The sequence below is a fragment of the Dromaius novaehollandiae genome, chromosome 3 (assembly GCF_036370855.1).
Source record: "Dromaius novaehollandiae isolate bDroNov1 chromosome 3, bDroNov1.hap1, whole genome shotgun sequence".
In the NCBI taxonomy this organism is placed as follows: Eukaryota; Metazoa; Chordata; class Aves; order Casuariiformes; family Dromaiidae; genus Dromaius; species Dromaius novaehollandiae.
The window spans coordinates 83,137,253-83,209,341 of record NC_088100.1 but is presented as its reverse complement, the minus strand read 5'-3'; the positions used below and the strand labels follow the sequence as shown (position 1 = coordinate 83,209,341).

The 72,089-nt window shown below is 39.1% G+C and overlaps 1 protein-coding gene across 2 annotated transcripts; it reads right to left on the bottom strand.

Moving 5' to 3' along the window:
- Window positions 1-24,770: 24,770 nt before the first annotated feature.
- Window positions 24,771-59,017, bottom strand: THBS2 (thrombospondin 2). Of its 2 annotated transcripts, none has more exons than XM_064509302.1 (22): window positions 58,958-59,017; window positions 57,368-57,442; window positions 55,855-56,411; window positions 54,268-54,352; window positions 51,404-51,600; window positions 50,439-50,579; window positions 50,075-50,171; window positions 48,733-48,903; window positions 47,721-47,897; window positions 45,838-46,011; window positions 45,288-45,415; window positions 45,029-45,181; window positions 43,744-43,962; window positions 40,738-40,845; window positions 38,826-38,985; window positions 37,571-37,689; window positions 35,637-35,871; window positions 32,313-32,540; window positions 31,556-31,827; window positions 30,499-30,596; window positions 28,048-28,187; window positions 24,771-27,348 (listed from the first exon to the last, which is right to left on the bottom strand). In XM_064509302.1, the coding sequence occupies exons 2-22, from the start codon at window positions 57,435-57,437 to the stop codon at window positions 27,341-27,343; spliced, it is 3,537 nt and encodes a 1,178-aa protein (XP_064365372.1). In that variant the 5' UTR covers window positions 57,438-57,442; window positions 58,958-59,017; the 3' UTR covers window positions 24,771-27,340. The 2 variants fall into 2 exon arrangements, with proteins under 2 accessions (XP_064365372.1, XP_064365371.1); XM_064509301.1 differs by lacking the exon at window positions 58,958-59,017 and adding an exon at window positions 58,641-58,951.
- Window positions 59,018-72,089: the final 13,072 nt, after the last annotated feature.

Below are 72,089 nucleotides of genomic sequence, written 5' to 3'. Positions count from 1 at the left end.
TTTAACCCTGTGTTGTTACTGACAAATTTGAAAGCTTTTCAAGCAAATACACTAAAAGTGTCACAAAGAGAACATGAAGCATTTGAATCCACATAGTCTCTCATACAGGTTCGGACCACTTACTTACTAGGAGAGTTTTCTGAAATATCTTTTCAACTGCTGGAAAACTGGATTCCTCTAGTCAGAACCCCCATTAGCAGCTAACCATGAACTGGTAGATTGGCATCATATTATTCTGCTCCACCTGGAAATCTTATCTGAGGCTGCTGTTAGTTCAGGTGTCTCTTCACCACCTTTTGCCTTTACAGCAGCAGATGCATTCTAGGTTTCCCTGAAACATTTATTTTAAAAACTATGCAAAGCAGAAGTCTGAATTGGATAAAGCCAAGGTCAAGGGTAGTGGTCTCCAACTCAGACATATATGAAAGCAAATGTATGAGAAGGGTATTTATGTTTAACAGATGCAAAAATTACACACACAAAAGGAAAATAAATCATTAGTTACCGGACTGGAGTAGTCCTCTAACCTCCAACAGGCAATGCTGTTACATCAAGGACTTTTGACTATTTAATTCAAACACAGGACTATAGTAACAGAAGGGAGGACGAAACATCAGTGGCTGGCTGGACAGGGATTCCTCTTCATTTAACAGGACCTGCTCCAGCCACGCTGCACCAGAGCTGTTCCCTGCTGCTGTGCCACGTCCTATGCAATCTATCAAATTCCATGAGAGCAATGAGCAGAAGCAAACATAAATATTTGTTCCTTGCCTCCTAAAAAAGTTACAGGGTTTAGCTAAGGTTAACATGCTTAGCCATATGCTTGTCATATTTTTTTTGCTGTGGTTTTGCTTTGTGGAAAATAATGCTTTTGCCCATCTCAAAGTTTAGATATTGATTTAAGGAAGGGGAGGAGAGAAAGTGGCCTAAGGTAGATTGTTAGGGACAAATTTCATGTTTCCTCAAAGAAAGAGAAAATTCAGTGAAAGACAACAAATTCTTGCCTTATAGTACAGAGGCCAAGCTACTCACAGGATGGGCCTGCTGGACCTCAGGAATACCTATGAGCGTTAGTATTTAACATTTAGCACCTACTTAAGCACTTTCCTAATATGTGCTATTCAGTGCAATACTTTCTGAAGGGCATGGGGGCTTACCAAGCCATTCAGCATGGGTATATCCAAAGACACAGTACCAGAACATTTTAGTCAATAGTAGTCTAATGGCTGCTACATCTACTTAAAAACATTTACTACCCTTACTGTTTCTTAAGTACTATAGTCAAGCTTAGTGCAGTGATTAGCTTAGATCTTTCTTGTTTTTAACCCTGCTGTTTATCATGGGGGAAGTGGATCCTCTCTCCTAGTTAGGAAACAGAAGCAATATTTCAGTTTTGCAATCCTGCACTTTTGGTTACTCATATATTGAGTATCTGAATATTTGTCTGCACCATGATTAAAAGTAGAGCTAACCTTAATCCCAAATGCCAGATCTGAACTCTTTTATCTTGGACAATTCAGGTCTCTCTCTAAAATAGCCCCATCTGCTTTGAATGCATATCCACAGAGGGCTTCCATTCTTTGTGCCCACATGCCACAGGCTGGATTCCCCCAGCCAATACCTTTGTCCAGGCTGCGCATGCAGGCTCAGCACTTCCACACTGACAGAACACTGAACACAATGACCCAGCCTCTGATCCATTCCCTCTTGCTGTCTGAGCTATATCCTGACCTCTTCTTATGTATAATTAAATTTCTCAGCTACAGCATTAGCCAGCTGCAGGAATTTTACCCATTCTGCCCCCGCCAAATGTTTTATTATTTCCTTTTTTATTTTGTTTCTATCTAACAAAGAGAACCAAACACGCTAGCCTTTCTTTAGAGATTCTTGTATTCTGGGCAACTCTACCCTCTGCAAATCTTTCTAAGAGGGAATTCTCAAGACCAAGCAACCTCAATTACATATGTTTTTGCTTCACAGTTCTGTGAGACCAGTTTCCCAGCTTCTGGTGTTCCTGGACCATGGCCAGGGTGCACAGTCTGCTAAAAGTGCTCTCTTCAGCTGTGGGTCATACAGCTAGTTCAGATGGGCTCACGCTTCCCTGGCACAGTCCAGGGAAAGCCAAACATTTTTAAAACTCTCCCTAGCCTAGACATTGATCATGCAAACAGTTGGTAATCAAATGCATAGCTTTACAAGGAAACATCAGGCTTACAATTCAATTGGCAGAGCTGTGCAGCAGCCTCTTTTTATTTAAATTTCATGCTTTGGTTGCCTTAGATGAACTATCTGCTTGTGAGTCCCAAAAAGTGACACGAACAAAGCACTCTGAGGTACTTAGCTGTACTATAGCTCTTTGAGAGGTGTTGTCGATATACATGTAGGTAGACAAGCAGAGAGACCATGACCCAGCTTCTTTCCTCTCTCTTACAGACTCCTATAAGTTTAGGGCCTGCAGTGAAACAAGATCTGCATGACAACAGATTCATGCCCACATCCTTCCCACGGCATCTTTCATGTGGAATGCAAACCACAGATACAATTAGCCAAATTGCTCTGACTTTAGACCTGTGAGGTACACAGTTACCTGAACTAGAATATATTTATGGGCAACATCTGGGAAGGAATTACAGTTACTACACAATTTTTTGGTATACACACCATTTTCCAAAAGCATTTTCAAAATCTCCAGAATATTTCATTATAGCATGCATATATATATATTTTTTTTTCAAGCTTGTGTTCTTCATCAATTATTTGCAAGAGAAACCTACACAATGAGTAGCATTCAAGATTACCAGTCAAGCTTTAGCTATCATCAGTAGCTTGGTATATATTGTGATCCAGGACAATCAGAAAGCTCAGAGAAAAAGGTACAGTGCATGAGTTGATAGAATTTTTGGTGTGTCAAGAGGACAGAAATTCTATGACAAATAGCAATTTGTTTAACTTGTAACAACATGCATTTAAAAAAAAAAAACATGATGCTTGACTCCTTGCATAAGAATTAGAAACAGCAAAAGGAACAACACAGCAGAAATTAGAGCGGTTTTTGTATTTTGTGATGAGTTTCGCAAGGCTCTTAGCTAGTTAAAAGAGACAACCTTTTACTTGTGATCTGTGCAGATTTCATCTGGAACTCATGAAAGACAATAAACACATCCACAGTTTAAAGACACTCTCAGACAGAATATTCAAACGATTCTAAAATGCTGCTGCCATAAACTTCTTAACCTTTCTAAAAGGATACTTCTGCTCTTTTATTTTTAATGTCTATGCAGAACCATTGTCAGGAGTTAAATAATAGTATCTTTTGACACATGAATATAAAGTAGGCTGAAACTTGCAATGCAGTTAACCTGCTTTTAATGAAATGACAATTTGTGTGTTATGAGATTATAGTATGCTTGCAGTATTTTTATTATTATCTCTGTGATTTTAGCAGCAGTCCAGAGCAAAAGACAGCACAATGCTCCTCGTCACAGTTTAGTGCCTGTAAAAATCTGGTCACCCTTTAATAGTCTAGTAAAGCTAATGAAATTTATCTAAATATTTCCAAAATTTCTAATAAGTCTTTATTAAAATCTTCCCAGATTTGTTGCTCTTCCAACCTTTCAGTTCTAACTTTCAAGTCTAAGCTATTTTTAAAGGACTCTCAGTAGAATGTGATTTTCTTTCCATTATTTAGAATGCCTCATTTACATGGCTTCCCTGATACAGAATTGATAACTCTATGTCTTAATGAAGTGCAGAAATACTTCTTACAGAGGACATAATAGCCTGTTGATAGATTTATGGTAACTGAAGAAAACCATGCATTGTCCACTGCAAAGCCACCCACACAACTCCAGATGCTTAATCCTTTCTTTAGAACAGTAAAGGAGAGCTAGGCAACTTGGTGTTTTTTCGAGCAGTTCATCTACTTCTTAATCTCCCGAGGGTGCAATCCACCCTGGTACAAGGAGATATTCACCAGGCCTGTACACTACTTAGTCCCACTTAAGTCCCACCTATGTTTGGGAACATAAGTGACTCTCAGTTGTTGCACAGGCCTTGTGCAACCCCATGCCTTAGATATAGAGGCACTTTTCCCCCTTTTTCATAACCATGATACTGCCTATCAGACCAAATATGAAAATTATGTATGCTATAGACATGACTGCCCAAAGCTGCTTAAGGTCCCTTGGCCTTACCTATCCTTTTGGGTAATGATCAGCACCCTTGCACAGTGACACAACCACTTACACTAACTGAGCTGGTAGATTGCCCAGCTCACCTCAGTACCAGGTAGAGAAACCAGCTGAGATCCCCAGTCCTGTACAGCTGCTTTTGCGTGATGCTGCTGAGAAGAAGATTATCCCAGGCTCAGCAAGGTATCATCTCTGAAACACTGATCGTACATTTTGGAATCTAGACTTCTCACCCTATTTGACACAGTCTGGGAAGTCCGTGAGCCTCAGTCCCCTGCATCAGCAAGCCCTATGGTGCTGGCAGAGAGAAGAGCAGTGTAGCAGTGATACAGAGCAGCTGTTCTGCAGTAGAGCAGTGCTTTTGTGCTTATTTTACATTCTATTCAAAAAACAAACAAAACTATAGCATCACAGTCGCCAGAAGTAAGCAGTGATTAGTGATGATAGATGATGATCTCAGTCCTAATTGAGGCAAAAATCCCCAGAGTAGATACTGAGATTTTTCCCCCTGTGAAACTCATGCCTGCAGCCTATGCCTGACCCAAGCGTACCACGTTTTTTCAGAATTCAGCTGGGCTCTTTCTTTTTCCTGTCCTTCCTCACTCCCACCTATCTAATAATTTGGGCTCACCTTGAACAAATGCATTAGAGTAGTCACTGCTGGTAAAGCTACTTTGGCTAATTCAGACATTGAAAGCTGCAAGCCTATTTTGAAAGTAATGAAGTTGCAGTTTCTCTCATAGCTGATATGATTTGACCATGTAACTTCGCAGCTACCCACTTAACAGTTTAAGTTTTGTGTGCTCCAGTACATAAACCAATTCACTTCTTCTGATCAGATTAAAAAAGAGGAAACAACAACGGTAAATGTGTTTTTCCAGACCTGACCTAAGCATAAACAAAAATCTTTCTGATAAATAAAAAAGATATTAAAGAGTGTACTGAAAATCTATCAAAGGATAAGGTTCAGTGGAAGATCACTGAGCACATATACCATTGGAGAAAGAACAGAATCCCAAAAAAATTGCATTCATTGAATATTTACCAGTTAAGCCCTGCTCCAAAAGTCAGGACCAACTGATTTTGACATAATAGAATAAAGCAGAAATCCATGTTATGTTTAGTTACTACTGCTATTTTTACAAAATCTCCCAAAGCACATAAAAGAAATCACATAACTCCTTTACTACATTGCATTTATAATGAAATAGATCAAAGTATAGATTTATAGAGAAGTACAGAAAATGACTAATACAATTTTATTTGGTTTTCACATGCTTTTCAGAGCCTGCATTGTTTTGTTGCTGTGTCGTACAATGGGGTGAGCTTATATTCCAAATCATTCTTAAGTTTAACATAAAAGTGAAAGACAATGTCTTTGCAGTAGCCAAAACAGCGAAGGAGAAAAATGTGCAAACTGTGGTCTCAGTACAGCTCAAGCTCTATAGAGGAACTATTCAGGTGAGAATAATAATAATAAAAAAGTAAATTTTGTGTCAGCTAAAATTTTTAAAATTGACTGCAGTGGTGACAATAACTAACTCTTTCAAGTTTAAGCTTTTTTTGTTGTGAGGAATGGATTTGGAAGCTGACACAAAACTGCACAGCTTTTTGGCAATTAGTACATAAGGAGTAACAGTGGATAATACTCTCATTTGGACACTGCTTACTTCCTGACCCCCCAGAAAGTGCCCACCAGGTCACCAGGAGGCAGCTCACAGCAAGAAACCAGAGCAAGATTTGAGTTCAACCTCAGTAAGTTTTCAGAGAAGCACCACATCCACTGGAATATTTAAAAGCTGAGAAAAAATATAAGATCCGCCACTTCAGGTAGGAGCCCATGGGTCTGCTGGCTTCCAGAAGGACTGGCAGCACATGCTGGGTTTTGTTTGTTCCTGCGGACTGAAATCTCATGAACAGTTGCAATGCATGGACACGCTCCTGGAACACATCTGCTGCTACAGTTTTATCCAGAAAGAACCAAGTTCACTCACTCCAAGACCACTCCATAGGAAGAATGACAAAATGGATAGTGGGAATAACTGTGAGATTCCCACCAAAAGCAGACTCCTAATCTCACCTAAAGCACTATCACAGTTCCCTCTGACTCCATTTCCTACTGTTTTGACTTCCACTTTTCAAATTTTAACAGATGCAGTTCCAGCAACATCACAGAAAATAAAATGTCCTTCTCAATTGTCCCTCCCTCCTCTACTCACTGAAGTTGTGCAAGGAAGGTTAACAGAGGACCTATGCATTATTCTACTCTTTCCTTCATCAGAAAGTTTATGCTATAACTAGACTGAGGATTGGTTCCAGCAGTAAAAACAGTCTCTCAAGGGATGTTCAGGTACTGATAAGGTCATAAAACTATGCTTTCTACACAGTTAACTTGGTCCTTCTGTTCTTTAGCATCACCACCTATCTGATTAGAGACAGCTTCTTCCGTTCAGCTTCACTACCCTTCTCCTGTCATCTATCTCTGCCTTTGCTTTATCTAATGTCTTTTCTTCCTTTCTCATCCACTGTTGTCCCATTGATACAGTCGAAAGTAAAGAAAACAAAATCCAGTCAATACAATTAAAAGTCACAAGTGGAGAAAAACTAGAACCTAAAAAGAATTTTGGAAAGAACAGATTTTTAAATCACCATATGTCTTGCGCATTTTTCCCTTTTCCTGAGACTGCCTGCTTCCATTGCAGGGCCCTCTCAGAGAGGACTGTTTCTTGTTCTGTACTTACAGAATGGGACCCTAACGTTCACTGGAAGTGAACTGGAGTCCAAAGACGACTGCAATGCAGTCAATAAACAAAACAAAAATACACAGAATGGAAGAATGAGTGTATCAGACAGAAGAATCTAGTTCTTCTATCTTTATTGCATAAATATAATTGTACCTGACCAAATTTTTCATTTGAGTATTCATTGCCAAGAAAACTTTGGTAGATCATTTTGACCCAGACAAAACAATTATGGAACTGTCTGAACTATAAATATTTCTGTTTCTTTCTTCATCTTTGGCTTGCATTTCTTTTTCTTCTACTTAAACAATATTATTTCATTCTGAAAAGTTCAAAAGGAGTGAATTCAAAAATCAGTAAATAAAACAAATGTAAGATAGATACAATAACAGAGCCCCACCATGGTTTATCTAACCCTCACTAATCATGAGAAAAGAGTTCTGGAGTCCTACAAAGGTTATATTGCTTGGGTAGATTTCCAGAGATTACAAAGACTGAGACTATAGCCTTGAAATGAATATTAATTCATTTTGCCAGCATTTTGCAATCCTCTAGCAGTATGGTGTTTTTGTATGCATATGAAGCAGCTTGGGAGGTTACTGAGTCAAAGTGCATAATACAGATTCTCCACATAGCTTTAATCCCTTTGATACAACAAGATGATACAACAAGCTCTTTGCATGTACTGAGGAAAGTTAGCAGAGCTTTCTAAGGGAGGGGAACACACTGCTCCAGGTCCCTCCCAGCAACCTGGCCATGCCATTCTTCTCCACTCAGTGCTGAAAAGCAGAGTTACAATAGCTGCAGAGGTTGACCATTCCTCCCCTCTACAAAAAGTTTATTAAAGAACTTCTGCACTGGTTTCTCTAGCTGTCAGATCCTCAAAGGCATCTCAAAGTGAAAACACCCAGCCTAAACAGCTATGCAAATCTGAGTGTTTCTGGAAGCAAGTCTGGTTTCATGATCAATCTCTCCAAGAGCTAACATCTACTCTAGTGTGGAAAAGAATACCTCAGAGAAAACACTTTGGAATAAACAGGTAATCTTTTATTTTAAAAGAAAGTGAGACCTAGGCTAAAGGCTTGGTAACCAAGCCAAGAAACTCAGCTGACAGAACCATTTTGATATCTGCACAGTAGAGAATACACCAGTACTTTTTATGTACCACATCTGTTGCTTGTGTGTTTTTATGTGCCTTTTCAGAAACCTAATTAACCCAAGGAGAATGTTGAGCAAGCTATACAAATTGCCATACCTAAATAGCTCATATATAGTCTGAAAAAAAAAAAAACCCTGGATGAAAGTCATCAGGAGCAAGCAACAGATAAATAATCAATCTGGCAAATACAGGATGGCAATCAACGGGTAAAGAATGTTGGTAAAAAATAGTTGGTAACAAGCTGAATGTGTGTCAGCACTGTTATACTGCTGAAAAACAACAACAGCAAAAAAACATAACTGAATATTCAAATAACAATCCAGCCCGCAAGACAAATGAAGTAATTCTCTTGCTCCGCTCTGCGTTGTGTAGACACTGCTTAGCTGGAGTGCTACGCCATGGTTAGAACTCTGTATTTCAAGAAAGATGTGAATTTACTGAAGACAGTCTAAAACTGATCAACTTTCTAGAAAAGAGGAGTTAAAAGGAAAGATTAAACAGAGATTGTTTAATCTAGAGCAGAAAACAGAGGAAGGCATAACAGTCCTCTGTAAAAGGCTTGTACAAAGAATTAAAAAAAAATTGTTTTTTAAGATTCACACTACACAGAAGAAGTAGAAACAAAAATCTCCTATTTGTATAGCAAAATACTGTATTCAGTAGGTTGAATGGGGAGATTAGGGAGTCAATTTCACTGAACATTTTTAAGAACAGGTTAGAGAAATATCTATCCAGAACTGTAATGAATACAGTTAGTCCTGCTCTGGATATCACGTTTTTTTTTCCCTACACATACGCAGACTAGAAATGTCCATTGAACTCTCCTGCATTTACTCTATTAAGATTAACGTGCCTATCCAACAATGAACAAATCCATGTAATGGTTCTTTCATTTGTTTTACTTCAGTTAATCATAAATTCTTCTGTTCCTTTGTATCTTTTAGAATGCCCTAACTTCAATCCACATTAGTTGCCTTCATCTAAATAATTGTTTATGATGCATTATAGAATAATATGTGTGCATATATATGGATGTCATGTGAAGTTCATGGGTGTGTGAAATACCTGAAAATTCATCTCTGGACATGTACAATTTTGTGTCTATGACCTTGGAAAGCACAGGTAGTGGTTTCCATTTTCAATTTAAACCTAACATTATGAAAAAAATAGTGCCTTTTTTCCGTAATTGTGGTTTTGGGGCATTTAATAAAATAATTTAAAGCATTTCCTAATTACTACTCTTCCCTTATTTCTAAACATTATCAAAAACTACACATAGCAGTTATTTCATGACATTTATCCACAAAAGACTTCACCTTGCTCTGATCCTTCAGTTCCTCCAACCTCAACTCCACTCCCACCTGCAGAGCTCTTTAGTTGAAGGCTTATGGTCTCGGGCCATGCTACGTATCTGCCAGGGCTCATAATAGGCACTTTTCTTGCCATATCATAAGGAAATAATACAAATGATGAGGCTGAAAACCTTGTTAAACCATGAGTACCATAACTGACTCTCAGAAATTAGGCATGGCAAAAGTCTCCCGTGTGTTACAGGATCATTTATCTAAAATGTGTAAACAATGTAGATATATACTTCTTCAAAATTAAGTGTATTTTGCACTGGGAAGAGGCTTTTTTACAAAATTTACAAAAACCAAAGGTCATTTCTAGTGGGTTGTCACAGTCTGTCCCAGTTAATTCCCTAGTGAAGATATAACAGAAATTCAACCAGTAACAACCACTATCCCACTGGAAGGCAAAGTTTGGTATTAAACCAGCACAGGGAAAAAGGCAACTGTAGCAAACAGATACAGCTTCTGGCTTTAATTCCTGTGCAGGATTACGCATCTGATTCTGATTCCTGATAAAATAAGCAGGAATACATTTTTAACAGATCTCTAAGGTTTAAAGAATTTGCGGAAACCTTTCGCGAAGTCTTTGCAGCTCTGAACAACCTGGTTTGGCACATGAAACTGCTCTTGTGTTACACTAGAAGAGCACCAACGCTTATAACCCATCACAACCATAAAATACCAGGAAGCTTATGAAAGATTCCGTTATGCCAAGATTTTCAGACCTGAAAAATTCAGAATAACAGTTGGGCAAATTTGAATGAAGTCGTCCAACATTTTATCACAGCCCTGTGCGCGCTCCCCTGCCCCCGGCCCAGGGGTTGCGGCGTGCAAGGCCGCTCGCTCGCTTGCTGGCAGGAGAAAGTTCTGGACCGCCCCCACCAGGGCCGCCCCCTCCCTGAGGGGAGCCCAGCGCTCCGCTCCACCTGGCCCCTGCGTGGCCACAGGCCCCCGCAGCCCCCACTCGGACCCGGGGGCACCCGCCTGGCCCCACAGCGGCGCCCGACTCCCCCCAGGGCTGGGGCTGACCTGGCTCTGCCGGGGCCCCGCGCCCTCAAGGCGGGGGGATGGGCCCTGGTGGCCAGGCTCAGCCCTGCCAGCAGCCCTCAGCACCAGGAGTACCTGGCCAGCAGCACCTGGCCAGGTTTGAAGCCCAGTGTTGACATTTTCAGGAGCCCTTTCCGTTAAGACTGGCGTTACCAGTTCAGTTTCAGTAGCGCTTGTTTATTGTGGGTCGCAGGGTTAAAAATACTTGAACTTCATTGTGTTCAGCTGCGAACAGTCAAGATGAACTGGAAACTGAAGCCAGAGTGCTGCGATAACTTCTTAGCCGTGTGCATAGTCCACTAATGAATTTTCAGTGAGGTTCCTCTCGCTCATTCCAGACTTTCAACCAGACTGCTTCCTCTCAAGGAGTTTTCCAGATCTGCAGAGAATTAATACAGCAAGGGAGTATCAGGCTTCGAGATTTACAGATTCCTGCAATGTCGTGCATCTTACATATTAATAAAAGCATTATAAATGATGGGCCAGCTTTCTAGCTGACAGGATTTGGATTTTTTTTTTTTAATCTGAGTGACGTGTTCTACCAATGAGCACAGTAACCAGCCTCCTTCCAGCCCCCCATGTCCTGCACATTGCAACTGTAAGAGCACAGGGTACGACACAGAGGTGACAAAAGCTGGCAAGCATGACAGAGGCAACAGCACTCTGCAGGCGTCTGGGATGCCAGCGTGCCTGAGGAAAAGGCTGGAGTGCAAGGAAAAACCTAGAGGTGCTTGGAGCAGTAAAACTGGGGCATTTCTGGCAGGTTTGCTGTAGAGGGTATATAAGGATACTGGTATGAGTAGGTAGGTATTGCCTGGAAGAGTTTACTACAGCAAGGAGTTAGGAGATGACAAATGCCAGTGAACATGGACCAGATGGAGACCAGCTCTCTAAATTGTCTTTGCTAAATTTTACTGCTTCTTTTTTTCTGTTTAAATCCAGGTGCTTCCCCGTTTCACCACATGCAGAAAAAAAAAAAAAAACCCACACACCATGGAAGTTTAAGAAGGAGAGGTCACTTGGCACCTGCAGGTGATCTCTAGGTTTGCTGGAGATTAAAGGGAGAACCAGGCAGTCCCTCTTAATAAGCCGTTCCTTTCTACTGATGTCTCTTTGAAATGCTTTACATGCAAATTTTGTTTGCTCAGCTTTATAGTAACCTTTAAAATTACCACACCATTAGAAAAACAAAATTCAAAGATTGAAACCACTAGGATTTGGAATACAAGTTGATGATAAATTTTGTAGTACAGACCTTAGCTTTCAAATAGTCCCACTTTTCTGAATCTAATCTAGCTCAATAGATTTTGAGGAGAGTAGCACTAAAAACCCATCCCTTTCATCAAGTTGTACAACATCTTAGTTACTGGTAAAAGCTACCATAATGTACTGCACTCACTGGCATTGTTTATGGGATTTATGACATGGAAAGTGATCCGATTATCTTAGCCCTGGCCTTAGTAAAGATTTTTGTATATTGAAACCACCCCGCAAACCAGTCACATCCACATACATCCAGAAAGAATAATTGTCCCAAAGCATTCTTATGGGCAAATTTGCCTGTTATTTATTTTTCAAACTACCAGGCCAGGATTTCTGAAGCTCTTTCTTTGCCTGCTTTTGAAGTGAGGTTTAAAAATATGGCACATCCTTCCTGCTGGGCTCCCCTACTTTTCAAGACCTCATCACCTTACGCTTGTACATACTGCAGCTGTTTCATTGTGGCAGTAGGTGGTCTAATGAAATATTATCACACCATTTCTTCAAGGACTTCTTTGGCTTCTTGTGTCATTTCTCCCTCTCAAAATCTCAGTGTTTACTTTGGACTTTTTTGCTGGAACTGCTCCTCGGTGTCTGATTGATTTGAGGAAAAGAAGGACAGGCCGCCAGTGCCCCTTGGCCCCGTTCAGTAACAAAAATGCTTCTCTGAGGGTTGGCAACCTGCACTCACTGTAGGCGCTGCTCCAGGTTTCCTCCGAGGAGCAGCTCTTTGATGACACGTAGCCTGCTTGGAGGAGTCCTGTTGACATCACCAGAATTGGCTTTCCCTGCATGCAGGCAGGAGGAGATGCAATTCAAGGAGACATTAAAGGCATGGGAGGACTGGCGGAAGGAATGGTCTTCCACAAGTCGCAGATCAAATGCCTTGTTTCTCATCCAGAATTGGAAACAGATCTCTGTGATGCCAAGCTGGGGAATTCAGGCTGTCAGCCTCAGCACAGCTGGATATCCAGCTTGAGCTGTTATTGCTTGTTTAGTGACAACAGTTGTTCTCGATGAGGACCTTCACAAAACAGCATGGGTTTGGAAAGGCAGGATGATGCTCCTGCTGCTGTGAAGTGCTGAGTATCCTCATCTCTCCTCTATGACTGCAGTGGGGGCTGAGAGCCCTCAGCACTTTGCAGGCAGTGATCATCGCCTCATGATTAGGCCCATGGACAATTAAGGCTTTCAGATGTTACCACACAGAAGTGATGAAGAGTTACAAACATGAGGTTCTGATTCTCACTACTGTTATGAAGTGTGACTGCTGAAACATTTATTTCCACTTCGAATATTTGTCCATGTGTGTACTCCACTACTGCTATGTGTGCACAGCATGGGGTCAAAACCAGAAGTCTTTGGCCAGCAGTATCTTCTTGGGACGTTCCTGCTTCCTGCATGTCCACCTGCTGTGATGCCAAGAGTGTAAAGGTCAATTCAGATCCAATAGCACAGGTTTTTCTCAGCATTCATGTTCTTCCACTATAACCATTTGTACTGCAGTCAATGTACACAATAGTGTTAGCTTACTATAGTGTTAATTAGGTAGCTTCTTCCTGACATTTGTTCAAGAATTTTTAGTTTGTAGTTAGGGAATGAATGAGCTTCCTTTTTTATGACAAGCTATTCCACACTGGGATTCCTAGATTAAAACACTGTGCATCTTTTAAGATATTACTACTACAGATGAGGACATGAAACATTTTTCTCAACTAGAGGGATTTCATATTGCCCCTAACTGTTCCCTGTGAAAGTACTTCTTTAGAAGGAAAGACCTCAGAAACTGGAAGGGGTGTCTAAAGATGTTGTTATCAGGTTTTTTTTCTTACACCATTCCTAATCCCAGTACAACTGACCTCATTTGATAACCCACAGTTTGGAGCAGAAGTTCCTCTGGAGGTCTGCATCCACAAGCTTCAGTGTCACTATTCCTGCTTTGGTAAACTCTGGTCACCTTTCTCCTGTTTATCCTGAAGGCAATATACATCATTGCTTTTTAAAGGTATATTTCTAGGACAGCAGCAACTGCATGTGCCATGAAGATGTAACAGATCTCTTTAAGGAACTTTTATTAAAAAGTTCTAAATCATCTATTCAATCCTGTTTCAAAGGGACACTACAAATAGAAGCATGGGCTTCAGGAAATGAGAGAGACCTGGTCAGTGCTTATAACTGTGTCCTTACCTGGCTAACCTAAATCCATGCTTATCCAGAATGGAATTCACAGCACTAACCCTCTTAGCACTGAAGAAGATCACAGTAGTAAAGGCTATCCAGGTTTTGAAAGAATGAGTCACCCTGCTCTCAGACTGGCTAACCATACAGACAAGTGCAAAACCAGCCAACTACCCGAACAGAAAGTGGGGGACAAAAAGCTGGTAGCATTATACAGAAAAAAGTCCTGAACAATATAGCTGATCACAAAGTAAGCTTTTTGAAAAAAGTCTGAAGACATTTGAAAATGCATAAAAAGTTGCCACAGAGTTTGGCAGTAAAGTGTTGTCTATGTTCACAGTGGCTAGGACAAGAAGCAGCAGGCTCAAAGTGTAGCTAGAGATCCTTCTAGCTGTAACTATAGTTAAGCAGAATATCTAGGGCAGATGTAACTTCCCTATCCTCAAGAATGGAGCAAGAAAATCATCTGTCAGGAATGGGTTTGGTAGAGGTTACCTTCCCTTGATGTGGAGAGATAGAGTAAGTGACTGGTTCGGGTCCCTTCAGGCATATTTTAATCATTTTATGACACTAATTTGATTCAGTATAAAAAAGATCTGAGGTTCATGCCATAGAGAGGTCTTCACAAAAACTGTTGTTTAAATAGAATCAGTATCTATTGTTTCATGTTTGTTTTTTATTCTACTGTCTTCAATTTCAATTTAAACCAATCTTTCATTGTTTTTCTCTGAACCGCACCATGCAGATTTCTGTCCTCACTTGTATGCGTCTGCTCTGTCTAGTTCTCATCACCCTCTATCTTGCTCAGTCCCTTTTTCTCTATGTGGTATCACCCATGCCACTTATCATGCTGCAACAAGCATGCTCTTTTTCCTGCCTTAGTTTTGTAGCTTCTGGGTGGTCTTCAGCATCTAAGATCACATCTTCAAAACCCTCTAACATGCTTTTGTGTTCTCTGGTTTTAAATCTATTCTGCAAAATAAACTTCTTTCATCATCCCATCAGTGGCTAGCTTTCACAAATCAGATCTCTGAATCACCTTTTTTTATAGTAGGGAAAATCCCAGTCAATATATTGGGACTTACAAGATATGAGTTGTACATTTGAGCAGTCTGAATAGTGGAGTGTTCAAATTGAGGTTATTATTCCAGTCCCAAATCTAATTACAGTAAAAGACAAACCAGGGGAATACTAACACAACTGTATAAAATGTGAAACTAGGAAAAATGGTCAGCTTCTTGGCACTTATGTCCTTTTATAGGATGAAATGGATGAAGGGAAGAGTCAATGTGTGCTTTAGCAATTCCTGTACCAGTCAGATGGGAAGAAATTCAGTTAGGCCATTTACACATAGTAGGTGCTAATCTGGAATAATAAAGCCCCTTATCCAATGAAAATGTCTGAGGTTAAATGCATTTGAATGCTGGAATATATATATATATATAAACACACAGAGTTAAACAGGATAGTTTTGGATTAAAATACTTTGCCAACTAGTGAAACAAAGTCTGGATGATCAATATATCTTAAGGTAGCTGGGGAAATATGTAAAAATCAGTTAATAGTTATGCAATTCTGTACATTTTTGGTTGTTTGGTTTGCAGGAGGGCAGGTTTTCTTCAGGATGTCAAGAAAGAAAATAAAATATCATGATTGTTTAAAGGGCTATAAAGAGCAGTAATGGGATGAAAGATTTATAAAGGTCTGCAGGAAGTACTAGATTGTTTAACTATTTCAAGCTAGTTTATATTGAAGTTTAAAGAATAGGAGATCCCTGAGCAGTATAATTTTTATTTTTTTAATAAATCCATTCTTACCTTTTTCCTACATGCAAATTTGTTACTTCAGTCCATATTACCTATAGACGACAGTGGACATCTCCAATAATACAGAAGAAAACAATTAATCTAAAACAGCTTGCATCCTAATGGGAAAATTATACTCATTGCCGCTGCCTTTTCAAATCCTGCTTAAGACTTCATGTGAGATACTAATGCAAAGGAACACAAATTGAAATTTGGGAAGCTTTTGTTTTATTCTCAGCTTCTAACTGACCTTCTGTGGAAATTTGGGGAAAACCTTTTACCTGTCTATTGCACCATTCTTCCCCTCCTTCCACTGTCCTTCCCTCCACTCGTGACTTCCATACACATTTGCACATGTATATCTTACATCTATCTTGATCATTTAACAGATTTTCCATGGCCACAACTGCATCTTAAACTCTGTTTGTGCGGTGTCTAGAAAATAATCCTTGAAGTTTGGCTAGGGCTTTAAGTACTAATACAGAACAAAGAAAAGACAACAGTGACTTTTTTTTACCAGTGAATGGGCCATACATATTACTAGTTGCAGACAATGATACCTTTGCTAAGAAAGAGAAATGTTTCTAGCCGGCACTGTCCAGTGGCTCAGCCCCAGCGGTTCTAGCAGGCTATGTAAGAGCTAGTTTGATTTTCTGCCATCTTTCATAGAGTCAGGGAATGGCTGAGGTGGGAAGGGACCCCTGGAGATCATCTAATCCAACCCCCTGCCCAAAGCACGGCCAGCTAGAGCAGTTGGTCAGAATCAGTCATCTTTGATTTTGTCATGAGGATTTCTATATACCAGCAATGGCCTCCATATTACAGCAATGTTCTGGAATTTTTAGAAGATGACTGAACATTGTTAGTATGTGCAGCACTATCAATATCTACTGAATGCAAACACTAGGATCCAGAATCACAGCCATTTGGGTCCTTCTGGCTGGGCAGACTCTTTTTTGCCAAGGCTCAAAAATGAGATGTTAATGAGTCACTTTGTTCAAATGCCTTGTTGTAGGGGTATGAGCAAAGTAAAGGTCATCTTAGATTAAAATGTTCCACTGAACACAGATATTGAGTCCATCTGAATAGCATAGTTGGAAACCAAATCATGGTCTATTTGCCTGAATAAACTTAAGCACCCCTTGAAAACCTTTATGGAATGATTGCTTCCAAAAGCCACTAAGAGTGCATAAGAGAAAGGTTCTCACTTCAAGACTGCACCAGAAAAATCTAGACTCTCATTTAGTCAGTGTTAGTATTTCAGCATTATAGTCAATTGCGAGTGGAGCACAATAGGAAAGGTGCTTTGCTTTTGCATCCTACAGAATAGTTTCTTAAGTGCATGCATCTCTTTATTTTGATTTGAGGCTTTCTTTTCAGATTTATTTGTCCTATTTTAGGACATTAAAATAATTAGCTACATTAAAAAAAAGAACTGTTTTCTAGAAAAGCCTGTTTTTCTTCACTGACTGAAAAGGAAGTATAAAGAGTTAGGCAAAGTGTAGATGTCTATGTCTCAGATGGATAAATCCCATCTCTGTTATTTGTTCTTTTATTTACCAGAATATCATGTCTCACACATCTGGAAATAGAACATTTCTTACAGTCATAGCTGCAAATGGAACACTGTGATACACAAACCAAATGGCTAGTCCTTTATGACTAGTATTTCTTTGGGAAATATGATTTAACAGTTGCCCTCAGCTCCCATTAACAATCTCAAATCATTTCTGTTTCCATCTTTAAGAGACCTGGGTATTTCTTAGGAATGAATATGGATCAGTGGCCTTCATTCTGTTCTGACAGGATGAAGAAAACAGAAAAAAGAAAAATCCCCAGAACAAAAAGAATGAAAGTGAAAAATGCCACTTCTAAATGTTCTCTCTAAGGAACATACTTCTGTATTTTATGTGTATGTCTAATCTTGAGCCTGTCTTTGCACAAGTGCAGCAGGAATTTGGCTCTCTGGTTTTATCATCTATTTAAGAATAAACATGCAGCAACAAAGGAAAACTAATAGCTGGGTTCTGGTGCACAGCACAGCAGCTCCCTGAGGGAGCCTGCCAGGCGTCTTAGGTGGTTCAGATACTGGCTTATGATCTCTGCAGGCTAAATCCTACATTTCTACAAGCAGTGACTATAACTTTGAACAGAGTAGTTTTTTCCTCCTGCTTGCCCCTTTATTGTGGTTTGTTAATCCCTGTAAAATTTTGTGTGATTTTATTGCTGTTTCTTTCCCCCAACTCATTCCTCTAAGCCACATCTGGTATGCTACATATCTCTGTCTGAGAGATTTCTGCTTGGCTTTCTAACAGCTTCAGCAAAATGGTGTTAGCATAGGTAGTTTAAAGAAGTGGAGGCTCTTTGGCAGCACAAGTCTTTGCAGTATATCTGCATTTGCCACTGGGTCAATACATTTAGTACCAATGTTTTTCTCTATGACTATTTTAAATCAGCGGTTATGCTTTTGGTAACAGGAATTGTGCAATATAGATTTTATTTCATTTTGATTTATATGTGAGTGCCTATGTGTATGAGCATTTACCCACTTGTATATCTCTATATACAGGGTTGGGTATAACCTGTTGTCCTTAAAAATGGGTATGGGCACAAATGTTTTGTAACTAACCAGGGCAGGAGGAAGGAAGGATGAGGCAAAGAAAAAGTTTCAGGATCTGTAAACAGCCATTTAGTCATATATTGTACAGATCTGCTTTAGGATCCCAACAATTTTGACACCTCTTATCTCTCTTTTAATTGGGTGAGATATTAAAATATTACCAGTAGATACTGACAGACAGACAAACTGCAATGGAAGAAGCTGTGTTTACTTACAAAACTTTTCTGAAGGAGTATAACGTGTCTCTCTCTCTGACAGTTAAAAATTCTGTTTATGATATAGAAAATATGATTCACTCAAGACAAAAGTTGGGAGTAGTTTTTCACAATGTACTACCAGAGGCTTTATCAATATCGAAATGAAGTGTCATGGATGGAGGAGAAAGAAAGCAAGTAAACTGTGGACGGAAGAGGTGACAAATACACCTGGCATTCATAGTTTCCTATTATACAAGTGTTTTTTTTTTTTTTTTTTTTTTTAAAGCTATGACTTAATACACTTCAGAAAACAAATATTTAATCTGAAAAAAATTTAGACACCCTTAAGAGCCCTCTTCAGGAGCTGCCATTTGGTGCTGTGGGACTCAGCAAGTAACTGTACAGATTCCTTCTATTGGCCTTTTACTTTCATCCTTCTCCAGTTTCTTCCTCAGCACCTGCCCTTCTATGATGGTGGGAGACTCCACCTCCTGCCACCTTGGCGTTGCTGTGCACTTCAGACAAGTGTGGCAGGAGGGAAGGAAGGATTTTCTACCCTCCATGTAGGTTATTCTGGGGGAGGTGGTCTGTCCCTGCAAAACTAAGGAACAACTTTTCAAGTGATAGAGGCATCACAGTGCAGAGCATAAACACATGTCAAAGATGCAGACGATGAGGTACAAAAATATGGATAAAACAGGAAATTAAAATGCTCTGAGAGTATTTCCTTTCGTATAAATAATTCTTTCCACAGCTTCAATTTCATTCTTTATTTCTAATGCAAAACACTTGCAGCATAAGAAGTGAAGTAACTTAAACTTAGTGTCAAGTTTTATGCTAAAAGATGAAGTATGTCCCTCAAAATTATGAACATATGTATGAAACACTGGTAGTCCTAAAAAGGCAAGGTGACAACATTGGCTCATCCCACATGGATGCAACTATGCAGAGTAATGATTGAGCAACAGAAGAGGAAAAGGTATCTCAAATACTTGCCATTTCTTCCTTTACTTATTAATCAATTCAGTGAAATGTTTACACTGTTTCTTATAAAAATTAATCTTTCATTCTTGAAAAAAACAGTTCTGCAGTTATTCAGATGTCAAAGCCTAATGATTTTCCAAACAACTTTTCAATGTTAAAACTTCCCTAGTATATTGCAGGAATGGGGACAAAAATGTACATTGATAAAATCATTTCCATTGCCATCTGGAAGTGTCAACATTTTAAAATTAATAGTAAAACTTCACTCAAAACTGGACAGAAAAGGAAACTTCCTGTTTATAAGAAGGCCATATGTGTAAATGAAGCATTACTTCCTCTTAAACTGTTGAAAGAAATGCAGTAGTTTTCCAAATAATCTCTTATTTCTGAAAATAGAGTACTGTGAAAACTAAAATGGCTCAAATCTGTTTGGGGAATTGGATAGAATCAAAATAGCTGATATGAAGTAATAACTGATATGAAATAGTCTGTGATTTATGAACAATGTTGTTGCATGACAATGCTTCAGTCTTTTCATGTTCTGTTGGAAAAAAACAATATAGGGTAGAAAGTAAGTGCATGATACATGGAGCTAAACAATGTGCATTTTTTGAAAGATAGCAGCCATCATATTATAAATATGTTCTGGAAGGGAATGAAGAGGTAAAAATAACAAGACTTCACGCGGTTACACCACAACACTTTGTACTGGAGAGTTTTAAGAACTCTTTGAAAATATTATTTCATCCTCTGGGACCTACAGGTGCGTTATTAATCCCCATTTCACAGAACGTAAAAACACTGGCACAAATATTCCAGAGGCAGGCAAGTATAGCTGTTTAAGGCTGTCTCTATACATCAAGAAAAAAAAAAGTCTTAAACACAGCATTCAGGTGTTAAATCTGGACTAGACTGTAGACAGATGCATTGGCATGAGGACAGGAGTCTGCAGATCAGGTCCACAGCTGCTGCCTGTGCTTAAAATACTTTCCCCCATCCCCTCTTTGGGGACTGTGCATGAAGATAGCTGCATGCAGAATTTCTTTCCCTGGCTAATTCCTTGGCTGTCCCAGTGGGTCAAGTGAAATCATGCCACAGATGCCAGCTCCTGCTTTCTGCAACTTAATTGTACCTTTTTTCTCATCAAAAGTCCCACTGGAGGAAGTTTTATTTTTTTTCCTTTCTGTAGAGGAGAAAAATGGTTCTGTTTAGAACTGTCCTTCCTAAGATACATGATTTCAGTAAAAATATAATCAGCGATTAGGTCTTCCATGCAGTTAAGAATGATTGCAACTGTTAATAACAACAACAACAACAACAAAATCTCATTTTTATTCACAAAAAGTTACTAAATATGGAAATGAACCAAAAAAGTAAGAATGAGATTGTACATGGAAGTTTTTTAGATCACTGGAAGGTATTAAATGGAGAAGTACTGTTGTCTAAAACAATGATTGCCAATCTTTTTGTAGCTGAATCTCACTTGAGAAAGTTACTGATTTTCCATGTCACTGGGTTCAGCTTTGGATATCGTCTCCACTTCTTCAGCATCAGAGCTGAGCTACTGGGTATAGATAAACACACTGGATTAAATTCATGACCAGCTCATAATCCTCTACTTCTGATTGCAAAATCACAGAACCGAGACACTGCTGCTGACTCCTCAGAAATCAGAACAGATTAATTTGCTTAGGAGCCATGCTTCAGCTCTAATATACTCAAGTCCCACCAGCAAGGTATGCCTCACCAATTCATAAGTACTGTTCCTGAATATCTGTTAAAGCAACCTGAGATTGTTTGTGTCATAACCTGAATCTCTGTGTATTTATGATAGACAGGTCCTTCTCTAAATTTTCTGTTGGATGTTGTTACTACTAACAAGAAGACTACAACAGAGACAGGAGGAAGAGAAGTGGATGGAATGATTAGAAGATAGGACCTGAGAGAACCCTGCCTTGCATGAAATTGAACAAGTCTGGGTTTCATTTTCTTCACATATATAGAAAGGTGTTGGTCAAAACTTATCCCTCTCAGCAGCTTACCATGCCTGCAGCTTACCGCCCTCTCTCTTCTTTTCCTTTGTGTCAGCAAGATTTAAAGAGAGGAGATTGTCTCACAAAGGGAGTGTCAAGACTATAGCTCCTAGAGGTTACTAAATGACTACGTAATCTAAGTAGCTATAAACAATTTCCAAGTTACCTTATTACAGCTGTTGGTAAGATTTAAAGTGTGATTTGCAATGCATGTCTCCAGTGTTCAGGGACTGGCACATTCAACAGTGATGAAAAGACTCCAGGAATGCTCAGCAGATGTCAGAAAAGGAATTCACTTACTTCTAAAAAAACAACATCAAACTTGTTCACGTCTAGCTAGAGCACCAAACAGTGCTATACAAATATCAAGATGGCTGGAAAATGGTCAATGACCACTGATTGAATAAAAGGTTGTAAAAGGTCAGATCAAATATCTATCCAATTTGCTGCCTTGATTCCAATGATGGCTAGTAGCAGATGTCTAGGGAAAACATTAAGAACAAGAAAAGCACAGAATGACACATACCCTTTGCATCCTTTTAATGTCTGACAGACTGCAGTTGTGAGACTTCCTGGGCTAGAGTTTAGGTCCATATTTTTGTGCTTGCTCACTTTTAATGGACTTCTCTGTCATTAATATGGCTCATCACTGATCTGTTTACAATCCTCTATGTCCATACCCAGAGCAAGCTGTGCATTCTTTTTTTATGTACTTATTTACTTAAAATTAAGAAAAGCAACCTAGCCTGTGTGTGTGGGGGGGTGTCTCTCTACATGAGAGAGGACTGCAGAGGGCCATAACCATAGGTGGCATCCTGTACCTGAACAGAATTACAACATGGCAGCTGACCCTTTCAGACAGCAGAGCAAAATGTGCCTACCTTTAATGTGTTGCATGAACCCATAAAAGACACTGGCATACACACAGCAAGAGCAAAGCACACACTCTTTTCTTTTCTTTTCTTTTCTTTTTTTTTTGACATACAGCTGTGTAATGAAATATATAGCACCCACTTCTTTCCGAAGTCTATGAGAAGCAAAGCCCATCAATGAAATTAAACAATAACAGACGATATTGGTAAAAGGAAATATATACCACACATCATATGTAATCAACCTCTAGAACTCAATAGATTTTCTTAAGGCCAAGAATGGGAATAAAAAAATGAGATGAGACATTTATATGAATAACAAGAATATTTGAACTTCTATTAGTTAGTGTAAAATAAGCTACATCAAGGCAAAAACCAATCACTAACTGCCTGCAGCTAGAAGCAACATTTCCCCTCTAGGCATGTTGACATATCATTTCTAATTATAAGGATTTTACACCTTCCTCTGACACATTTGGTACTGGTGGCTTTCAAGAAGCAGGATAATGGATCAGATGGATCTTTGGTTTAATTTGGTCCTTTTCTTCAAAGTCCCCCTTACTGATCAACAATGGTGGTCTTCTCTACATTCTGAACAAGACTGCCAAGTTATTATGTAGCTATTTATTTTTCAAATGGCTTTACAGAGCAGATGTTCTCCTGCGAACATTAGCGCTCTCTCTCTATGGAGGCTTCCTCTGCAAGGGAAACCCTCAATCGCACCCAGATACACTCGCACCTCAGATACCACTGACGTCCACAGCAAAACTCCCACTGAATTGACCAAGATGAGGATTTGACCCACTGACTGTGATACCCTGTTCAGCTTCTGCCCCACCGTGCAGCTAGCAAGTAGTCGACAGAGATGTTAGCATTCATCACGCTAATTTTCAGGCTGCCTGATGTGAGAAATCACAAGTATAATCCTTGAGCAGTTTTTTTCCTTCCTTTGTAGTAGCAACCATTGTAAATGTGTTACTATAAAGATGAACAAATGTGTAAAGGTTGGGAGTTCAGCTTAACATTTCAGAATTCAGAGGCTTATCTAAAGTTTATCTGAAATAGCCATATTTTAAAAGTGGACAAGAAGTCTTGTCAGAACTTCATTCAGAGGACTTTCAGGATTTCAGGATTTCCTGGTTTTTTTAGTTGGCCCAGAAACAATAAGATATATCAAACATATCAAAACATTCTTAAAGAGGAGGAAATACCATCACTGACTTTTAGTAGATAGGAGTGTGATGCTCAGGAAACTGAAATAAAATCTGTCTAGTATCACACAAAAGCCAGTTTCAGAATCAGATCCCAGATCTACTCACTACTTCCTGTAGTGAGAAAAACAGCTCCTCTCTAGGAATTTCAGGCCTTCTTTTTCCATGCCTATATCCCTCTGGAAACAAGAATTGAGGAGGCTGCAAAATCTTTAAATATATGTCTTGTTTTCAAAAGTAACAAAATATTCTTGAGCATCTTCAAGAGCCTGTAGTTAGAACTATGAACAGAGGTCAGAGAATGTTACTGTCTTTTTATGAACTGGTTTATTCACAGCAATACCTTTGGACCTTCCTTCTCTGTTTTCACAGAGGCCCTGTACTAGTGCTGCACCATTGTTTTTATGGTTTCACTGATTTCCAGCAGTTTTATTTCTCTAGGTGAAACACAACCTTTTGCAGGGTTTTGTTCTGTTGTCATGAAAGAATTCTTTTCTTTACTCTATCTGAATCATCATTAAGTGTTCATGCTCAAAACTATTACTCCTGGTGACACCTTCTTCTCACAGATCCATGCCACAGATTTAAATGGGACTTTTGGGAATAGGGGTAGCAAGATCCTGATCATTCTTGATTACCTGAATAACGTCAAACAGTTCTGTCCTTGCAGCAGAATAGTATAGAGCTACCGCTCAACAAAGCAGTTCAAAGGATCCATCAGAAGACTGTGGTGAAGAGTGTATGACTTTCTTGTGTAGTGTTCTGAATACTTGGGCTATGTCATCAGAACGACCTTTCATTTCCAGCTCTCACTAGATCCAAAGGCCAAAGAAAGTGAATTGCTGGGATATTTGTAAGAGAATATAGTTTGAGTTCATACCTCAAAAGTGGCATTTTGGTATGATGGACATTCTTATTCTTACTAATCCAATTCAAGCTCCCCTCCGTGGGAGCAGTTCTTATTCATGGCAAAAAAATTTCATGCAAAGAATTTTTTTCCTTGTATCTTATTCTGTTGAAATTGTCACTAAGCTCTCCTTCCTGAAATTTTTCATCTGAAAGGCAATCCTTGTTCACACAAACATATCCAGTGACTTAAATGGGACTCAGAGCAGAAACAGTTACAGAATAGGATTATATATTTGTTTAAACACATTGGCCAAGATCCAATACAGAGAATGTGTGTACAAGTCCAACAAAAAAGAAGGACCAAAATTTCTCAATTACAACATAAATAAAACTTTGGACAGTTTGTCAGATTAAGACTTCATGTGGAATGATGTCTTTTGTCAGCAGGACTAGGAAAGCTGCCCTTTACATCCTTAAAAAATATTAAGTGATTTGTAACCAAGCAATAGATTTGTTGGTTTGTGTGAAATGAAATAGTTTATAGCAAGGCAAGAGGCTTATTTAACTGAGGACTTTGGAGAAGGGGCTTTTTTTTTAAAAATGAAACATTTATAACTATAAAAAAGGTAAAGAGATTTTTTTTATAAAACCTTTTTACAGTTTATTTCCTATCATTAGTTTCTTAAAATGTTTTATATATATATATATATATATATATATATATAAAAATGAGGAGCTGACTAAATGAATCAGGACGTTAAATGATAGAATCCGTCCATGTAAACAAATAAATAATTATTTACAATCTTTGGCAAAACAAAGTGAAATTTCATTGATCTCACTCTTTCTCACACACACACACACACACACACACACACACACACTTGCAAGGAAAAAAAACGAAAAAAAGAAAACACATCATAAATAATTTACATAGAATAGGAAAATTATGATACAGTCTAAATATTAACACCTTCATCCCCACACTGATGCCTCTCTGAGAAAACAAAAAACCCTACACAGCCATTACAATCATTACATTTAATGAAGTCACCCTCCCTTCTTCTTTGGACTTGGGGATACAATTTGAAACACCAAAAGGAAGAAACTGAAACAAACTAAAAAACCTCATAAAGAGGATTTGGAAAAAAAAAAATCAAAAAAATCAAAAAGAGATTTGATAATATGATTATAAAATGTGCAATAAAGCCAGAAACTGGATTTCTTTCTAATGTATATAGCAACAAAAATCTATTTCAAGGGAGAAAAAGTTGATTTGACATTTAGCTCACTGTGCCCTACAAGAAGGCGAAGTTAGTGTATTCTGCCATTAATAAACCCATCTATGAATAAAATTACACCAGCAAGTGTTCTTTTTGTGAACAAAGCTCATACAACTTAAAGAAAACAAAAAATGTTAAACATGTTTATACTATTGTATATCTGAATAACTGTTGTATCTGTTTAGAATAAACACTGGTATCCCTTCAGCATTATTTTGAAAACTTCTATATACAGCAGACATAGGTAACAATACAAAATATTAAAATTAGGGTAACCGAATATATATTAAGGTTCCATTTATAAATTCCTTCTTATTATTCATTTAACTTTAAAGCATACATGAATATAACCCATGAAACTATGTGTTTATGTGTATGCCATGCTTTGACAATATCTACATACTGCAATATGCTTTTTGAAATAGCTTTAAAATATCTTTATTTGTAAGTGTATTACTAATGCATTATATGACATGCTTTAAAATAAATTATCAGGTAGCTCAATGTGATAATCATAATAAATATTAACAAAATATTTATAATTGGAACCTTAAATTCATATGTTACCAAATTAAGTAATAGTAGCGTTGCCACCTTTTCAAAAACCCAGATCAGGATTCAGGATGTCAAAGTGCTTTTTGCAGCAGAGGTGGTAAGTGGTTCAGGTTCATTTTGCTCCACATGGTCATGGAATATATTTTATTATGAGGGAATGCAAAACAAGATGGAAATGGAACAACTGGAAATCATTTTATGAAAGTCATCCTGACATGGTGATAGCCATGGATGTTTAACTTGATTACTCTTCCCTGTCACATGGGAGTTTCTAATTCAAGCCAAACAGAACTAAACTAAGTCTGTGATAATAGACAATGTTTTAGGTTGCAAATTTGACATTTGTACCAACTCTAATCTTAATGTTATTAAAACCATCCTCATCAGCTGAAGGACATCTTTTTTGATCAAGAAATCTTCCTAATTGACCTTCACTTTATTCTACAAAGGCTTTTTCTTTGTTAGTATAGATACCGTTGGTGCAGCCCTCTGTTATTTTGTTGAAATTAGAGGCTTTGTGTTACTGAAGTTCAGCTCTGATCAGAGCAAGGAAGTGTCAACCATACACCTAAAGAGTTATTCAAACACTTTTTCCTCACTTAAAGACAATGAATAATAATCATTATCCCCTTTTCTTCTCCATATATATAAATACATTTAGAAATTACATTTTTATATGTAAACGTTATTCCTTAAAAGACAAATAAACAAACATGTCTTGCTAAGTTTTCACTCTACGAAAGTGTTCTAATGTATCAATCTGCTTTTTGCTTCAGTGGTGGCCTGGATGCTCACATTTCGGTTTCGTTAGTCCTGGCTGTGAGAAGGCACTTGGGTGGAGGGATGGCTGAGCCACTCCTGGCAGCAGGGAGGTACCTGGTCAGTGGAGCACGAGGACAGAGAAGGAGGTACACAAAAATAGAAACTGGGAGTACCAGGATGTACTGAGGTGTCTAGGTTGCACAGCATCTGCAGTACTTTGCTGGTAATGCAGCAACCATTGCTCAAGCATCTGAAAGACATGGGGGAAAAAAGACAATTGTTGTGGTTGCTTTATTTAATCTGGAATTCATTCAGACTGGAACACAACTCCATCATGATGCAGCAGAATGGATGTAGCACAATGCTTCCTGTTCTGCATTTTTCTACAAATATGATCACACTTATATAAAAAAAGATTTTATATAGATACACACACGCACACATATGTGTATCTCTCTCTCTGTATATATATATATATTTTTATGTGTGTGTGTGTGTGTGTAATCATATATAAGAAAACTTGGGAAGGTATTTGCTGTATTTCAAAACATTTTGGGGGAAGCATGATATACAGACATGCTCATTAAAAATATTTGCTCTCCCCTTTATGCCTTTCAAAAGAGGGGTGATCCAGAAGTCTCTATGTGCCTGCAGGACATACTGAAATAGCCTACAAAGGAAAGTAGATAAATATATAGAGATCTGAGTAAGATATACAGTTAGAATGCTATCTCATTTTTTGCAGGTGAGTACTATTAAACATCTGTGTTTTGTTATTCAAATTGAGATTACTATAGGGGCAAAAGGCATCCATGGTATTTTAACAAATCAAGGTTTACTATACGCTATATTACCAATTGTTTTCTGTAACTAAAAGATACTTTTCATTTGCATGTTTCGTGCCTGCTACATAGGTATCAAATATATCAGCATTTTCCAGACAACTAACCTCTGCATTCATATTTGAGGTCAGAGAAATAGACCATCTCTTGAGAGAAGACAAAAAGACCTAATCGTCCACCAGCAAAGGTTGTATCATAGATTGGTCCAGAATCCACCATGACTTGCTTCCCTTCATACACTAAAACTCTGTAAAGAAAAACAAACATATTATAAATTACAACAGGAGGATAATGGAGTTTGTCCAGTGCTAAGGACTGGTAAGAGTTTCCAAGAACTGATTCCAAATTTGTTTTTAATAAGGCACCAGATAACAACTACATTGTAAGGATCGCTCCTCAATTCTATTTCACGCCCACCTGGCTGGCAGCCATAACACATTAATCAGAAGCAGTAGAGCTGTTCCATAAGTAATTTTATGCACACCATCTGCAAAAAATTTCCCAATTCTTTATTTAGTAGAGTCATGTCTCCTGGAATGAACTATGTCATGTACTATCATTCATTGATAAGCCCACATCCCTGTGAACTCAGAGGTTAACACAAGATTTAGCCACATCACTTAACAATATCGTCTTTAGAGCTGCGTGAATCACTGATTTATCTATCTTTTGGTGCAAGGGCCAACATAAGAAATTAGAAGAACTATTCCTTTAGGGTAAAACAAAATATTTAATTGGAGACGTTGAATTTCAATTTCAAACATTTTAAGTGCCTAATGAAAGCTGGAAGGATCTGGACACAAACAACTAGACTCACAAATAAGAGAGAATTAACTCCTCCTTTTCCAATTTATGAGTGATTCAGGCACCCACCCAGGAGCTGAAAGACCTCTCAGTTTTCCCTCTCTACCAAATTAGTTCCAGTTCCTTGAAATTGGATTACACACTTCTCATGGGAGAGTAAGTCAAGCTTCTTAGGCTCTCAATCTCCTAAAATAGCCTTTGGGCCAAATGCGAAGTGACTCTATAGTGATTGAAGCACTCTCTGGAGGTGAGGACTACAGTCCTGTTCAAATTGGTATTTCATTAGCTATATGAAGTAAAATGGTTTCAAAAGAGGAACACACTCAAGCAGCTCCCTATAACTCAAAGGTTAGGGACAGATTTCAGCTTAGGCAAAAAGGCAATTCAAACCTGTGTCTCCCCCATATCTAGGTCATGCTCTAATTTGAGGTGTGCTTTGTTTCTTAAAAGAAGCCCAAAGCCCAGTATGAATCTGCCCCCTGAAAACAGTATTTAAGGGCTGGCAAAAAGAACGGCTGCTAAAACTCTGACAGTTTTTCATGTTCATGTCACTGGATTTAAACTGAATCCTCAAAATTGACAGCCCAAAACACATGGGAAGGGTGGTCAATAAACTATTCATCCCACCAAAAAAATTACGCAGCTCCAGTCATATTAATATTACATTCCTATTTCTGGATAAATAATATCTTCAATTATTTCACAAATATAGCTGTAAGTTTTTATTTATTTCCTATCAACATGTCCTATAGAATGAAGGAATTTAATACCCTAGACTAGGGCCCTAGAATTTTTCAGGATAGATTGACCTAATGGGATGCCAATTGCAATAACTTTTGTCTGATATTGACTAGATTCTTCAAAGGAAGATACAGGTAACAGTAACATTAATGAACAACGAACAATTTCAGTTTCATTTTAACCTGTATCAGTCAATACTTCATTCATACTTTGATGCATAAAGACTGACAGCATACGCAAAAATATTTTTTTCCTTTCCTTCCAAAAGCCAGATAATTTAGTTTATCCAATTTTGTCTATCCTTTGCTTTGCACAGCCAAATGAAACCAACCTGCTCATACTAAAGTACAAAATAACCAGACCTTAAGAGGTAAGGTCTCTGCTCCATTAAAAACATACTTTTCAGTTATAGTAGTTAGTGCAAGATAAAAACAACATGGACGGTTGATGCTCATTCTCTAGAGCATCAGATGAACAGCTGGGTCTAAGGAAAGTAATATGCCATAGCTCCTTTTTTTTGTACATTACAGATGTGCTTGTGGATACTTCTGAAGTATCTCATATAAGCCACCATTGGAGACAGGATGCTGAAGTAGACAGGCTGTTGGCCTGCTTCCCTGTGGCAATTCTGATGTTTTTAATTAATTTCATTCATTTAAATTCCAGAGGCTGGGAGGAATCTCATGCTCTAATCTTGCTTTGAGTTTTGCTTAGGAATTCTTGATCCTCTTACAGAAGAGCTATTGAGAAAGAATTTTTTTTTTTTTTAATTTTAGAATATTTAGTTGATGTAACTATTGAACCACCGAAACTAAATCAAATACATCTGAAAAAGAAAATAAAATATTTTTCTATTTTATTGTTCTAAAGATAACAAAATGTCCCCAAAAACAAAACAAGCAGTCATGAAAGGATCATCATCATCGGAACTAACAAACTAATAAAATAACTGTTAGAGCAACAGAGACAGAAGTTATGCTACCAACAAAGAGAGGCACAGAAACATTTCTTACTTTATTAATCCTGTTTTAGGCCGATGAATCAAATGCCACCTGTAAGCAGTATAATCTTTCCAGCCAATGTTCTTGGGATCATGCCACAAAGTACGCACCTACAGTAGGAATATGAATACCTTATTAGAAACAGACCATGCTACAGTAACTGCATATGCACTATAGTAACTGATATGTGGCCACAGGCTATTTGCTGCAGAGTGTGAAACTAAAAATAATTTGATGGTATCATCAGCACAGCTCTTACAATCTGTTCACTTCTAGTGAAAGCCATGAAAATTCCCGTCTTTAGTTAGCTATCAGTTATGAATTTGTAGTTTCATACTTGAAGTCACTGAAGACCATTACAGCATGTAGTCTGACTTCCTTTATGAAGTCCTGCCTGTTTGCACATACACACCCACACTGCCAGATTTGATGCTGCTTCTCTCATCTGTGTGAGTGGCTCGGCTGAAGGAAAGGGACGCCAACTTGCACAGATGTTATTGCCTGAAGCTTATTCTTTTAAAACTGGCACACTAACATTCTGTTAAGGCCTTGCTCCTGCAGTGAAATCTAAAGTGTGGAATTTCTATGCATATGTGAAGCCCCGCTAATGTGATTTCCAAAAGGCAAGTGCTTCTTCCAAGGCTGGGACCTACTTGGAACAGCTGCAAACTTTCCCTCTTTGTTTTCATTTCTTTCTTCTTTGGCTTTCATTGGTCACTGAACTCTAAACAAAGTATAATTCAAACAAGCTGGAATATTAAAGAAGCAAGTGTCTAAGTTCCAATACAGAGGTCACAAAGGATTTGCAGAGAGCAGAGATCTCTTCTTTTTTCTTTGGACCACACTACATCATCCCTATTATACATGTATTTTTTTCTATAGATAATTTTTTATACATTACATTTTCTTTGAAACAATAGAAATATTGACAATAATAATATGGCAGCTTAAGAAAAGCTGATAATTTGGTGTAAGTGAGGTATCGAAGAAAATTCATTTCCAGACGCCCCCCTTCTTTCTGAAGCATTAGGCACACATCATCATTAGACTGAAGTTTTAAATTTCTCACCTGTCCAGGGGTATTTCCTGTGTGCCAGAGAGCATTTCTTAAGTGTTCACCAGCACCAGTTGTTGAATTCACTACTTTGAGTGACACACCAGAATAGCCATATGCCCTGGTGGGTTTGTCCTCCCAGTAGGTCTGAGTCACCTGCTTCCACATCAGGACATAAAACCGACTGCTGGACTGATAGCCAAACACAAAGCCAGCATAGTCATCATCGCGGTCTGTGTTAACATAGAACGTGCCACTGAAGTCAACAGAGCTGAACTCATCATAGCCTGGGAGAGGACGAAAGACACAAACCATTCAGTCAGGGCGTCAGATCTGGCTGCTCGCGCCCAAAAGCCCCAGCTCTGATATTGAGTTTCTCCCGGAGTTGTATTCCACCTTTTTCAGTTTCCCTATCTGTAAGGGAGAGGTAATTATGATTGCCTACCTAACTCATGGAGGCTTCTAGAGAGAAATAAGTTGCCTATAAGGGGCATTGAAGGCAACAGGCACTATATTTATGTCAAGCTCTTGGACTGGATATTTTATGAGTTATAGCCAATGACAAGTTACAAGGGCAAACAAAGGTAAACAGTACTGAGGTATTCTTAATTTGGGCATATACACTGTCCCCACATTTCAGGCACAAGCTTGCAGCACCAAAAAGGTATGTTTATCCTTCCCCCTCTTTTTATTTTATTTTTTCTTTCTTTTTCTTTAATCCCTAGATCACTGGTTACTTCTTCAGAGATGCTGGCTGACATTTGATACTCACCCACAGCTATTCCAGGATCAGAGTTGGCAGTCTGCACCAGTTCCTTGCCTTGGTGGCGAATAACCCAGTTGGGATCAATCTGAGCTGTTCCCTTGGGGTCCAAGGGGACCATCTGGAACTTCCTGAAGTCAGTTTCACTGATGGCATTATTTTCAGGGCATACATCATAAATATCTGGGACATTGTCATTGTCGAAATCATCTTTGCAAATGTCACCTCTGCCGTCACCTATTAGCAATATGCATAAGCAAACACAGTAGTTAGCAATTTATCCATCCTTCCTAACAGCTCTCCAATTAAAGGAAGAAATTTGTGATGTATATGAGTATGTTATTTTCCTGTTTCTCAAAGAGGGCTCCAAATGATTCCACATAAAGCCTCATTCTCTGCAAATACATTTGAAAAGGTGCTTGTAAGACTGGAGGCCATTCTCTAACTCAGTCACTGACTTAGATCAGGGCCAAAATCAATTTTAATATTATCCTGCTGATAGGTTTATGACAGTGATCAATCTGGCCCATAGTCTATATACTGCTTTAGAATCAGGACTGGGGGAGTTGGAAGTTGCCAATGTCAGTGTAATTTACTAATGCGTGTACCACATTTTAAGCTTGATTTGTCCCAGATGTGGATACAAGGCCATGTTTAAATAGGTGCAGTGTCAGTGAAGTCAAGCAATACAATTTAAAATCTTAACCCTCCTGCCCATTACTAAATCCCTACATACTACTGAAGATATGCAACGTTAACACTTTTATCTCTGTGTCTCAAGATTCTTTCCAAAACATTCTATCTAGGGTGCTTCAGATCGCAGAAATATCACCTGTGCCAAAAGAAAGTAGGGACAGTATTACACTAAAATATGTATACATACCTAGTCATTCTTTTATTTGTTGTAGAGCAATCTGTCTTAGAAACAATATAGTGCTTCAGGAAGATGCAAGAAAAAAAGATAACTACCCCGCTGGACTAGACTTGGAGGTATGGAAATATTAAGTATTGTTATCTGAATGGCAAGAAGCCTTTTAGAGAACCTAAAAATACATATAGCTCGCAGTTGAGCTGCAGCTCAGTATTTTTACTATGCTCAATATTAAAAAAGAGACACTAAAAATTATCTCCCTTCTTAATTTACCCACTATATTGGTGGAAACCAGTAGATGCCTTTTGCCTGGAAGAGCAGATAGTGAAAGGAGATAACCCCCCTCCCCTCCTAAAGTCCCATGGCCAATGCCACTGTTATTCAGTGACACATAATGGTACAAACTCTTAAAATAATGACAAGACTTGGCTAGACAAGTACAGAAACAAATTAGCAAATGGCTCTGATTTTCACAACAGAAACCACTGGATCTTACCCTTACTAATGTAAAACTAGAATCACCAGCTAATTAGTTTCTATCCTTATGTAGATTAAAAAAAGCAGATGCTCAGCTAAGTGTTTGCAGCTACTCTAAGAACATGAGAATTAACGCAATGGGAAAGAGCAATGATCCAACTAGTCCATTATCAAGCTTCATGGACACAAAGCAAAGCTAAATTAATGTGTGTAAGCAGCACAGTATTACTCAAGTATGAAGCTTTCAGAGAGAAAGGAGAGAAGAATTTTAGGCAACCACCAAAAAAAAAAAAAAAAAAAAAAAAAGAAAAAAAGCAGTGAAAAAAAGCATCTAATGTCTCAAAGATTTTCTACAGTTGAGATAGGTGGTAAAATGGTTCCATCTTCCACTCTGGCAATTGTTCATGGAGAATTCCAAATCCTGACCAGCTGTGTGCTCCTGATCTTTTTTTTTTTTTTTAATCTTAGCACTTAAAGAGAAAAAAAACAGTGACTTTCCAGTTTTATTCCCTCTGCCAATATCAAAGAGGTAATTTTTAAGTCATAGGAGAATGTAATTATTCTCTGAAAGGCCTGCTGACATTCCATTTGGTACTGAGCTGCTGCTGACAACACTGATGCTGTTTCAAGAAAGTTAGAAAGCATTTGTTTACCCAGCCACGTCCAACAGCTCTCTCCAGGGCTTCGTTTTTAAATGCTCATATCTTCAAGAGCATGGGAGCGTCTTTTAGCTTTATCTCTTTTCCAAGCTTTGTGTTGGGCCTGCTACTGATGACAGTGATGAGCTGGCTAAACTATTTCAATTTACCCTTTTTGTGAATACTTACAGCATACATAAAGGTAGTCTCACTTGCAAATCCAGATGATGGCTGATTATAACAAACTACCCCATTTTGGGGCCACCCTTGTTTTAAGATATTCCTGAAATTAAGGGGCCATTCCAAAGACTGGTGAGTACAAAGATACTCCCATTATATCACCAGATTGAAAGGTAAAGTAATTCAAGTATTACTACTGACTACCAACCAGAAGCTTCCTACAGCAAACAGTTATTTTACCAGGAAATCAGTCAGGGCTCAGGATTTTGTCTTTCTAGATGTACATAGAACTATATTGTGTAAGAACTGAACTGTGCTTTCAATTTCACCAATACAATCTTGGAATGACCCCAGAAAGTTATATAACTCAAAATAGAAATTCCTCACATGTATTCATTGCAAAGGCCATTACTCATAGATATATCACAGTGGTTTTCAAATGATCATAAATGTTTTCTAAATTACATTTATTATTGTGAAACTATCACTGTTTCACCACAGAAATACTGCTGAACTTATTGGACCATTCGAGGGTGACCAGCAACACTTTAGGACAAGAACTGGAGAAAACAAAAAAAATTCATTAAAAAAAGATGTATACATCAAAACAGATTTAAAGCTACTTACCTGTAAAGCAAATTTTAGAAAAGCTGCTCATCAATATTTTTTATAAAAATACATAAAAGGCAATCATAATTTTAGATTTAAAAAAATGGAGAAATATTGTTTTTCAACACAGAGCAGAGCTGTACATCATCTTTTTTTCCATTTTAATTTTCAGAAAACACCTTGCTTTGAAAGCAAAGTAAATCAGCTTTAACTTAAGATATTTAAAATTTGAACTATAAAAAGAAGTATTTTCCTCAAATTTTTACATTTCAATTCAGAGTGAAAATTGGAAATATAAAACACTTTGTTTTTATTAATATTTTGAAAAGATGTTTTTCTGTAAGTAAGCTTTTACATGTTTGACCCTCTCTCATAAAGAGGTTTCGTAATGCTCTAATTCTGAGTCAAACTGGCCAGTGCAGGTCCATCAATGTCCATGATGTCTAGCATGTCAAAACCAGCTCAGTTTGATCTGAAGTCTTTCCCTTAAATACAAATATCCTGAGATCAGAATTGGATACTAAGAACTAAGTCGAGTTCATACTATATTGTTCTTACCATCAGAGTCCTCTTGCTCAGGGTTGTATCTGAGGCGACAATTGTCCCTGTCATCAGGGATACCATCATTGTCATCATCAGGATCGCAGGCATCCCCTTTACCATCCTTATCATGGTCAGCTTGGTTAGCATTAGGAATGTAAGGGCAGTTATCTTGGTTGTTCTGGTGACCATCTTCATCTATGTCCTCATTGTTGTCACACTGGTCACCAACAAGGTCATTATCTGCATCAGTCTACCAAAGGAGGAGGAAAAAGTGGGGTTTTTTGTTTTGTTTTTTTATTTCTAATAAAAGCAAAAGCGGCATAGGCTATTACTTTATTTGTCAGCATTTCTCTTCAAGGACTTCTCTGGGACAAGTGGTATTGTAGTGGCATCTGTCCTTAAAGCATTAGCATAATTTCAAACTACATAATTAGTATAGCCACTTACGCTGCTATCAGTGCATCAGACCTGGCTCCCAGGATATACCCAGGGCAGGTCCATGGTCATGATCTTCATTATCTCATTCTCTCATGATCTCTAGATCATGGGGATGTTGGAACCTGGACAGTGCACTTATGCAGAGGTGTCTGTATGCTTGACATTACTTACCTGCACATGGACTAACAAACTTAGGCTAAAGTACTAAACTCAGGCTCAGTACTAAATGCAGCCCTGAGAATATTTGGACTTGCCATGGGAGAAGAAAACATTCAAAGGGCTTGAGGGTACAAAAGAACTAAAAGTGTTGTCATTCTCCTTCCCTTTCATTTGATACAAACAGATCTGACAACCTGAGATGGGAGAATAAGCAATAAAGATCCACCTGTTCAGCCCTACAGCTAACAGGGACTGATAGCAATTCCTGTAATGTTAGAATTTGAAATGGACACAGGAGTATTCTTTTAATACATTAAAGACTGCAATTCTAATGTAATTACTTTATAAAACAGATCACTGTGTTGTAAAGTTCTCTCCTTGAATATAATTAATATTGCAGGCACAAAAAATGAGTGTGCATGACTGTATGCAGTTCAAATAGCCAAATATTCTCTCACATTAATTTATTATCTCAAAACAATTCAGTTCTGTGTAATTTGCGCAGCTCTCATATAAACCTTTTTGTCCCAGTAAGTTTTTTTTTAAATGGTATGAGAGACTGTTATTGACCTCAGTAATATTATTATGAGTCCTATAACGAAGCAAATTTCATTAACTCTGTATTACTATAAAACCCAGAGCATTCACCTGAACAAGAGACAGGAATAAAGTGTTGTAAAAGTATTCAAAAAACATGCTTTAATGTTTCTTCTTTTTACCCTTTTACTCGTCTGAACTGTTCTGTTTTCCTGGACAAACAGCTGAGCTTTCTATTGCTGTTTCCTTTCTTAGCCTTTTCCTTTTAGATAGGATCTCCTCAGAGGCAAGAAATGTCTTATATCACTCTATTTCCATATATATAACAACATATTTTCTGCTAAAAAGCCTACAATATAATACCAGTGTGATTCATGTATTTGTGTAGGTAAAACAAGGAATATTTTATTCCAGAGCCTCTCCAACACCAGTAGCTTTCTGTCTTTCATTTCCACCTGCCCCTCTGTCCCAGTACCCTTCGTGCTCCCCACAGGAAACAGCCTACTCCTACCTCCATCTTCCTCCAGCCTCTGATCACCGTCTCCCTTAGACTTCTGGGGGATAACACAATGTGTCAGGTTGTCAGGGACCACTGCTCCCAGTACTTTTAAATTGGTGCAGCATATTGTGGTATGGACCACATACGTGACGATACTAGCTGCATGTATGCAGTACAGTTCCTTCAGTCTATTTGTATCATGCAAGTGTAATGTAACAGAAATAGTAACAGCTTCAATTATTTCCTCAAATGTTTTCTTTTTCATCTCTGCCCTTGTTCCAACATTAGCATTAATGAAACTGTGCCTAACATTTACCTGGTCTGGATTATGCATTAATGGACAATTATCACACTGATCACCAACACCATCACCATCTGTATCACTCTGGTCTGTGTTGTAGACATAAGGACAGTTATCTCGTTCATTAAAAATGTCTGAGGGAAGAAAAAAGAAAAAAAAAAAAAACAAAGAAATTAGAATGATACAGCACCTAGCATGGAGAGCCGTATACAATAGGAGTCACCGCTACAGGAGCAAGGCTCTTAAGGGGTTCATAGGCCTTCTGATTGCTAAAATGGCACATTGAAATAGTGAAAAGACTAATATTAGAAAAAAATATGGTACCAATCCCACTTTTCTTGTTACAATAAATGCTTCTATTTTTCTTTTCCAAAGAGATTTTGCTAGCCTAATGGTTGATTAAGTCTGAAGAATTTAGCCCTTTTTTATACAGATTTTACATTTGTTAAAGTAATGAACAAACAGGTGGATTTTTTATTTTTGAATAATTTGATTTGTAATTTCTTTCCAGACATTCTGAGGAACCGTACAGAATAGACACCTATATCATGGAGGAATCTCTGAAGAGCCCTATATAGGAGCAACTGCATTAATGTTTAGCCACCTTAGCAATAACTGATTTTGTCTTACTAAACATGTGTATCACATTGTACAGCATACCAAATTTTCAAAAGAAATTGTTCTCCCTCAGGAAATATCATTATTCAACTGATAAACCCCTTCAAAATTACAGTATGTTGAAAAGAAGCAAAATCAAGACATGTTTGCATAGCTGTCTGGAAAGGACACAGGGGTCTTCTTCGATGTTATATGGTCTCTAGCTATTTGTAGTCTTTCAGAAAATAACACAAAATTACATTTTTCCTCTAATATATACATAGAGCTCTCATGAACACTGCTAAGAATCCAATGATTTGCAGGATGAGAAGATTTTAAAACATTCAGAAGTTCAATTCAGATAGGGATCCAAAGGTTTACAAGTTTATTAAAGAAAAACCAAGACCTAATCTCTTCCTCAACTTCTAGTACTTCTGGATTCTCATAAGTTTGAAATGCTGCAAGGATACAACTTTTGAAAAGCATTTCTGTGCTTCTCCCCTTCTTATTCTGATCAAAACTGGGACATATAGGCATGTATGGGTAAATGAAGTAAGTCCCTTTAATAATATTTGAAGACACAAAATGTCTAAGACAAAAAATGTCAACAAAAAGTGCTGTGCACTTTGCAGTGTTTCCATAGAAAAGTAGATTAATTTCACTAAAAACATACCATCTCCGTCAATGTCCACAGCACATGAGTCACCCTCCCCATTATTATCTGTGTCAATCTGAGCCAGGTTGTGCACATAGGGGCAATTATCACAGCGGTCACCAACTTCATCCTTGTCATAATCAAACTGACGAGGGTTGAACAGAAGAGGGCAATTGTCCTAGTGAGGAAAAAAAGATTGAAAAATATAAATTACAACTTGAATTGAGGGCATGAGAGGACACTATGAAGTAGTAACTTTTCTCTTCCTATTCATCCTGGACATAGATCAAACTGAAAATATATTATTTTTCCAATGGACAAGTATGTACCTACACTGGAGCTCTTGGTGGTAAGGGGATTGTTTCTGTGCAGCCTGCCTCACTGCCTCACTTTTTTTTTCCTATAAAGCATGCAAAATGTGTACCATATCTCACTAAGAGAGCAACAGGTGTGTTAAAATGGCTTTATACTCAGATATTTCAGCAGAATTGTATTCTACTGGTATATGGGATTTTTTTTTCAAAAATCAGAATGTGCTGCAAAAAATTAGGCCAACTTCACCAACTTTTTTTTTTTTTTTTTTGGAAACGAACCAGAATCAATATTCTGACTTTTTTGGAACAAGCTGGTATCAATGGTCTTACTTTCGATTTTTTCATTTCAAAAAAGGGCTCTTTTTCATGTATTTTGCCTTAGATTGCTATATGATAACAAAGTGCAAAGGATTTTTAAAGGCAAAGGTGAAATGAAATACTCTGACTGACCCAATATATTTTTCTTTTGACTATTCCTTTCAGGGGAATTGAAATGAAATTTTCAAAGTTCAGTCCATAATCTGAAAATCCACCACTAAATAAAATTCTTATTCTTCAAACATCCCCAAATTACACACTTTTTCACAGAGACAAGGAAGTACTCAGTGTGGAAAGCAAAGAAGAACCAAACCAAAGCAGTGGGAGCGGGGGCAGGAAGTGGGGGGAAATCAGGCATCATGATATCTGTAGGGAGATCATCTGTAGGGAGATCATCTGAAGAGATCTTTACACTACTTTTGCTTCCTCAGAAATATATTTTGTACACTCAAGGACAATATATAAAGGCAAGTCAAAATTTTGTAGTGCTCAAATCTGAACTGCTGGCTATGACTTTTCAAATATATACACTAAATTATATTATTTATCAAGTTCTTTTTTGACTTTTCAAGTATTCCAAACAAAGGCTACATGAATACAGTTAATCTCACCTAGTTTTGATCATCCTAAAGCATCTAGGCTCTTTCTAAAGAGAAAGAACAGGAAACTTTCAAAAAACAATTCACTTATCCTAAATATGTCTACAAAAGGCAGGCTGAATCCCACTCTGGAGGTGCTTCTGTCCTTTTCCTGATTATAAAGGGAGCCTAGAGAACAGGCTTAGACTAACTGCCTATCTTTTAGACTCTGCAGGTAAATGAATCTCAGTCTTGTGGGCAGACCTAAAGGAAAAATATGGAGCAGGCTAGTTATTTTCCTCCTGTCATTTCCACTTGATGTTGGCTGTGTTTATAGTTATTGTTAAATATATATACATAAAAAAATGTGTTCCCAACATACCTCAGATATAACTTCTACCTGCTTTTCAAACATAACGGAGGTATCATTCTCCCATTACAAAATATAAAATCCAGTATCACTTTCTATTAAACTGAAGTGCCCATTCCCATTTTCTTATGTACACCTGAACCCAGAGCTCACATAGAGCATGTAGCTCAGCTCAGGGTCCTCAGGTCTGATTTGCTCTGCTTAGTGCTATTCTCCTTTGACCTTCCCCAACACAGCCTTGCTCTGCACCAGACATCATTCAGTCAGTGCTGAACAATAATGCTTTTAAGGAAAACCATTACAAGAGACAAAAGACCTAAAGATTATGAAGACAAAGAAATGCATCTTACTTTGTCATCTTCAACACCATCATTGTCATCGTCCTCATCACAGGCATCTCCTTTGCCATCTTTATCAAAGTCTTCTTGGCCAGAGTTAGGCAGAAGGGGGCAGTTATCCTGTCCAAAAGAAATAATGAGTACATTACATTTACATTTTCTCAGTGACTTGCTTGGGCAGAAGAGCGGATATGGTACACCAGCGGCTACAAAATGAGAAAATAAACCACAAGTACTTTTCAAAGGTTCTATGTTTGTTTGTTGCCAAAGACATTAGTTCATTCACAACTCTCACATTATAAAGTGAAATGTAGCTGCAAGTCATTCCATTTCCCAACTCTTCTTCTGTTAAAGAGAAGTTTCTAGTAAATTTTAGATGAAAATATCTAGCAGAGAACATACACACCACACACACATGCACTCTTGTATCAACTTTTTACAGACAGCTCATGAAGACTTTACATTTAAAATGACCATGTTTGGGTGCCAGAAGAATAAAGATATATGCCAGGACATGATCTTCAGAAACAGTTGTTCACATGGAAAGTTATTGCAATGAAGCAGTACAGAGCAATATTGAACACTGTAAGCGAGAGTTTTGAGAAATATGCCTTTGTACTGTTCTAGAAGTACCTTGGCATTCTCAATACTACCACGGCTTTGAAAATAAAAACCAAACATATCTCTATTTTGTATCATAGGTTTGTAAAGAATTATTACTTTAAATTAGTAAGTCTTAGGTTAGATTGAAAAAAATTGAAATAATTGACCAAACTTTTAATATCTATTTTTCTTGACAACTTGGTTCTTCTACCACTGGCTAAGCGTTAGCACGTCTATAAAAATCGTGCTCTGTGTTATTCCCACTTTTTCATTGAGGCACAAACACATTGATAATCAGGTTTCTTTGGTTTACTCATTTACCAAGTTGTGTGTTAGTACACTAGTTCTTATGGAGAGGGGGGGAAAAAAATTTTCTTGTAAATGAAAGAAATTTACATTCAAATATATTGCTAAGATTTTTATCACTATTTACAATTAGTCAACTTATTCATATAGCTTTTATTATACAGTAAATTAATTTTCAGACTAACAGCTCCAAGAAAGAAGTTTTGGCTTGCTCTTTTTAATCTGAGAAAAACTCCTCCTTAAATAAAGTATTTTTGTCTATTAGATCAACATATACATTATAGAAACACATGAATCAACCTTTGGAAACAGCTTTTTGTGAATGGCTTCAGCATGTTGGGTTTTAAATGAAAATTCATCAGTTGTGTTACATCTTGAGTCAACATGTTGCAGATCCTGATGACAAGAACCAAAAAAGAATGTATGATCTGTGATTGCTGAATTGGCTGGAGCCACAATGAACATACATCAGTGAGGGTGAAGTTCAGCATTACAAGCTCACATTTCCACCAATGTCTGAAACTCCCTTCTGCTGATAAAGGCCAGATTCATGACTTCAAGTGGATAAAACCTGAGTGACATCCAACTCTCTCATTAAGCCAGCTGATCTTGTTGAAAGCTGATCTCAAACTTTCCTAGTCTTTGTGCAATTTGTCTCATTTTATTTACCACTATATTTTTAATTGTAAGTTATTGCACTAGAAGTTCACAATAGTTTTAGAAGTAAATGGCTTTAATACAGAGAGAGAGATACTAAAAGGCTGAAGAGGAAAAAAAAAAAACAAAACCAGAAAAATGCTCTCTCATGAGAGACTGTATTGCCCTTGCAGGTATAACTGATTCAGCTAAATTCTTAGGCCTATGCCCTAGGGAAAGCATGGAGGTAATTCAGTGATGTCAGTGGTAACACTGACAGGTATTTAAAACTGAGCACATGCTGTCCCTCCTCCTCAGGTAAAGCCCACTTCATCCTAGTTGCTTAATTTGCTGCTGCAAAGTTCATGCCCCTCTGTTCTGCTTGTCATTCAACTACCAATCACCAGTATGGTCATCACTCAGAAACAGGATGCAGGGAACTACCTGCCAGGCTATTTAGGCTATGTCTAAGCCTGTAGACCTCAAACAACTTTCAGTCTGGTTTTACACAGCAGCATAACTCCACCAGGATGTGACATCGAGGTGTGCTCATCTTTTCTCAGCAACTTAATTTCCACTGGAAGGAATACCAGGCCAATGAGCCAGAGGAGTTACAGTGTGCTTCACATGAACATAGGACGATCATCCTAGTGAACATATATGACAGGCGGCTACAGCTAAATCTTCAACCAACCATTTTTAGGCTCCCTGATGCTTATTTTCTCCTTCACATAGCCATCTTTCGTTTTTTCACTACAGTGGCTCAGCCTCAGCAGCAAGGGTGGAGAACAGTCTCATGCCAGGTTTAGAGCTAACATGACAGGCAGGTCATCCTCCTAGCAAGGCAAAGAGCTGCCATTCCACATTTCTGAATGGTAAGAGTGGGCTGAAACTCCATCCTTTCCCACTGAGCTCTTGCAATAAGGAGAACTCCTCTGTCTGTTACTCCTTCTACTCGTTCCTCTCTCAAATTCCTATTGCCAAAACATCATCTGTCTCTAAATCCAAGTTTCACAGCGGATGCACCCTGCTTAACTCTTTAAAAGGAAGAGGTTGTTCAAGAAGGGATTCACAGTTGTAGACCTTAAGTGGTTGTCAGTATCTTGTGACAAACCTTGAAGATAGGATTTCTCACTCACCTGCACCCAGAGATCCCTGTTTAGTTCTAGCTAGCCGTGTGTTCCACATGCGCACTTCAGGCAGCTCTTGCTCAGTGTACTGTTCAGAGGCATCCCAGCCTTCCCTATGCTGAACAGGAAGAAATCCAAAGCAGAAGACTCTGGATTTCGTCATGAGAATCCCCTATCCTTACTGGATCTAGAGTTAACTGGATACACATTTCACAGCATCTCACAGAAAAGGAGCATGCTATTACAGTCAAGGCTTAAATAAAAGCCACCACCAGAAAATTCAGTAATGACAGAGAGAAAATTCGGTTATGACACGGCTTTTTATCACCCTTTTTCTACTTACCTTCACACAATGGTATGTAGCATTAGCAGCACAGACCAAGTTGTTATTAGGCCAGCCATCCAAATCTGAATCTTCACCACAAATGTGTCCATCACCAGCATAACCTGTCCTGCATTCACATTTGTACATGGGATCACTGAAATGGCCCAGATAGATACATTCTGCAGACTTGTGGCAGCTGTGTGTCTTGTCCTTACATGGATTCTCAGGTTCACACACCTGTAAAATACAAATACAGAATGCTTATTAAAAGGTGATGATACTTGTATCCACCTCTGTATTCCTCAGCTTTTTCAAAACCAGGCCAGTTATCTAGATGCCTGAAGACAGCAACTATACTATGTGATTTCACTGTGGTTGGTAAGCTATATAGCTCTGTCAGTTTACAACTCCAGAAAACATGTATAATGAAAATAATTAAAGTAAACCACAAAAAATTGGACACTATTCAAAAAGCAATTAAAGTGATTAGTTTAATCTACTTTCTTTCAAATGTCATTAATCCCCACACAGTTTCTGTAACAGAACGTAGACCACACTCACAAATTTCTTTTAGTATTCTACCTGTCAGGGGGTAAGCACTACATTTTTCTTAAATCAAATAGACTTCCTAATGAATTTTCACATTCCACTCTGGTAAGTTTTTATTACCTCGTTCTTATCACTTTGCTTATTTTTATTGACAGTATCTGAAGAGTTTAAGTTAAGCATATGTTTTGCATTTGGACTTCACATGTTGAATCAATCTGTGGTTAGCTCAACAACAGAAAGAAGGCATCCCAGGACATCTGTTTCAACGTTTTGGTCTTAATTGTCTATCAAACTATAGTCTTCAGTATCACTTCCATTTCCTCCTATCCCTCCCCACACATAAGCATTGGCCCACTGAGATTTAGGGAGTGAGAATTTCAAACAAATGTCTGACGATGTCCACATTCAAAGCAGTATATTTCTGAAGATAACTATCCTGATTCTACAATTCCCAATTCCCTACATAGGCATTTAGACCTGAGGAAAAAGGAGTGGTTCAGCAGGGAAGTAAAACCTGCTCCTGGCATTTCATGCTCATTTTGTCCAGCTGTGCAGATGACAAAAGAAAATAAGACCTGTGAAAAAACACATATTCAATATTTTGTCAATTCAACCAAAAATGCCCTGGAGCTAATTAGCTATTGCAGGCTATCTTTGCTTGGCACTCAAGTTTATCACTTTTCCCATTCACAGATATTTTCAGCTGAGAATGCTTTGGTTTATAAACCATCAAATTCTCTTAAACATCACTTACTTGCTTCTCTGTCTTGGCAACTTCCAGTCCTACCCCATAGGGCTGACTTCCTTTATAGCGTGGAGGACATGGCAAGCAGTGGAAACCTGGATTTGTGTTCACACAGCGATGGACCTGATTCACCTTAAAGCAAACATCTGGTACAGCTATACACTGCAGGAAAAGAAAGAAAGAAAGAAGAACCCAGTTAGATGACTATAATTCCCGAACAATGAAAACTTCACAGTGATTTCCTGATGTTAATGGCAATGAGGTCTACCTCATCAAGATCCTCACAGACTGTGCCATTGCCAAGGTAGCCTGCTGGACATGGCCCACATGACCAAGATCCATCTGGGTAACTGTTGCAGTCTGCTCCAGGAAAGCAAGGATTTGACAAACACCCATCTGGCAAAAGACAAAAAAGTTTACATTGAGTTAGGAGCATAGAAGGCCTATAATACTACATTTAAGAAAGAGGTATTCTCTGTTCTTCAGCTTAGATCACACATGTTGGAACACACTTTGGAATTAGGGTTATGAAATCCATTTAATATAATATTAATTGAATGTGAAAATATTACAGATTAGTACATCAAGTTGGATACTGAGACATGTTTGAGAAAGGCATACATGTTCAGGTAAGCTCAATATCAAGAATATGTATAAAATCCCACTTATCTAAACAGTACCAAAAAAGTTAAAAGTGTTTTCCTGATACAAAAGTTTACTTAGCAGATTTCACAATGTCATTTCATGTGTTTTCCATTAAAGAAATAACAGCAATAATAGTTAGGCAGATTGTGAATAATGATTGACTAAATACCAACCAGCTGGGCAATCCTTCTTATTGCACATATCGTGTTGTTTGACATCTCCCACACATGGCTTTCCTCCATACTGTGGCTCTGGACTGTTACAGAGGCGAGACCTCTCACGAAGTCCTCCTCCACAGGTAACAGTGCAAGCAGACCATGGAGACCAAGGACCCCACTGACCGTTCACTGGAATACACAAAGCGGAGAAGTGCATCACAAGCCATATACTGAGGACACTTGTGCCAATGACAAAAATCCCTTCTTCACATGCCTGACTGAAGACAGTTTCTCACTGCACACAGAGGAAGAAAGATGCTGGCACAGCCTGATACTGAGATAACAATACTTCAGAAACAAACAAACACATAATAAATAACCAACTGCTTTATAGGCATTTTTGGCCAATAATTCAAAACAAAATGCAATGCCTATTGGCATCATGTATTTCCACTTAAACTGATTGGAACAAGTACAGTGGCTTCAAAGCTCCCTGCTAAGCTTCCATTTCATAGGGACAGTGGCACATGACTATAGGATTCAAAATTTTGCCTAGACAACCCTGAGCTCTATGGCTTTTTTTACAGCAACAGTGTGCTCAGGAAGGTACCTTGTTCACTAACTATTCATTTCATTCAGAAAGGACCGCTACTTGTATGTGGTGCTATTTCTTATTCCCTGTGAATGTACTAATTGAATGCAACTAGTCTGCTACTGTGAGAACTTAGACATAAGTCCATTGTTTTGTATGATATTTTTTCATTAGTGTGACCACTACACTTTGTTGTGACTATTGTTCTTGTATGGTAATCCATTCATTAGTATAGCTTCAATAGTACTGCTTGACTCAATTAGGTCACTTATTTTAATCATTCTTCTGAACATTTTATACTGATGCAACTCTACTGATTTTGTTGCCACTCCTGAATTTTCATGAAGTACAAACATTTTTTAACCAGATTCTGTGTTATTTTATAGTGTTGTAAAAAAAAAAAAAAAAAAAAAAAAAAAAAAAAAAGGTTCTTATGGTGACAAATCTTTGTCACCTCTGCTAACTTGATATGCACAGATTAAAAAATAGACAAAGTGAGTAAAGCTATTTAAATTTCAATTGGTTCAGAAGCTTGACATCAATTTTAAGTTCACATCCCACAACTAGAATGGAAAGACTAAACAGAGGAGGAGGTAAAGAAAGATAAAGTTAAAAAAATTGGGAGAAACACACATGAAAGGAAACAGAAAATGAGTGGAATGAAAAGCAGTCTCTAAAGAGGTTGAAAAGTGTAGATGAGGACAAAAGAGACATAATTTAGAATGGGTTTAGTATGGCTTGCATAAGTCTACAACACATATACATACATTCAAAGACACCTGGTTACTGGGGACTTGGATATCTATCCCTAACATATTCCACCACCTCTCTTAAGAATGAAAATGTTTCTTTGTGCTATGCAGAAATGACTCATTGAATTACAAAAGGACTTCTCAAACTCTTAAGCTGTGAGTTGGCTTTAAACGTTAAGAGGTTTACAAAACCTCAGACTGCATCATCATCATTCTCAAAACATCCTTGTGAGACAGACTAGCAAGGTAACACTTAACTAAACCATGAAGAACTGTTATGACTTTCAAGAGGTTACAGAGCCAGTCAGTGGCAAGACCACAAAAGGAATCCCAGGTTCCTGACTCCTGATCCCCCAAAAGCTCCACAAACGCTATCCTCTGAATGAACTCCATGCTAAATCTCAAAACTCAGAGCAAATGAAGGTGAGATTTCATCTCTAGGCTACAAATTATTTTTTCTGTCATAAAATCTACTATAAATTGGAGCTGTATGGAGAGAAGATGCAATAATAGTCTAGTTGAATTTCATCCTGGATTTAAGCTCACAGATTTACCTGGACATGGAGCCTTCTCACATTTTTCTGTTTCACGACCGTTTCCCACACAATTTTTCCCACCCATCTGAGGAATGGGGGAATTGCAGAGGCGGATACGAGTGATATTTCCTATTCCACAGGTAACTGAACAGGAAGACCAGGGAGACCAGTGACTCCAGCCACCATCCTGACGTACTGCCAGAGAAAAGAACAAAACTCAAAGAAATAGCCCACCTGCAGCAGTAATACAAACTCAGTGTGAACTTACCCTTCTAATAAGCCTCTCACCACATATGAATGTCCTATCACTTTCCTACCACTTACAAAGCCCAGCATTTCAGTTCAGATGTTCAGGTACAACTTTCTTAAGAATTGTAATGACCAACACAGGACTAACATGCATGTTAATTATTTTATTTAAAAATAATTTGTCCCAATAGAACAAGTACTTGTTTTAAATAAACATTTGGACAACTGGTAGCTTGAGCATTAACCTTAGGTACTATAGTAGCTTGGATAGAGAGGCTCTGTGCAACAGTATGAGTTACAGTTCTGAGAACAGAGTTTGATACTTGTAAGTGCCATAGATGTAAAAGCAGTTTGATATTTTGCAAAAATTTCCTATAATTATTGCATTCCTAAACACTATTATGCAAATGGAATGTACCAATAATGATGAATGAACGGCAGATCAATATCCTCTCTCCATGTACATGAACATGAATCACGTGTTGTCTCCAAATAACCTCAAACAAGCAACAGTTTGTAATGTGAAAAAAGGTCAGCTACTACGTCTCATTTAACAGAGCTGAGGCCGAAACACATGCATACGAAACTGACAGGAAAAGGAGGAATATCTGAAATCGGAGAAATGACAAAAAAAAGAATCTAATGATAGCTACTGTAATTATGCCTACATGAGTGTTTGAATACATACAGTTCTGACTATGAAGTGTTCATAAGAAAACCAAGAGAAGGTTGTTTTTGCTAAGAGAAGCAGGAAGAAGCTTACTGGAATTTTATAACTTACTGCGATGGTCGCATTTCTTAAAGCTGCACATTCTTGTCTGGATGTGCGGGCCTGTACAAGCACTCCTGGTAACATCGCATGACCTTCCCCGCATCTGGGTGCCAGAGCCACAAGTAACTGAGCACTTTGTCCAGTCTGACCATGGTGACCAGCCTTCCTCACTGTCATCAGCTGCAGAGCAGAAGATACAAAGAAGTGCTTAGCATTGCCTGCAGCTTTTATCCTCCTATTTGGGAGACTTCTACTTCTCTTTTGTGGACCGTATGCTTTGTGCTTTAGCTCTCTCTTGTTCTGATTCTGTTTTTCCAAGCTGCCACTGAAGCTGGATAATTATTTTAATGTAATCAGAGGTTATCCCAGATTAGAATCCTGAGTCTGAATTTTCCTATATGGCGTATGTTTACTTGTGGCATTGACCTTTGGAGGAAGAAAGGCATCTTATCTCTAGAATGGACTGAGTCAAGCACTTGGCTCCCACACACCCTTAACTTTGGAATATGGGTCAATATGGTGAGAGGTGGCTCCACTTCTGAACACAACATAACCATAAATGCGATCAAGAGCACATTATGGGAGTGTGCCCTATGCTTTGAATAGGCAAAAACCTCTGAATACATGTATATTGCAGTGCATTCATTTCTATTTAGAACATCTAAGCAATCAAAAAAGTATTGCTAGGTTTTTTTCCTGTAATAGATCTGTCCAGTACAGAATTCACATCAATTTCACTAAAGCTATTGTCACTCTAGTTCACAATCCGCAGTGCTATGTTAAATACACCTTGCCAATCTGTTCCATATAAGTAAAGCGTTATAACAAAGAGAGGATATATGACAGAAGAAATAGAATAACAGAATCAAAATAACGGAGAGGAAAAATAACTTGCACTCTTAACAAATATTGCATCAAACTACATGAAATTTTTGACTGGGAACCTACACTTCCTCCATAAGGAGGCAGGAAGACATCCTAATCTGTATTAGTCTGTTTTAACCAGGAGGTATGGAAAAGAAACAGTAGCAAACAGTGCAAACTAACAAAAATCCGAATGCCCTGCCTTGGAAAACATGACTGGGGAGGAATATGCATCTAACTTTGTGCCCAACTTAGCCAGGTAAGTTATCAGGTTACTCCTAAGCTAGGAATATAATCACTGAAGAGAGAACAACTCTTCCAGGAGGTAACTTAGAGCAACTACATTATTTTTTATGATCCTGGTGAATAAACAAGCTTTTCTTTGACCTTACCTGCCTTGACCTTTTACTTGTTTTGACCTCCCTAACCCACAAGTAATGGTTTTAAAGACTGTCAAGGGGTGCATTCTCCTTGGCTAAATACTCACAATGAGAGCAGACTGGACAGCATTCACCTTCAATAAAAGATGGATCAGCACAAGAGACTGCTGGGCAGGTGATTTGATGGCACACAATTTTAGAATCCTACAGGCAAAGAAACCAACATACTGGCTTATGTTCACATACAGAAGGAAATAAAGGTTGACATCTCTGTAAAGGTTTATGTGGTGTGGAAATTCTTTGATTTCTTCTAAGTATCATGGGAATGAGGAGTGGTTTTGTTTTTTTGTGTTAAGTATTTCAGTAAGTCTAGGCCAAGATCTGAGTAAATGTGACCAGATCTGGATACCTAAGTTCGAGTAAAACTGCTGTCCATTTCTGCAGAGAAGAAGAATGCTTCTAAAGTCTTACCTGGCAGGTACACTTAGTGCAGCTATCTACAATCCAGCTTTCATTATCTGAAAAGACACGGCCATCCTGCCAGCAAACTGATTGGTTCTTGAGTGTTTTGTTTGGTCCAATCAATTCCCACATAATTTGGTTCTCTTCAGACTAAAAGATGAAAGAAATAAAAAAAAAAATACTGTACCTTGTAAAGCAAATCATTTCAAGAAAGACAAAAGCCAAAAAAAACACTACCACATTTAATTATTCCATTAAAAAAATCTTCTACTTTTACACATTTATGTACATAAAGAAAACAATCCTTCAGGTACTGCAATACTGCATAGTGATTCTTCAGCTAATGTAGACCACAGCTACACAACCCTAAGGAAAACCTGTTCTTAGTAGGTTTCTTTTCTCCAGCATGATTCATCTTTAGATGGGAAGACTTTACTCCTGAGACATATGGCATATTAATAAGCATCCTTCAGAAAGGATTAACTTCTTCACAATTAGAAGCAGGCCAGACTTCAGCAAAATGCCACCATATTACTTCAATTGCAAAAATCCCATGCATTTACTTACAGTTAGGTACCCTGTGTAGTCACTTAGTGGTGTATTTATAACAACGCTTTACCAGTATACAGGCAAAGGTTGAGTTTCTTAATTTTCAATTGCCAAATCTGCAGTATCTTTCAAAGTCTTGATTTCACCCTGCATATGCATCTGTATGTCTGTATGTTCTTTCAAACCCACCCTGTGAAAGCCAAGCCTAATTAAAGAGGTTATACTCAAGAACTACCTTAGTAGTCGCTTTGAAAATGCAAGTCATATCTACAAAATGTAGATATACAGACAGGTATACACATGTGCATACAGATACCCTTATCAACCTCCTCCTCTCTACTGGCAGGGACCAAAGTTCCAGAGCAAAAAGAAGAGAGTACTGAGCAACAGACCTCTTTCAGTTCTTAAGACTTACAGGTACCTACCACCTTCTGAAGGTTATCAGCTAAGTTGTTCACCACAATGCGCAGGCCAGTGAGTTCAGTGAACATCGTTCCCAGCTCTTCACAGGAGCGGTCACAAAACTCCGCCTTCTTTTCTGTTTTTTCACCAACATACTCAGTTGTGACAGCAGGGCTCAAGTGAAGGATTTCAGTGCTCTCGTTGATAGTGTTCACTTCCGCTGGTAGGAAGAGAGCGAAAAAGAAGAGTTGTGTATACAATGTCTTTCCACAGATTACAGGTGCTTGCTGAAATCACTGACTGGCTTCTACAGATAGAAAATCGTTTCATGCTCTATTATACCCATGAAAAAAAGAGAGGGGTTAGATGTTGACTGGTTCCAATTATAGGGTTTTCCTTTCCAAAATTAAGATCCGAGCTCTGTTTCACACAGTCCTCACTTAAGAACATTGTTGGCAGTGGAACACATCCCCTTATGAAGAAAGCGTAACAAAGGATACAATATCAAAAAAAAAAAAAAAAAAAAAACAAAAAAAAAAACACTCGTTTTATCCTCTGAGAGCCATGAAAGGTTTCAGATTTTTTCCACAATCTGTCATGTTTTCTCTATACAGAAAAAATGGAGGAGAAGGAGCTTCCTTACAGAAACCCTTGCCATTGTTCTGCCCATTCATCCTACAGTTACTTGGATCAAATTCGGACCATTCTGCAACTTAGAGCAGCCTCTGGGCTGCTCTGTGTCACACTGCCTGCTGTCATTCTCAGAGGAGTGATTGTAATGATATTTTAATTCTGAAGTGAAACAAAGGTCAGGCTGAGATCAGGCTGAAAAGTTGTTCTGTTATTCCAAATATTCCTCCATTAGGAAGACCTTATGTAAAATAAAACTTTTGGTGTATTATAAAGGGAGAACTGAACGTGTTCTTAAAAAAAGTTTAAAAGACCTTCCTGTCTATAGCAAATTCTTGAAAACAAATATAACAGAAGATATCAACAGTAATTAAAAAGAAAAAAAAAAATCAAATAATCATATTTTCTTCCATACAGCTGTCATTAAACTGAAGTTTTGTGGGCTTTTTTATTTCCTGCAATAGTGGTAACTAAATAATACAGTCTGCCTTCTGTTAAGCATTTAGTTCTTCACCAAGTAAATATCCTTTGGCTTCCCTGGAAGCTTCATGTAAGGACTCTAAGATATGTTCAACTTTGGTATCAGCTATAGAGAAATCCATCCTCCCATGTCTCTCAATAAAGACTTAACAGATTTAGTAATACTACAGGAACTCATGGTTACCAAATAAAAAAGAGAAACAAAGCATAAAGCAATTTATAAGGAAGAAATAAGCACAGGAATGTGAGCCATAAAAGGCACACTTCTAAATAAGCCAATGCTATTCATTGTTTATAAGTCATAGAAGGTGTCAATGTTATAAAAATTTTGAGGACTTGATTGGATGCTTGATTATACAACATAAATCACAAGGGACACCACAGAAAAAAAGCATTACATTTAAATGTACAAGTAAAGGAAATGGGAGCAGAATCATGCTTCATTCATTAAGTCTAAAAGCATAAGACAAAGAACCAACTCATAAAATGATATTAAAGAATTATTTCTCAATCATAATTAAAATGATTGGTTTGACGTGTTTTTCAACAAGCTATGAAGTATCTGCCCCTAGCCAGGGTGTACAGAGAATTGTCTGTAGTGTTCCAAAGTTTAACTAATTGTCTATTTTCACTTACAGGATGGAAAAAAAATGATGTATCACATAACAGGTCAGAACTCTCTCTTTCATAACTGTTTATTTCAACTGCTTTGAGTCCATGAAAAGAATGCATTTTTCCTACCACATTGAAACATTATGTTTCTCAGATTCCCCCATAACATTTTTCAGGTCATTAATTTCATATTTTTCAAGCCAACATAGAGCGTGCCTTGACCAGAACGTTCTAAGGACATTATTAAAGCTGCAATCTCAGCAGGAAACAAAAACCAAAACTATGTTTGAAGAACTAAATCCACACTTCCTACTGGCACTTGGCAGCAAGTGAAAGAAGATGCCTGGGGATCACTGGGAAATCAGTTCTCTGCTGCTGGCTTCCTGCTAATTTCCTAAGGACTACATGATCATCTTTAAAATGAGAAACCATAAGAGCAGATTGTGCATCCTTTCACATATGCAAATGTCATTCTGTTGATCTAGCTAAGGAAGGGATTTTACTGATGTATCTGTTTAGGTGTATTTTTGTCATCTCTTCTACTCAATGCATGTGTATAAGTCCTCCTTACAGTATCTGCAACACACATGCATACACACCCTATAAACATATGCATACCAATACACAGACACATATCATATATATCATATTTTCATTGCAAAAATTTCAAAACCTGGCTTCCTTTTGAAGTTAAGCCTTCTTATTGCCTAATTATTTATTCTTCTGAACAAATAAGGAAAAGAGTTGAGCAGTTCACTCATTTGCTCAGTGTCTTATGTCATGACAAAGTAAGATAAATAATGGAATTTCAGAGTTTTGGATAAAACCCCAAAGTCCTGACTGCCTTACATACCCACCATGTTCCTCTGATGGAATCAGTTGTCTCTGATGCTCAACTGAGCTCCTGCAAGTTACAAACACTGGAAAGTAAAATAGTCAGCACCTCCCATGAGCTCTAGTACAAAAATTTAGTATGTATTTAAGATCGCTAATGAACATCTTCCTATTATAACCCAAAGGAACTCACTTTGGTTTTTACTATCCAATAAGAATTCTCTACAGTTTCAATGTGATCTGTGTCATGGCCTTAGGATAGTATGTCACCATTGGCATTTCTCATCTTCAAAGTTAATTGAACCATATTAGCAAGAGAAGAAACCCTTACTTGGTTGGGTCCTTTGGCATCCTTTTTTACGCAGAACATCCTCTACTGAAGTGTCAAAGATTAACTGAATATTTTGCAAAAGACCCTGCAATAAAAAACAGTTAAAAGATAAGTTACATCAACTTCGGATTAATCAACAGTTGATCTGTCTTATCACCATGCTACCAGCTGAATTTAGCCATAGGTAAAGCTGTAAACACACACACACCCTACAATGCAGTAAACCCTGACACATGGTCATAAATTGTGTTCATCATCTTGTTATAAAATATTTGACACTATAAGCAACAAAATTAGGTGTTTTCTGAAATAGGTCATAATAAAACAGTAATTGATGAGCTGTGAGTTCAAATGTCTATTTCCATAGAGCATGTTTCAGGCTGTAGTCCCACAAGACATTGGCTATGACGGCAAGACAGCTTATGAAGTTCCTGCACCACCCCACTTCCATCCTAATTCCCATATCCCGCTGTCCACTCTGTTGTGCTGACATTACCCTGAGAAAAAAAAAAAAACTATAAAACAGACCAGTATCTGTTTCATTTTATAAAAATCTCAAAAAATAAAAAAATCATGTTAACCACAGATTATTTCAGAAGCCAATTTACGGTATAGCTCCAAAAACAGCTCTATCAGCAGAAGTGACTGGCCAACTTAGTCATTGAGGCAGGAATGAGGGGCTGAGGGCAAGAACTTCTGACTTTCCTGCCAACTACAGACTTTAGCATGTCATGCTCTGACTGGAAACTAGATGGCACAATAGGATGGAAAAGAAAAAGAAAAAAAAAAAAGGGCTTTTCAGAGTTTGAAACCATGAGTTCAAGTTTGATTTCAAATGCAAGAGAAAAGAAAACAAAGCACTTAGACCAGATCACTCCACTATAAGACAGGAAGTAGATTTTTTCATTTTATAGGAAAACTATAAAGTGTTTAACTGCTTCATTTTAAAACAAAAGGGAAACAAAAATGTTTTCCACAAAAAAGAAAAAAAATCTTTTGCAGGACTGATTAAAACATTCCATTCTACTTTTCTTCCAAATTTTATGGTATTTTTTAAAAATTGAAATTAAAAGCTCTTCAAATGGGAAACCAAAATATTCTTTAGGGCATGGGTCAACATGACATACCTCAAAAATTCTTCTCCCTACCCCTTATGCTGCTTTTTCAAATAAAATTTCACAAATACTGACAGTTTCCTGTGAATGGGACAGTTTTCAACAGCAAAAGTGTATCTTCAAGGAAATTGCCAAAGAGTTCTACAAATCACAACAAAAATATGACATATTCAGAAGTCTCACAGCTGGAGAAGAAAGCAGATGTTTGCATAGGAAAGCTCATATACCAGTTGTATTCACTTTTCCTGGACTTATACTTTACCAGCCCTTCACTTTCAGGAACACCCAAATTCACACAGTCCAGATCCAGCAATCAACCAAAAAACACTCTGGAAAAATTCTGCTTGGAAACATCTGTGACCCCATCAAATCCAACGGTTGTTGTGAAAACAAAGCTGTGCCTACTGTCTTCTTGAACTATTGTAGCTACATTCTTACCTTACCACAGATCTCATTTCTCCAGGTTACCTACCCTGAAATGGTTCTCCCGAATAGCTCCTTTCGCCACATACATTCTACTGTTTTCTGCTCTCAGTTGTTCGTAGAAAGGCTCCTCCAGGATGAAGCTGTCAATGAGGTCACAGCCAACATAGAGGTTGTAGTTCTCCCCTGTTACTTGCACTGTGAGGTTCTTCCATTGTGAGTCTGCGAGGTCCACGTCTTCCAAGGAAATCACGTTCTGGAAGCCATCCACCCAATAGATAAGGTCCAGGGTGTTGGCTCGGCCATTGGAAATAATCTCGAACTGCCTCTCACTGATGCCAGGACCCTCTAAAGCAAGAAGAGTGCCTCTAGATTGCCTATCCTGTCTCAGGGTGGCTGAAAGAATAAAGCCCTCATTTTGCCGTATGAGTTTGACAATCTTTTTTAATTTCTCTGGTTTACATGGAGGTATATGGTCAAACCGAATGAAACGATATGCTGGGTTAGAGGGATCTGGACCCCGAAACAATTTTGCTCCAACTGTCTTTCGATTTATGTTACTGATTTGAAGTAAATCGAAGGTAGTTTCCTCTTCCCTGTCACCATCTGAAAAAGTCAGTGTGCAACAATGTGATTACAAAAACTGTCATAAGAAATACAGCTCTGCACACTACACCTTGTAATTGCAGTTATATGACAGACTTTAATAAGAGTAAACCTAGTGCTTTCCTACTTCCACAGGCAGAACTGCATTTACTAGCAAGCCAGAATCATATTTTCCATCTGTCATTTTCATTTACATGGTAACTCTCTCTCCTTCTGTGTCTGCTGGTATAAATACACATTTGATTATATGACCACATATATTTTATAGTATTAGACAATACACACTTGTACATATATACATGTTGTATGTTTGTGTATATATATCTCTATTCATGTAACAATGTAATCATTAAATACATATATATATTTTTTATAAGTATATACCATATATATGGGAGAATTAGGAAGTTAAGCCAATTACTACATTTTGACAGTCATTAATAAAAATCAAATATTGAGAAGCCACATGGCCTTTTGTCAACAGGAAGCTAGATATATACTTTTAAAGAGTTTAGGCCAAGAAGTCTGATGGAAATGAGGGCTTGGCACTGTGCCAATTTACATTCCACTTAAATTTGCTCTGTAGAGCTTTTTCTCCCCACCTTTATCTTTTTAAAAATTCCATCTCACTTAGTGGTTCTGCTTATGTTACCTTTACCATACATTTGCACTGCAGAAGAAAACATCATAGCATTTTTTTCCTGAGATTATATACTTTTGGATTAAGGTTTGCTAAAGAAAACAATTTTTAGATATTTATTAGTAATAGGAAATCTTTATTCACCAGAAGTAAGATGCATCTACTCAAAAAAGCCCAGCAACTGCTATACTTTTCAAAAAACATACACACTTAAAAAAATGATTACTTTGTACACTGTAGGTCAGTTAAGTCTTTTTAAATCAGCTTTCAGCTTTGCAAGTTACTCTACATCCAGTTAAGATGTGTCAGAACTTACCCTGAGCATTTGAGGAAGCCCACAGGGTTATCAAGACAGTTAGCCACAACAGCCCACTCCTCTGTAGCATAACTCCTATGAATAAACCAAAAAGTAGTAAGTATAAAGGAAACAATCTTTTATCAACTACAGATATTTTAACTTGCCTCATGGCATGCCATAAAAACAATTCTCATTAAAACCAACTACATAAATAAAGTCATAATTTCTGTGTTGTTTATTGCAACTAAAAGTTTGCTTCTGCTTCTTCTTTCTTACTGATGATCATGACATCATAATTTCTAAGTCGAGGGTTAGTTCTGATGTCCAAAGCAAAATATTATGACATCAAGTGGAGGGAAGATTAGTTCTTGCAAGTAAAGCTCCTTTGTATGTCAGCGTCCCTAACAATGAAAAGAGCAAAGACACGCAGAAAATACATGACGTAATTTCCTCCAAGATTTTCCACAAGCTGGATAAGCACTACAGACAATACCAGATACAGCATATTAGTTGTTCCATATCTGCTTTGGATCACAGTATTCAGCAGACATCCAGCAGGATAACAGCATCGCACTAAACACTAGTTCTGAGTGCTGAGGATACTTTCCAGTACCTTTTTCCATTGTCATCAGACAAACTCCTCTCTCCATCTCATACGGACACACTCATTTATCCAGTTCTACAATATCCATATCCAACCATATCTGGAGAAAGTGACTTTTAAGGTGATGCTCATTTTGTCCAGCAGCATGAAACCATCACAAGCAGCACAGCTGTGCCTCCACGCCTGTGCACCCAGAATGAATGGAGCAGATGGAGTCACCCGGGGCGCGTAGCCGTGCATTCCTCTGGGTGTAGCCATAGTATTTCAACACTTTAAACACTCCGCACTATTTTTGGACGGATTCAGGGAAAGCACCTTTTACGGGGTGTCCCTCCCCCATACAAGGCTCTTATCTGGTTCCCCCATACGATTCCGCTACAACCGTCGACCCGCAAGCGCGGCGTCGCCTCTTCTACATCTCGGACGCCACTCTGCCGCGCTGGCACACGGCGCCGATGACTCCTTTAAAATCCTCCCCGCCCGCCCCGGCGGGCCCCGCTGCCCCGCCGGGCAGGTGCCGCCCGCCCTGTGGGGAGCCCCTCCGGGGCAGGCCCCCCCAGCAGCCCGCCTCAGCAGCGCACCACCGCGGCTCCGGGGCCGCCCCCGCGGTGCCACCCGCCGCCCAGCGGCGGCTCCGCGGGGCGGAGGGGCCGGCCGCGACGTCCCGCTCGCCGCGGCACCCGGTACCTGGCATGAGGGAGCCGACGGTGCGCGAGGGGCGGGCTGCTCCCGCGGCAGCGGCGACGCCGGGGCCGGGGCCGGGGCCGGAGCCAGGCGGTGCGCAGCGGGGTGCGGAGCGCGGTGCGGAGCGGAGCGCGGTGCCCTGCCGCCGGCGTACGTCCCGCCGCGCCGCCGCGCCGCCGCCTTTATGGGCCGCGGGCCGGGCCCCGCCGTCAATCAGCGGCGCCGGGCGCGCCCCCGGGCCCGCACGGCGCCGCGCCGCGCCGCGCCGCGCCGACACTCCCCGCAGCCCCCTCCCCGCCGCCCGCCCGGCTCTCGCTCACCTGCGGGGCGGCCCGACCGCGACACCCCGCCCGCCCGCCCTCCGCGGGCGGCGCCGGGGCGGGCCCAGCGGCGGCCGGGAGGCGGGGCGGCCCGGCCCTCCGCCGAGGGTGGACCGGGGCCCCTCGCCGCGGAGCGGAGGCGGGCGGCCCCGCTGTGCTGCGGCCCGCACCGCGGTTTCGCTGGCGGGGGCGAGCGCCCCGGCCCCGGCCCCGGCCCCGGCCCCGGCCCCGGCCCGGCGGAGCCCCGCGGCCGCAGGGATCGGCGGCGCCGGCCCGAGCCTGCCCTTGCTGCGGCGCGCCCGTGCGCTGCCGCCCGCGGCGCGGCGCGGGACCCGCCGGGCCCTGCGGAGCCGCCGGGGCTGAGGGCGGACGGGACCCGCGGACGGGGAGCGCGGCCCCGCCGGGATTTGCGGAAACGTCGGCCAGGAGCTCGCTGTTCTTGCAAGCTCTGCCCCAAAATTGAGCCTTCCACGGAGCTGCATCCTCTTACTTTTATGCTTTTTATTTCTAAATTACAGCGGCAGCTCAAAGGCAAGATGTGCCCCGGTCTTCTCCCCCACCCACCTCTGTAAACCGCTTATTGTAAGGTGGCCCGCAGTGTCTCAAACGACCCCCGGTGCCCCCGTTAATCCCTCTCTCCTCTACGCGAAGCACTTAGCCCCTTTGATTACAAGGAGAAGGCAGTGGGCTTTCTTAGGCATGTTCCTCCTTCACGGTAGGGACCAGCACCGCAGGCTTATTCAAAGCGGTGCACAAGGAATCTCACTGTCTTACACCTCTTCCTGTCCTCTTGAGAGGGCTGGAAAGTGTCTTCACACCCAAAGTGTCCAGTCCCACCCTGCACACTGGTGGGTCGCCCCACTGAAGAGCAGCCGGCACAACTGCATGCACCGTGTTCTGCACTGAGCCGAGGAACAGGTCCTGACGGTGGGTCCACAGAACCTGCCCTGAGGCATAGAAACATTTGGAAAGTCAAAGGAGGAGATTGGGATCCCTGCTGCGGAGGCCTGATCTGGGCTTGCACGATATCTGTGGAAGGGTCCTGCAGCTGACATGAAGAGACTTGGGTCTGGTCTGCAGAACCCAGAAACTGGAGCGTGGTCAAATGTACAGGCAGATAAACCCCACAAATATAAAGAAAAACTGTAAAAAGGAAAAAAAAAGTATGATAAATTACCAGTTTTTCTCATCACAGTTTGAAATTTCAGTAGAAAAATGTCTCAAAATGCAGAAGGCTTCAAAAGGCTCAATTTGTAACTAAAGTAGAAAACGCCAACTCAGGCATCACTGCCCTTCCCTTTTGCCATGGAATCTCCTTCCAATCTGGCTGGCCTTGGCCCTGTAGCGTAGTAGGTGCCAAGGGACCTTCCCTTTTCTCACAGAGTCCAAGGGACTGAGGCAAACTAGGAGGGAGATGACATTTTGTCTTCCTAAGGCATTTGGTTTTGCAAAACCTCAGGAATTTAAAAAATAGCTAATGAAGTTCACAAAACCTCAAATTTTACTGAGTTTACTCATCACTCCACTATATTAAGATTTAGTCTTTCTATATGTAACTGTGTGATGTGTTTTCCACAGGACTTTGAACAGCACTAACACTGTTCTTTAGTCAGCAAGCTGCTCTGGGTTTACAGATGGAGAAGAGAGGGCAGCGCTGAGTTGAAGTGACCTAGGAAGTATCTTTGAAATAAAGCAATTTGCTACTGGTACATTCATATAAGAACAACATTTTTTTTCAGCGGAGATTTTCAAGTTAGTAAAAAGGCAGTGGGAAGTAAAGGGATAAATTTAATCCTGATTGTTTTTAAGGAGTTACCACATAATAAAACTCCTCTTTCCATCTCTGTGGGTGTTGCAGGAATGAGGGATTGATAGCATATTGTTTCAAGCTGAGTGATTTATGTACAGGATGATGACCTTTAAGAAGATAGATTTGCTTCTGTTCTTTCCATGACTGTGAAAATGCTCACTGCTAACTTTCTCCTGGCCACCTTTAAAGAGGTAAACACCATCTTCGTTCCAAAGCTCCTGAAAGAAAGGCTCACTAAAATGAATTCACACTCTGCTTTCCCCAGCTAGCCAATGTACATATGCAAACACTGGAGACACATTCACATTTCTCAATCACCTGCTTTTTTAGTACACTATGAATGGGAGCAAGAGCAATTAGAGAGATTGTGAAGTCAGATTTACTACCATTAAGGAACACTGGTGGTGTAACAGTAGTCACACTAATAGTTTTCTTGAGTGTCTTATCTTTCATTGCATTTTACTTCAGACTGGAACATCAGAAGTGCACATCAGTCCTTAACTTTTCATTTTTTTATGCCACCTCCCTTTGCCTCTTTTTATCTACCTTTTTTTTTTCTTTTTTTTTCTTTCTTTTTTTTTTTTTTTTTTTTTTCCTGCTCCACCAGCACTTTGAAGACTTTGGTTTTGGATCAGGTGAGCATCATGCAAGGTAAAGAGCATTACTGAAAATAAAAAGGGAATGGCAGGATTCTGGTCCCACACTGTCTCAGAAGAACTGTGATTTGGTAGATGTCCATCATAGTATCCTGAATCCTTGTTTTTGCATAAGACTGTCACTGAAGATCTGACTTAGCTTAGGTCGGGGGAAGATGAAATCCCACTGAAGAAGTGGAATATGTTACACATATTAGAAATTTATTTTCCATTGCTCTTCTGATTAAATTAGAGTGATTGTGGCATGACACCAGAAGACAAATTCTATGAGTTCTGCTGGGTCCTGATTTCCTCACCACCCCCCCCACACCCACACCCAAAAGCAATCTAATTGCACAAACATGGAGAGGAATCCTTCAGATTTTATTGTACAGTCCTGGGTCTCATCTGATGCTGATGAAAATTACTTCTGAAAATACTGTCCCACTAGCATGAAGAATTTTCCCAACAATTTCAGTAGTCAGAACTTTATTGAGAAAAAGATTATTGTGGTGCGTGCCACAAGAACTTTTTAATTATGTCACTGATTGTATATAAACTTTGTTCTACCTTATTTTTACTAAAAACTACAAATTCATAAAAACAGCGGGCTTTATGCTGCTTTTCTTATGTGTATGAAAGGAGACTTACATGAATGATTCCTCTGTTTTCAATGTGAGCTGCTTTTGTGAGCCAGAGTTTCAAAATCTGAAATCATTAGATGGAGGTTACATGTTTCATGGGAATTTCTGAGATTAGGTGGTTGCACTTACTTTATTTTCCTCATCCTGCTTAATTCATGGAAGATAGGAATTAGCAGATGTGATGAGAATAAGCAACAATAAATCATCATCATTATCAATAGCAATGGCAAGGACTAGCTCTTATAATGCCTTTTTTACCTGTTGTACATTCACAAGTGAGGTCAATGTTTACTCCAGGCAGAGGAAGAGAGAGGAATGTAAATTGCAAAGGCTCACCCAGCAAACTAAGGACAATCTTAGGAAAGTTACTCAGTTCTTCTGTGTCCACGTCTAATCTTTTGTTCTTTGAAGTGGTGTCTCCCCATGTCTTGCAGTCTCCAATATCAATGAATGACTAACAGATGCACTATGATAGCCTCTGTATAAGAGCATCATGCAACAATATTCTCACAGAGGTAATTTCATAGACCCTTTAATTGTCTATAGCCATTACTCTGGGAAAAATTGCTCATCATTGCAGTTCCACTGAGGATAACAACACTTTGATCATTGATTTAGATTGTGCAGATTTTTCTTTTCACCACAATGTCATATGGACATACCAGAGTTAGAGGACAGCAGTATGACGAGAAAGAGATTTGTCTCCAGTGGTTCTCCAGTGTTGATTGTACAGGTCATGAGCTACCCTATAGAGCAAGCATCAACTTCATTATGTACTCCAGATAATAAAAAAAAAACCAACCCTGGCATAATATGTTGATTTCAGCAAAAATAAATAATGTTATTTCATTATAACAAAAATAAAAAGTTATTTCAGCAAAAATAAATTAATCCCATAAAAGGAATAATTTTCACAAGCTCAAAGTGGTGCAAAGTCTAGTTGGAGGCCCGTAGATAGCGGTGACCCCCAGGGTTCAGTACGGGGTCCAGTATTGTTCAATCTCTTCATCAATGACCTGGATGAAGGGACAGAGTGCACCCTCAGCAAGTCTGCTGATGCAAAACTGGGAGGAGTGGCTGATACCCCAGAGGGCTGTGCTGCCAATCAGAGGGACCTCAACAGACTGGAGAGATGGGCAGAGAGGAACCTCATGAAGTTCAACAAAAGCAAGTGCAGAGTCCTGCACCTAGGGAGGAATAACCCCATGCACCAGTACAGGCTGGGATCTGACCTGCTGGAAAGCAGCTTTGTGGAGAAGGACCTAGGGGTACTGGTGGACAACAAGTGGACCATGAGCCTGCAATGTGCCCTTGTGGCCACGAAGGCCAATGGTATCCTGGGGTGCATTAGGAAGAGCATTGCCAGCAGGTCAAGGGAGGTGATCCTCCCCCTCTACTGAGCCCTGGTGAGGACACATCTGGAGTACTGTGTCCAGTTCTGGGCTCCCCAGTACAAGAGAGACACAGAGCTACTGCAGCAAGTCCAGCGGAGGGCTACTAAGATGATTAAAGGACTAGAGCATGTCTCTTATGAAGACAGGCTGAGAGAGCTGGGACTGTTCAGCCTGGAGAAGAGAAGGCTGAGGGGGGATCTTATCAATGCGTATAAGTATCTGAAGGGACGTTGTAGAGAGGATGGAGCCAGACTCTTTTCAGTGGTGCCCAGTGATAGGATGAGAGGCAACGGGCACAAACTGAAACACAAGAAGTTCCATCTGAATATGAGAAAAAACTTCTTTACTGTGAGGGTAACAGAGCACTGGAACAGGTTGCCCAGAGAGGATGTGAAGTTTCCATCCCTGGAGATATTCAAAAGCCATCTGAACAAGGTCCTGGGCAACTTGCTCTAAGTGACCCTGCTTGAGCAGGGGGGTTGGACTAAATGATCTCCAGAGGTCCCTTCCAACCTCAGCCTCTCTGTGATTCTTCTGTGAAAGGTGAACTATTGCCTCTGGAATTGCTGATCTTCTCCGAGAAGCCTGTAACTGAGATCAGTATAAAAGCAATGGGGTGAGACTCTAAGCCTGTGTCACATATGAGTCTCCAGGCTTCCTTTCCAAGTGCTGCTGGAATAACTGTGACTTTATGTTCTACATTTCTATTAATGCAAGATCCATGAAATTCAGTGTTAAAATTGAGATTACACTTTTTTATTTTTGCAAACTGCAAATACTTGAGATATGGCAAAGCAAAAAAAATTCTGTCTGTGATGAGGTTTGGTTTCCAAAACTCAGTATAAGTGAGGTCACAAAACTAAAACAGGTGACTTCAGATTAGCATGTGACTCAGTCATTCAGTTTTCTGAATGAGCTTGTACTGATAGCAGGAAAGATTTGAGTGGTTCCTCAGACAATGTGCTGGAAGTACTCCAGCTAAAGGATAAATGAAGATTTTGAGTACTGGACTAGATTACACAAGAGACAATGAATTTGTTTATGATGAGAGAGAAAGTTATTTAAAAAAAAAACATTATATATGTGTTAGCTTAGGTTCTTGTGCATAAGTAGTCCAAAAAAAATGGACATCACAACCACACACTTAGTTTTCCTTTCTTTGATTCAGAGGGAGAAGTGCATTTCCAGCCTTCCCTAAACAATTTCCAGGTACAAAATGTATCCAGTCACAAATAATAACACATTCTGTCAGAAGAAATGAGCATGGGCTTTGCAGGTACCAGTTGGTATATTTTTACAATAATCTGTCACAGAGAAAAATCTTATTACCACCCTTTTACAAATCTTCTCTTTGCTCAACAAAGTGTTTAAACATAAAAGTATGTTCAGTGGTGTCGGCAGTATGATTTTTGCATTTAAAATTAAACAAGTCTGAGTAGTTTGCTAAGTTGTTTCCTGCATGTTTTGACTAATATCACACAATGCCTTATGGAAAGAGCCGTAAAGAGAACCCTAGACTTCTAACTGCCAGTCAGAAACTTTAATCTGGAAACTGTTTTTTTCCTTTCCGTACAGTACTTGTAACAAAACAAATATCCATCTACAAACAGTTAAATCTGTCCTTAACCTTTTTATATAATTTTTGTATTCATTTCCCAAATGTGAGCTGCTGAACCTGTTAGGGATGCCAAATATTTTCAGCCTCCAAAACGAACATTCCCCCACTGAGCTTAATGCAAATGAGCACTGAAAATGCTCAATAGATCCCATGTTGTTGCGCCGGGTTCCAAAAATACCTTTTACTAGTTTCAGAACAGATTTATTATCCAAAGACCTGATTTTATTGCACCTTTGCTGCACAGTTTCCCATACTATCACAAAGGTACTGCTATTTTCAGTTATAACAGGAATAGAATCTATCACTACAGCACTGACTTTTAAATATCTGAAACTCTCCTTATTTCTCAGGCTGTAATATTATCATTTTTATTTTATTTGCAGTACTGTGCTCTCTGTATGTCAAGTGGAATTCAATCTGTTGTATTTATGTACTTTCAAAGATGGTCCAGATCTCAAAGCTTTTACCATGTTTGGATACAATCCTTATTTTGAAGTAAAACATGTTAAGGTGATAGGAGTTTTAGCTGAGGAGCAAGTAAATATTGCTAAAACGATAATTCAGTGTTTGGCCTGTAGTGGTTCAGCCCACATCATAAAAGTTCTTCAGACAGCTAGTTCATTTCAGTAGAAGATAAGAGCCAAACTATCTTGGAGGCTTGGGCCTATGTTTCTTTCACTTATCTAGGTGAAATGAAATGCAAAACACTTATTGAGGGCTTAACAAATAATAGAAAATGTTTGAATGATTTCAGTGTGAAAAGAATTTATTACAATGAGACTTGTATTTGTCTTTCAACAGAATTGTGCCCAGTCCCTGTTTCATCCATACAAGTGTCCCTTGAAATTCAGGTTACTCCCACTGTCATGTGTGTTGACTTTTGCAGGGACAGAGTCTGCAGGGACTTGAGGTGGGAAGCTAGGGAGGGAGCCCCTCTCCTGCCCACTGTCCTGAAGAACGGCAGCCAGCCCTGAGCCTCCGCTGCGCTCCCCCTCCTCCCGGACTGCACTACCCTGTGAGGGCCCCAGGCATCAGCAGCCTTCCCCAGCCCTCCAGTTTTCAGTAGCTGGGGCAGAGTGCCTGGCCAACACCAAGGTCTGATCTCACTAGGCATGGGGCATCCCTGGAACAAGGGATTTGCAGATCCTGCAAAGATCAAGAGACACAACTGGGAAGAGGAACTGAATGGATGGAAGCCCCAACAGGGCAAGAAAAAATATACCCATAGAACTGAAATTGATTGCAAAAAGTTTGAAAGACCGCAGAAAACAGTCTGGGTGCTTGGTATCTCTCCATATGTTCAAAACTCCCACAGACAAAACCATGGGTCCCACAGGATGGAGTGAAGGGATGAAAGAAAGCAATTCATGAAACTACTACAGCTGGCTGTGGGGCTCCCATTGGGAGAAAGAACTTCGTCAGCTGTGGCCTGATAATGATTATGATGATTAAAGCTGAGCAAGTAATTCCCATATATTTTTTTTTTACTCTAATCTGGGTTTTGCCTATTTTTCTCTTCATAAGAACATCCACACACAGACCACAGCTTCCCTTATAACATTAATTAGTTGGGTGTGTTCATATAGCTGTCACTTGCATTGTTGATGAATATTTAAAATCCAGTTTGTCTTGCTTAGCTGTAAATGGTCAGGAGATTCAGATGGCAGCATTTCAGCTCCCCAGTCACCATGCCATCACTTCCCTCACAAGTACTTGGGGATGCAAACTAAAAATGTGTCCTCTGATGGTACTCACATTTATAAGTATACATTTTGTTCTGAAATGAAAGCCATCTTCCACATAAAATTCAATCACATATGCTTTGTTCACAAAGGCCTCTTAACTAATTAAAAGTTGATGAAAATCAGTTCTGCTTTGCTTTCTGTTGCTTGTTCCACTGTGGCTGAAATAACTATCTGGTACTCCTGAAAAGATAACCAGGAGAAATTTACTCTTTTTATAGCAGTAGACTAGTTAATCTGATATAGCTGTACAATGAAAATTTGAAGAAACTAGAGCAATGGGAAAAAAATCTATTACAACATAATTCAGAAACAAAACAATGCATCTCCACACAATAATCCATCTGACATTTACTGAAAGCGGATCTTCTTGTATCCATTAGTATGTTTTTCTATGCTCTTGGGAAAAATCTTCACCACAGAAAGTTGAGCCAGTTCTTGCAAATTATTGGCTATTCTTTGATTGGTAGTTGGTTCTACATTTCACTCAAGAGCTAATTGGCTTCATATTAGCCAAAAGACTGTAAGAAAACTATAATCCCCCCCGCTTCCTATTAAACATACTATTTCTATTGCTATCACCTGCAACAGAAATTATAAGCTAATCAACACTGCTATAATTCAACATATGTAGGGTTTACTGCTGTTAATATTTTTGTTTACTTTGTATTTCATTAGGTTTACTTATGTCACAGTAATTAATTGCATTTCTCCATAGCAATATTATTTTCTTCAAATCACTTCAGTCTCCTTTTCATGAATGTTAACACTGATATACTGGAAGTGGGGCACAGGGATGGACTGATATTCACTCAATTAAGAGGGATGTTAATATTTCTTCTTGTCTTGCTTTTACTTATTTTATGTTTTGATCACAGAATATTAACCTGTAGGAAACCACATAAGAATAAAGCTAGCTCTACTTCAGGAAAAGCTCCGCTGGCAAGAAAACTGTCTCTTTTTTTTATCAGCTGACCATGTAATTTGTTTTGAATTTGCATTGATTAGTTCACAACATTAAGGAAAAGAAAGGAAGTAAAGTTGAATGTTATGGGATTTGTGCAATGGGTAAATGTTTACACAGACATAGGGATGAGTCAGTGTTCATGAGACACTGGTGAAGGGTGGCATGTGTTGATGAGGCCTGCATGGTGTTATGTTAATGAACTTGTGTAAGATTAAGTGTGCACCTGTTCAAAGATGTGTTCCTCACTACAGTCTCCCTGTGTTATGCTAATTTAAAGAAGTTCAGACCCACTACGTCTTCTCAGTTTCAGGTAAAAATGTGAAGCTTTACTTCTATTTTTTTTTTTGATTAATCATGTACTACGCGTTAATCTTGTCATCAGACAGCCCTCGTTCAAACACAGCAGAAGGCCTTGCATTTGCCTTTTCATTTGGTTTTATTATATTTTTTCTCAAAACTGAAAAAAACTCTCTTCAATTAATTAGAATTGTGCTTACTGTTATTTTTTCATTATTCTGCCCTCAAATCCCAAATTAAGGTAACATTGAACAATCACAATAGAAAAATAGAACATGGAGTCAAGTCTAGATATTCGCTTATGCATATAATTCCTTGCATATATTTATCAAACCGCAACCAGAAATCATTTAGACACCAGGCTGGTAACAACCTTAAGACAATGAGACATCGAAGATGGCTTGTTAGTAATTTATCTGCTCACCTGTACGGCTTTTGATTCTATGCAGCCCACAGCAGTCAGACTTTTTATCAGTGCCTACTCTACTCTTCAGCTCTTGTAACAGTCTACATTTCCTCCAGTTAACTAACCATTTTCAATTTGCCAGTGTACTTAGTGTGTTTTACTAACTCCTACAGAGTTAGATATACTGCATTTTCCTTCTCTACAGGATCATCTGAGCATAAAAGGCACCATGATTTTCCTTTGGTAAATCCTTCTTGCTTTTATTCAGTTTTCTCGTCAACTATTCTTTATTTCAGTATTTACTCTAAAGATTTTGCATATTATTGAGGTCTGATTTGCTCTCTCTTCTTCTTTATGAAATGTATTTGTATTTATTTTCTCCATTTCCAGCTGTGTGAGACTATCCCAGATGAGATCCTTGCTACTGGATCTGCAACCTCCTGTGCCTTCAGACCTTTCCTTAAAGAAAATCAGGAAAAAATATTGATTTGTTTCCAGTATATTTGAATTGAGTATCAGTCAAATATTTGGAACATGAAGAGCTGCATGTACATTTTGTGTGCCAAAATTATATTGAGGTTCTTTGTTTGTAGGAAAACAAGTTTTTAATACTTAGAAACAGGAAAGCCTAACTGCTTGGCCTTTAGTTAGAATTACTATTTCAGCCTCTTGGGTTATAAGGCAAAGTTAGGCACCACCTCTTCAAGAGTGGATGTCACTCTGGAAGTAGAAATGGTACAATCTCTCTACCCAAATTGGGGTTCTTACATGCAAGGTCAATAACAAGGAATATATGGATTATGGACTAGGATACATTCAGCCAACAGTTGCTTCCAATCTCTTAAACTACCTTCTGAAGGAAGTTGATGAGTGATGTATAAACAGTGGGCAAGATTACCTACACCACTTGGCTTAAGTGACTTTTACAGAGTTGCTTCTTGGCCTTGGTGCATAAGCTCATCTTTTCACGCTGCCTTTTCCTCAGAGCTGTGCAGCAGCCCAGTACAAACAGGATGTAAATTTGGTTTATATTACTCTATGTTCTTGTGTGTTGCTTGAAAAACTGCTAAGAGTTGATCAGAGGATTGGCAGCTTTAACTTGTCACAGAGAAACAGCAGTAATTTAGTCTATAGTGGTTATTGTTCAGAGACCGCCCACAAGCTTTGAAAACATTTGGCTAATGATGTCAGTGTTGTAGCCATAGGTGTCCAAGCTAATTTCTAGTTTATTCTTCAAGCTGTAAGTTGATGGCTTCAGAATCAGAATGAATCCCCCTCCTTCATTGGCCATTGCTCCTGTGTCAGTCAAATGGATGTCTGTCATCTTTCTTTTAAATGTACAATAGTGACTTCTGCTGCTGATAGGACACAGTCAGACCTCATAATCTAAGTTTTCAGTGATTAGTGCTGCCAGGAAAATAAGTAGCTTCCAACTGTCTCAGACATACGGTCTCTAAAAGTCAGTTCCATGGAAGAATGGCTGTGTTGCCACAGAACAAAACGACCTCAGATTATTTGTTGGAAAAAAGACAATGAAAGCTCTTTCTGAGGTTTGGCCTGGTTAGTATGCTGATATTCTTAGAAATTCAGTCCCACATATAATTAAAATGTCATCAGACTTGTGCATCACAGAAATGTGTGTAAGGTCAAACCCACAGCCAAAAGGGAATATGTTTAAGAGCTTTCACAACACAAGGCCAGCCTGAGATTTTCTTTCATGTTTACTAGATTGCTTTACAGATGGCCTATTTCACAACAGCATTTGGTCATCTGCCTTCATGATAAAAAGCAGATTTTGTTTATGCTCCTGCATTGTAAAAGTGGTAACCAGATCATGACATATGATCAACCAAAATAGCGTTGTGTTCCAGATATTCCCTGATTAGGTCCAGGCTACAACTTCATGACAAAAAGGTCAATAAGTGTACTTTCCCAGGTGAAAAAAAAAAAAAAAAAGGTTTATTACTGTGAGGAGGAGAGTGTCTATAACAAGAATTTTAAAACTAATAGGATTATGATTCCTAAGGAAGAAAAAAAATCAAATAGGAAAGTGAGATTTTCCAAAATTCCAACTGTGATGGGTCAGGAGCTGTCCTAACTATATAAACTGTGTGTAGGACTTGTCTTACTTAACTCAGAAGCTGGTCATGCACGTCTTTGCCAGTCTTAGACCAATTCCTTCTGTGGTCAACAGACATGGGCATTTCCAGCAGAGGATTCCTCCCCTCCTAAAAGCAAGTTTAAATAACCAAGATCTGGAGGTTTTTACTGAGGACCAAAATGAACAAAACAGACACAAGCATCAAAGGCTGCAGTCACAGTAAATGAATGAGATGTCAGAGTTCAAACAGTGTTCTGATAAGCCTGAATAGACTTTTTTTCCCCCTAAAGTGTTATTTTCTATCTACCCTTTCCAAAGTCTCTTGGGCCTTTTCTGCTTAAAGTCTCCATGAGCTCATAATGTGATCTTTGACTAGCAAGATGTTACCTCATCTCACAATTCAATGTGTAGCCAGAAATGGAATGTTGAAACTGCCTGATACTTAAAAATAATAGTAAAGACCAAAAAATAGTAAAGACCAAAAAAAAGTAAAGAACAAAAAAGTTCTTAAATCCGAGAGAGAATGAATGAAGACCTTGAGCCCATCACATAATAAAACAGAGGCAGATAGAATGTGTTAAATTCAGTTACAGATCTGGATGCTAAACTTAGTGCCATAATAATAAAAGCCAGATTATGAAGGTGAGTTAATTTCTCATTGACCTTCCAAGTTCTACAACAGTAAGACAAGCCCTAGAGACAATCAGGTTGGCAGGGTAAAAAGCACAGGTCATTCCAGCTCCTGCAGCACATCTCATTATGCAGAGATAAAACCCGCTGAAAAAGCTCCAGAAATTCCTTCATGTCAAATCAAATTTACCCATAGGTTGGATCATCAGTATATACTTCTGCGAGGCGTTGCAGAGAAGGTGAGTGAAGCAGTGGTGCTAATGACCTAATGACCCAGGTTTTGGACAGGGATAGGCCTACACTTTCCTGTGGGTTTCACAGGTCCTGCTTCTCTGGCAGCCATGGACTGGGGTGTTGAGAAGTCCAGTTCTGGAGTCAGTGTGCTAAACCCATTTATCAGTGTTTTCCACCAAGCCAACTTCTCTCTTGGACATCCTTTTACCTCCTTTGCTCTTATACCCCCACCTCTTTCTCCTCCATATACTACCCTGTTCTCTTACCTGTCCCCTGTATGTGACACCAATTGCAGGATCTCCTCCTCCCTGTGATCTTCTCTTATCTAGTCCCCAGATTTGCTGTCCTTCTACTATCACCTGACCAACACTACTTTTCCACACTCCTAACTCCACCAACCTCTGCTCTTCAAGGTGACTCCCAAGCTGTGTTTTAGTCCATTCCAAGTCAGGTGACTTCCTCTTGCTTTTCTCTGCTTGGACACTCAGAGCACAGGAAAGCAAGGCCCCTCAGTTGCCATAGCCATCACCAGCACAAGCAATGGCAGCAGTTTCAAACAGCCTGTTTAGCCCTAGAGGTCCAAGGATGTGACACACTCAGCTGCTCTGTGAGGCTGGTGCTTCTGCAGCCAGTTAGTGGTGGCATTGGTAGGGA

Bases quoted from the DNA above. Each gene is read 5' to 3' on its own strand.
- THBS2 (XM_064509301.1), bottom strand. The intron at 51,601-54,267 runs GTAAGGGTTTCT...TCTTCCTACCAG, and splicing joins ATGCCAAAGGACCCAACCAA to CGGAAGTGAACACTATCAAC. The intron at 35,872-37,570 runs GTAAATGTTAGG...CTCCTTTGGTAG, and splicing joins TAATGCATAATCCAGACCAG to ACTGATGCAGATAATGACCT.